Genomic DNA, 71849 nt, shown 5'->3' on the forward strand with positions numbered 1-71849 from the left:
ACCCCCCATTCTCAGTGACGAGCTCATGGTGTCTGTTTTGCAGGTTGAGAAGAATAACCATCTTTGCCGGACCTAACACTCGTGGGAACATCTACTTAACCCTAAGATTATCCTTAATCTGCCGGGGTCACTTAGTGTTTCTTCAACTCGACTCATATCTCTCATTCTATTTGAATAAAACTTTGGTTTGTGTATATCTTATAATATTTTACCACTAATGTAAATTTAAATATACGGTCTTATTAAAATTTTTAACTACATCTTAACATAAGTTTTAAGAAAATAAAAAACTTCAATTTATTTGACATAGTGTATGTTTTTAAATATTACGAGATAAAGATGTATAACATTTTTCTATTATTTGGTGGTAATAATAATAATACTTTATTAAAATGAAATATGATTTTTTTAATTTTATACATATAGCTTAATGCTATACAGTTTATTTGTTATTAGATGACAAGTTGGAATATAAAATACATACGTAGTAGGACCACTTCAGGAAAAAGTCGTCGTGTTCTAATTCTAAACTTAGATTTTTCTTTCATGCTTGACTTAAAAGAAGACTTCAGCTCTTTTTTTTTCTTTTATGTTTTATTTTCAAGGAAACAAAGCATGGTGCATCTACATATTTAGACGTAAAATATTGGCAATAGAGTTTACGTTACTACCTAAGGTTCTCGTTAATTGTACACATCCAATTCTCTAAAATGTGGTGTATTGAAAGGTTCTTCTAATAACGTAAAATAATGAGGTTTATTTGTGTAGTTTACTTTCTATATTAGTCTTATTTTTCTTTTCAAGCTTCTAATCTTTCATTTTATTTATTTTAAATATCTATGAGTCATGAATTAAAACCATTTTGATAGTTGAGTTATAAAATAGTCAATTTTTCTTCCAAATCTCTCATCTCGTACGTTTTAGTTATCCATATGTAATGAGTCAAAACTATTTTAACAGTTGGGTTATTAAATAGTTATAAAAGTAAAAGTAAAAATATTTATTGGATATCAAACAAATAGAAATATGAAGGTCAAACAAATTAATATGTTGTATTATCCATGGTAACTAGCAAATGTGGTATAAAATTGTTAATATTGGATGAAGATGAAAATGCTTGTGATAAAACAACAAGTGTTGTATATAAAGATATTTTCTCAAATTTATAAATTTGAGATTCTAGATTTCTTATTATTTGTGGTGTATATTTAATTTTTTTCATCTTTAATTTTGCTTCTTTATTTCAAATAGCAGACTTTATTTATATTTTTCATTTAAAAAATCTCATATAATACAAAAGTTCAAAGCTAGTTCCACGTATATATGGATCATTATTCACTTTATATATTCATAGTTTCATACCATATATTTTTTGTATATGGAAAAAGAGAAAGCATAACAAATTAATAAATACTATTTTTTTGAATAAAGCTATATATATGATAATTCAATGTAGATGATTTTTAAAATAATAAAGTTTACGAATAAAAATGTATTTTAGTTAATTTCTATGAATAAGCCATCGATTATATTACATTGTCATATGAATGAATATAATGATTCCAATATGAATGCTCTTACAAAGTTACATCAACGTTTCTATTATCACGTGTTAACGTTCATAAGTGAGTAGAACTTTTCAGCTCCATGATGTATTCTGACCGAATCTTATAACTTATAAGAAGTTTATAAGAATAAAGATATGTAACCAATATAAATAAACCAAGACCGGATTGTTTTAAGCTGTGAAGACCATGTTCATTTACTTTTATATTTATATAACTAGTTTTAAAGCCCGTGTCACACACTGGATAATTCAAATTAAAAAATTATAAGTAAAACAAATAATTACATAGCGTATGTGAAAAAAAAATGTATTACATCTATGCTTGTATCTATATAATGTATACATAAATTGATTTTATTTATATCACAAAATGATTTTTTTAAATGAACTTAATAAAAAAAATGTCCGTGCAAAATCGTACCCAAGAATGCTTCTTTCTGTTGAAAAATTCATTCTCGGTGTCAGATATGTATAATTGAAAAGGTTTTGGTTATGAACCAATTCGAAAATAAGACTTCTACGATAGTAGTTTTAACCACTCAGCCTAAATACAAAAGAGGTGTTACCTTTATTGATATATTTATCAATTTACCACCCATCAAAGGAAATTAAGTAGGACATTAGATTATAGCAATGGATGTTCTTCAAAAACTATGTTTTTCTAAGCTACATCATAAAAAAATTTTTGATAAATTTCAGAGGGCTTCTCGATTTTGTCATAATGACAACATAAAAAATAACATGTTAACCCATTCAATTTTGTGAATATTTTGTTTCATTTGAGCATAGTTTTGCATGACATGATTCCCATACAACGTTCTGATCACCATTGAAGAAAAAATTAATGTTGACATAAATATTTCAAATTTGATAAAAGTTAGAAGCATTGATAAGCATGGGGGTGGCATGTCGAAAGTGTTCACATTATTTTCTTAAATTTTAATAGTTGAGAGAAAAATAGTCAATTTGCCAAATCCCGAAGATTATTTCAAAAAATGCCCTTAAAAATAAACTTGAAACCTAAATCATGTTTAAAATTCTAACATTCATACTTTTGACAGTTTAAAGTAACACTTTGAACCCATAACAAATTTGACGATAAATCTATTTTGCATTCTCAAACTTTTAAAAATACTCAAAATTTTCATTTTTGACCCATAAAAAATTTTGATCTAAATATAGTTAACTTGTACCAAACAATCTATTTACCAACTTTTGACCCATAAAATCAAATTTAACTTTCGCAAAAAAACCCAAAATAATTTTCATTTGAGAAACATGATTTGTTGTTGATTTTTGGAATTTACCAAGTATTTTGAAATATATAGTAAAATAATATGTTAATATTTATATTTATAAAAATATATAGATATTATATAAATATAGTGAAAAAGGAAAGTAAATAATTATTGATTTATTACATATACTAGGGTATATTAGTTTTAAAGGGAAAATAATTATAATAATTAACCAAAACATGACATGTGTCCATATTTATTTTACTTTATTAGAATATGTAGATAGATTAGTTAATAGCTTTGTAAAAATATAAATCTTTGGTTTCGGTAACGTATTTTCGAAGAAGTTAGAAACAAAGAAAAGTACTTTTGAAATTCCCACGTATTTTTTTTATTTTAAATTCCTAAATTCCACATCGTGACACCTTGTTTGGTTTAAATTTAAACATATAATCATATATGGCCGCCTTCTGTTTTTGAAAGTCGAACATTGTACCCATTAAGATTATTAAATTTTAAATTCAAAAAATATAATAACAGTTTACTTGTTTCGGATCTGGTTTCAAGCCAATTTTTTTTTCAACTAGTAATAGTAGGTATTTTTTTTTAAGGGTATCACATGGCAGATTTGAGAACACTAAGGTACTCTTTGGTATGTATGATGTAATAAAAGAATATAATAACTGAAAATAAAAGTAAGAAAGAGTTTAATTGATCTCACTTATTACAAATGAAGTTTCTTTTATTTTATTTTTTTATAAACTTGCAAGACAAAAGAATAATGTATATAAGGGTGTGCAACTTAACGATTATAGTCGACATAACTGAATTGATTTTAACCGATAACCGGTATAACCGGTGGGTCGGTTTAATGAATTTTTGAAAATTGCGTGTTTTAGTTCGATCTATGTGTTTATGATATATGCTATGCGCTCAAATTACATGCTAAAATGTTTACAGTTTTGTGGTGTGGTTGCTCATACTTGATGCGTTCATTCTCAATGGTGAACATACACTCGTTCATTCTCAATTACGAACCCTCACACACGTTCGTTCTTTATAATGAACATTGTTCGTTCTTAATAGTGAACCTGCATGTCCATTCTCTATAATTGGCATCCATATTTGTTACATATTTATGTACTTTGACTTATATACCCATGACTTGTGAATTGTATTTTTTCACATTACTATATAATATAAACTTATGATTACTCACTAACCTTTTTGTTATTAAGTTATTTTCATACAGGCTACATGTTTTATATTGTGATGCTTATTCAAGATTCGAAGACATTTAGGCGGCATGCTATGGTGGGGGGCTTCGAAGCCCCTCCACAGTGCTACGTCAGCGCACGTGGGCGCTGGGGGCATCGAAGCCCCGGGGTATAATGCCCCTCTATGGTGAGGGGGCTTCAAAACCCAACATTTTTTCTTTTTTTTTATATATAAAACAAAAAAAACAATACATTAATATATAATCCAATAATAAAAAAATACAATAATACTAAAATACAAAATAAATTAAATAAAAAAACATATAAAAAAATTAAAGCAATTTTTAGTCGTCGTCCTCGCCGTCATCTTGTTTATTACTCCAAAGATGTTCAACCAAATCCGATCGAAGGCTGAAATTTGTTTCCTTTTTTCGTGTTTTTAATAAATTAGCAAGTTTCTCATCTTCGTTTAGTGTACAAATCGGCTCTGGCTCATCGTTGTACGCGCTTTGGCAAATTGCTCTACTCGAGTCTTTCAATATCATATTATGCAAGATAATGCAAGTGTACATTATGTTTCTTAACTTATCCATTTGTAGAAAACGAGCCTGTTATCTAATGATAGACCAACGTTTCTTTAATACACCGAATGCCCTTTCGATGTCTTTTCTTGCCGACTCGTGTTTTTTCTTGAAATACTGACGTTTTTCGTCAGTCGGGCACGTAAAGCTAAGAACCAACGTGGCCCACTCCGGATAAATACCGTCGACTAGATAATATCCGTATTCGTAATTGACATCGTTCGTGGAAAATGAGGTGTCGGGTGAGACTCCGTCTGTGAGGCGGTCAAAACTAGGGGACACATTAATCACAGCTACATCATTGTTTGCATCGGGCATCCCAAAAAACGCATGCTATATCCAAAGATCAAATGATGCAGCCGCCTCAAGAATAACTGTTGGGTCATCATGATCACCCCGATGATATTGACCTTGCCAAGCAACAGGACAGGCTTCCCATTCCCAATGCGTGCAATCGAGGCTACCAAGCATCCCGAGAAAACCGTGTCTTTGTTGATGCACCTCGTATATTTTTTGTACATCGCTTTGAGTCGGCTTCCTCAAAATTTTTTATGAAATAGTTGTGGAATACCTAAGTTTAACAAATTTTATAAAATTCATGCTAAAAATGTTACGGTTTTGAAATAAATAATTAGAATATTAATACTCACATTCGCAGAATGTCTGAAGCGCTTCACGAGCCACTGTCTCTGAAATCTGTAAATACTCTTCCATGGCGTCGCTCGTAGTCCCGTACGCTAGTTGACGAATCGCCGCCGTGCATTTTTGCATAGTTGAATATCCTGGTTTACCTCTCGCGTCCGCTCGTTGTTGGAAGAATGCATAAACGCGTTCTAAATCACCAACTATTCGTAAAAACAGTTGCCGACTCATCCGAAAACGGCACCGAAATAGTTCCGAATCAAAAGTCGCATCCGGCGAAAAATAACCTTTCATCAACCGGTCATGCGCGCCTACGCGATCCCGTTGAAGATGAGGCCGTCTTTTTAGTGGTTGTTAGCTTTCACAATGCTGGACTACGAGTTGGGCAGCTTCTAGAACGGCACTAAATATCATTTCATCCTTTGAATCCGAATTGGAAATATCATCGATATCGGGCTGGAAGTCGGGTGTCAAAGAGGAGTCGGAAGACATATTTGGGGAGAAAGTTTTATAAAGTTTAAATAGGAGAATGGGATGTTTGTAGAGATTGGGTGAATGGTGTGTATATATATATATTTTATATTATTTAAAATTGATTTTTTTTAAAACGGTAATATATCCGTTGGGGTGCCCCCCCCCCTCACCTCCCTTCCGCTCCCGCCTTCCCCTCCACCGCTACCCCCTCCGTGCCCCACCCAACTGCGCCCCCCCGACGGTGTTTGTAGCCCCACCGCGCCCTTCTCCCCCCTCCACGGCGCCCATAGCGACCGGTCTTAGTAGACTCTTACGTTGTGTTCATGAGTTTGTTTATGAAAATAAATAGAAGGAAAAGAAAGTTTTCTCTTATTGTCTTTTCTTTTGGAATCTCTTCTTTTTCTTCAATTTTCTTTCCTTCCAAATATTTACAATTTGGAAAGATACAAATTATATTATTTTACTTCTTATTTTCTCTCCACTTCTCTCATTTTCTTTCCTTTAATGAAACTATGAAACCCCTTTTTTATATTTTCCTTTCATTTTCATAAATGAAACTTGAAAACACAACAATTTTTTTCATCCCTTATTTTCCTTCTCTTTCCTCATTTAAATGAATCTCGGGAACACAGTTTTAGGTACGTTGAATAAAAGAGACTTAGGAGGTGTTTGGGTTAGCTTTTAGAATTTTTATTTTGCTGATTTGCTTTTTGAAAGAAAGACACTTTTGAAAAGCTTCAATTTGAAGCTTTTGGATGAGCTTTTCCAAACATCTTTTGCTTTTTAACAAACAAATAGCAAATAAGCAAGTTTTAAAAGCTCACCCAAACACCCCTTACATGTTTCATTTGTATTTCCATTTGATCAATATATGTACTTGTTTACAAATGAGATTAATAATAACTAATATTGTCACATTATATAACAATGTCATTGGAAGATGGGAAATCGCGTTGCACCCCAACTTCAACCTACCGTCGGTCAGGGTGTGACAGGTTCAACGTATGTTATTGAGTTCACTTGATTTTCTTTGTTGAATTATATAATGTCATTTTTCTATTACTTTTATTTATTTTATGAATTATATATTTTGTTGGATTATGTCATGTCGTTTTTTTTTTCAAATATTTGCTACCAAATTTTTAGGCCCAGACACATCGTTTGGGCTATGGTTAAATGACCCATAGCAGATGTTATAACCGTCAAAACTGATTATCTGTAACTGCCATAGCAAATCAGTTATGATTATTTAATAACCAACTATCTGTTATGATTATGGGTGTCACTTAAAACTGTCCGAAGCCAACCTATTAAACATGAAGTTACGGCATGAAAAAATTTCGGGACCAGAATTAGGGATGAGATTGGGATGGTACCGGTACCAATCCCGAAATTCGGAAATTGTTGGTACCGGTATTTCGTGAAAAATTCGGGAAATACCGGCACCGTACCAAACGGTACCGGTACTGGTACCGTACCGATACCGAAAACTCAAAACTTGATACCAGTACCTGTACCGTACCGATACCGAAAACTCAAAATTTGGTACCAAATCAGTACCGATATTGGTACGGTACCGGTATCAATCGGTACCCGTACCGAAAACGCTCATATCTGACCAGAATACACAAATAAACACTGTACTATCAAATCAAAAGAAATTATATAAAAGTAAATAAGTTTTGTAACCATGTAGTTTTTATAAATATTCTGATTGGTCCATTTTCGTTTTAGCCGCATAATTGGGCCGTTGACAGTTTGACCATACAAAGTCTGTGACTTAAAAAGCCCCTCTAGTTGCCGTTATTTACCATCAGAGGCTCGTAAACCGCGTTAATCACGCCGACTCTTTTCATGCGGTCAGCTGCTGAAAAGGCCACGGTTCAACGATCAATCTTAATCGGGGTACAACTACAACTTACAAGTTCCTTATTTGCCAAGTATACTGTGTTAAATTTAAATAGACAACATATATATTACTTTTTAAATATTACTCATCTTTCAAAATTTTACTCATCTTTAGTCTCAGTATAAATATAATTATAATAATTACTTTAACCATTTTAATGTTTGATTATGAGAATAATATTGACTAACTTATTTTTAACCATGTTGCCTTTTTAAACCAATAAATTATGAGTGTATTGGAGTTAATATACGACGTGGACAAGTTAAATCACAACACATGTTTATACTTTATAATACGTATCTTATAGCAGGGCCGGCCATATGGTGACATGGTGTGGCTGGGTGGTCGACAGCCAAAGGCCCAACACTGCGTTAGGCCTGAATTTTTTTTTTAAATTATATGTATTTTTATTAAAACAATATGTATATTTAGGGTTTAAACTCAAATACATGACTACTAGCTTGGTGAAGTGGCAAATAGGTATTACTTCCAACCAAAAGGTTAGGTTATAGTCTCATTTGAGACATGTTTAATTCTATTTTATATAAAAGCTTTTTACACAACCTAAATTATAGCCAAGTAAGTCCATATCAAAATTAAATTGTTTGAACCTAGGCCCAAAATTTTTTTTGCTTTCTCGAAACCGACCCTGTCTTATAGTTGAAAAGATTTATTCTAGAGTAAACTAGGTAGCAACCCGCCGCGTTGCGACATGGACACGAATTCTGTTGATATCAACTAGGTTCGTACTCGTACATACATTAAACCCAAAACATAAATTACTAAACACCTAGAATAGTAGGGATACCCATATTGCACATTTAGAACCAAAAATTTACATATTTAGAACAACGTTTATTCGATCGATAAAACACAGTCGTTACATTTGATCGGTATCATCTATGTTTGCTGAGTTTCGGAATTGAACCTAGAAAATGGTTACGTCAAGTTAACATTATTAAGACAAAAACATTGGCGTTACGGCGACGACTCGATGCGAATTCCATCGGTATCAATTAGGTTTAATAAGTGTATGAAAACTAAACTTAAAAAATAATTTCGTCATATTTAAAAATAAATAAATAAATAAACATAATTAAAAAAACCTAATACAATAATCAATACATGAATAACTAAAAAACAAAAGAAAAGTTGCTACACAATTGAGATTTGAACTTAGACATAGAATGAGGACAAGACTTAAAAGCTTTCCATCAACCATCAAACCAACTCAACAATTTGAAAATTTCTTGAATCTAATTATAAAAGTAGTCTAAGTGTTAACCTAAACTTTGTGACATCAAAGTTCTCAATTATACTAATTTATAATTATAATCTCTTTGTAAGGGAGGCAATTTGAGCACAATATGTGGTCATGAGTATGTGCTGTTTGTCGAATGAATGAAATATTGCGTAAATCACTTACTTTTGGTCGTTTTACGATTTAATCTGTTTCATGTGTAAGAGGATTTAGTTTCAAAGGGGATACGTTGAGCGTAAATTACATACTCTTAATCATGTGTGTCATCGACAGTGCTCCTTTTTCAAGAATACGCATACTCCAAAGAAGAGTTTTTAGGCTTAAATTGCACACTCTTGGCCACATTTTGTGAGTTAATTGTTCCAACCATAAAATATGTGCCAATTAAACTCTTTATACATGTGATTTTACAATGTTCAAAAATAAAATTTGATAATTGAAAACTATTGCTAATGTTTGCTTTGGTGATTTTGGTGGTCTTATGCATTAACATACCACCATTTCTTTTGTCTTAATCCACACTTCCACAGGACTCCAACCCTTAAGCTCTAGAAGAGGAGAGACCAGATAATATTGGCTTAAATGTTTTTTTTAATAGTGTTTGCTCTGGTTAAAGATGGATGGGTGGTTTGATTTGGAAAGATTAATCTATGCGTCCTCAAAAGCTATTTCTAAATCTACCTTGTTCACCATGTGAATAGAGAGCCCGTAACTCTGTAAGTACTCAATCACATTATTTGGTATCGCTAGACTTCAAACACTTTAAATTAATATATTTCAATAAAAAGAATTTTGGATAACTTTAAATTAGTGTATTTCAATAAAAAGAATTTTAGATAAAAAGGTCTTGGGCCAAATCGGGAAAGGAACACATGATAAGGGCTTTTGAAATTTCGTAATTATTTCAGTTTTCTACGTTCTCTTTTTATCAAAAAAAGGAAAACCTTTATACATTTGAAATTCAAATATCTATAAAAAAGGAATACTTTTATTTACTTTTTAGAAATTTTATTTCTTTGAAGTTCAATTAAAAAAAATTGAATGGCAGCTCAAATATCTTTAATACGAAAAACTTTTAAAATTTTTCTAAAAAAGCTACTATTATATTTAAAAAAAAAAACTAGTAATTTTACTTTCTTTATTTCGATATGGTTCTAGGTATATGTTTTACTAAACATTTTCTCATCCTTAAAAGTTCGGGGATGACACATGCTCACCGAACGTTTGGTGAACTGTTAGACGAAAAGTTCATTTATTTAACAAATGAACGGACATGAACATAAAATTTGTGTTTATTTAACTAATCGAATAAACATGAACACGTGCTTCGTTCTTTCAATTATGTTAGTGAACGTTCGTTTGTGTTCATTTAAGTGTGTTTATTTATGTTTATTTGTATTTGTTTATGTTTGTTCATATATTTTTATTTATGTCCGTTTATCTTTGTTGAATTATGTTCGTTTAAGTTTGTGAAATGTTTTTTAGATTGTAAACAAACGAACATAAACATGTTAATTTTATAAACGAACAAACATGAACATAAATACTTGTTCAATTAAATGTTCGTTTTCGTTTAAAGTTGACATGTACATGCCCTTTATTTATTTTCGTTCGGTTAATTACATACCTACTCTTAATCTCTTATGGGCATATGGTACCGAATAAATATCAAGTATATGTATAACTTTGAATATTATATTTGTTTGGCATAACCACATAGCTATAATGAAATAAAATATAGCTACATTTTCTCTTAATTAATTGTATTTACCAATTTAACAAATGCGAGGTTGATGTGATGTTACATTTGACCCACTGATTTTACATTGTAACGGTGGCACGTGACCAAGCTTTTAAGTGTGAGAGCCGGCAATTAATAGAGGGGGTCCACGTGGCGGACAAATTAAAACGGTTTTTGTAGTTGTGTTTGCTCTTTGAAGTTTGAACTCGTAGCTGCTAGACAATAGCGCGATACAAACCTACTAAACTAAACCTTAAATACATACTGCCATAGAAGTTTAGATAATAATTGGTTTTCCTTTCAATTTAGTACTGGTTTAACTGGTCTGATCGATTTCTTAAAAACTACAAAATAATTACGAAGTTTAAATGGTCCAATCATTTTTTTTCAGTTTACTAGTTTAACTTGATTTGTTAACTAACAATTGGTTTCACCCCTCAAACCGAACTTGTAGCATTGTAAATTCCCTGTCCATTCTTCAAAACAATGCATCAAACATCTTTCAGGGGGTGTTTGGGTGAGCTTTTAAAACTTGTTTTTTTGCTTGTTAAAAAGCAAAATGTGTCTGGCAAAGCTCATTCAAAAACTTTAAATTAGAGCTTTTTAAAAGTTGTTTTTGCTTTTCAAAAAGTAATTTTAAAAGCTCATCCAAACACCCCCCAATGTTCACTGGTACTAGTAGTTCAATTTCTTCGCCCAAATACCCTAAAAATGCATATTAGGTTTACATGATTTAAAAATAAAGTAAAAAGGCAATGAAATAAAAATATTTGTAAAAATGCATGATGTGTCCATAATAATAGCTTGTGTTCTGCCATCACCACTTTGGTGGGATGGTAAAGGCTTTGGCCTTTTGGTGAAAGGTCCAGGGTTCGATTCCTGGCATTGGCGGTATAATGTAAATAGTAGGAGGAAAGCTTGTATGTTCAAAAAAAAAAAAAAAAAAAAAAAAAAAAAAAAATAGCTTGTGTTCTTAAAACATGACCACCACCACCACCACCACCATCCTCCTTAACCATCGTTACTTGTCTCCCCACCATCACAACATTCATTTTGAAATTTACTTCAACATTGTCATGATGTCATCTAATGGTGGTTAAACTTGTTTTGGTTGAACAATATCAGTTTTCTTGATGCGATCTTGAGCTAAAAAGGGGTTAATAAGTCAGAGGATTATCAACTATTTGTTATGCCTGGATAATTGGAGGAAAGATACACACAAAATAACATAGTTGATATAACACGTTAAGATTAATGATAGTAAAAGTGAAGAAAAATCATGTTATTTAGGTGTCACCTAAGCAATGAAATTTTCAATATCACTATAACTAAGCTTTGCTAAGTGATAGTGACAAATACTTTCTTTTAATTATTCAATACATTTTATTAATTATTTATAAACAATTAATATCTATTATTTTTAACCATAATTGTCATTCGAAATATCGATTCAAGCACATGTTAAACAGGCGTACAAAAACAAAAATATTCTTTATATAAAACAACTATGTTTCCGTTTAAATTTATATCGGGATGATTAAAAAGAAAATAATGAGGAAGACTGTGTATTTAGTTTTTTTTTAAACTACAAAGCATAAGTTATTTGAGAAAAAAAAAACCAAATCAAGTCATTAATTAAACATTATGAAAATTAATTTAAAAACATCGTTTTATTTGATTGTCTCTAGAATATTAAAATATTAAAACTTAAATGAAGGTGTGCCACATGCTTGAATTCACGCCACCACAACTTCGTTAAAATATTGACGACCAATACAACCACGGCCATACCAAGAGGCTTCAGTGTGGTGTTTGCGTGGCCGTAGCGCCTAAGTGCTCACCCTCAACCAAAATAATGGACCACACACACAAGGTCTTAAAAATAGTTTAAATTTAAGTTAAGTTGCATCATAATTTACATATAAAAATCAAAAGTTCACATATAAACAATATCAACTAAGTTCGTGTATACAAATTAAGCATAACTAGTCAAAAGGTACTTAGAAAAATAAAAGCAATAAATAAAAGGAAAATTGAAAATAAATAATACAACCTTTTATGTATTGGCCGATAATAATTCCATATTTAAAAATCACTAGCAATGGTTCCACCTTTTAACTATTTTTGTCTCACTGGTCATCCGTTAAAAAATACTTAACGTCGTTATGTTTTTTCCCCAGTTTCAAACCGATGTTTTAGGGCTTTTGATCGGAAGAACGATATGAGCCGACTGATGTAACACTTATTTCGAAACGGTGATTCAAATGGCTTGATTTTTGTTAATTGGAAATTCAAGCACCCGAATTGAAACATTGTTTTGTCGTTTTGATCACCATTTCGAGATAAGTTTTACATTGGTCGACTTGTATCGTTTTTCCAATCAAAAGCCCTAAAACATCGGTTTGAAACTAAAGAAAAAACATAACGACGTTAAGTATTTTTTAACGGAGGACCATGGAGACAAAAATAGTTAAAAGGTGGAACCATTGCTAGTGATTTTTAAATGTGAGATTTTTATCGGTCAATACACAAAATGTGAGATTATTTATTTTCAATTTTTCTAAATAAAACTAGTAGTAAAGCAAATTTCTAAAGGAGCTTGGGCCCGTAAAGAATCAAAGTGAAGTTCGACATCAAGTGGCTTAAGGATCGTGATTTGCTACGATATAAATCATTACCTAAATTCAATATACGAGATTACAAGATTTTATTTTATCGGTTTGTAGTCCTTTTCAGTTTGTGAAGCCATCACCTAATTCCAACCAACCTTACGGCATCCTTTTGCATTTGATCTCTTTTGTGACACAATTTTTAGGTTGGTGGTTGAACAACCAAACATTACATGATTTTATTGATATTTATTTATTATGTGGTTATTAATTTACTTGTGACAAATTATGTGGTTTTAATACCCGGTCTATGCATGACACTATATATATATGAAAATAATCTATTTTTTAAATTTAAAAAAAGTAAAAAGGTATTAACGTACGCATGATCGTAAACCCTGCAAATATGAAATACTTTGGTGGGTGGTAATGTGATTAAAGTGCGAAAGAGAAGGACATGAATTCAAGCACTTATAACTTATTAACTTTTTGAAAAGTAATAATGTGTTTGGGATTGTTTATATTTTGAAAGGAAAAATTCTATAAATTATACTTTTGTAACCTATTAACTTACTAGGATAGTGACACGTGTTACACACGAATAAAAAAAATTTCAAATGTCATATATATATATAGCTATCATAAGAATTCTTTATATTGTTTTCTGCAAAACCACAAGATGTAGGAAAAATATATATAGTTATCATTAGTTATAAATAATTAATTGTAGTCAAAATCGGTTTTTAAATCATTTGAAAGGAAATAGTTGGTTATGATTCTAGAAACATTAATTAGTGAGGTTATGATTTTATAAAATATTAATTAGTGAATTATGTGGCAATTTTAGAGATGGAAACCTTGTAAGCTTATGTGGACATCCTATTTGATAGCCATGTGGATATCTTTTTTGCTTTAATAGTATAGTAAGAAGATTAGCATTAGGATTAAAATTAATTGATTACTTAAGTGAAAGTTATAAGCATGGAAAGTGGATGACATGCAACATTAGGTGGACACCCTAGGTGAAAGACAAGTGGACAAATTGATTTTACTTTATTATATTAGTTAAATTAGATGTAATAAAGTCAAAGTAAATGTTAAGTTATGAATTCAAAACTTTAAATGTTAAGTTTGACAAATACATGTGTTATATATTGGTTTAAATTTTAATTAGCATTAGGATTAAAATTAATTGATTAATTATGTGGAAAATTAGAGAAAATTACTGTTTGCGTCCCTGTGGTTTTAAGGCAGAGGCACAATGAGTCCTCGAAAATTTTTTTGAACTGGTTGAGTCTTCGTGGTTTCAAAAATGAACCATTTGAGTCTCTGCCCTTAACTTTTATAATAAACTTTCATTTTACTGAAACTATATGGACTCAAATTGTTCATTTTTGAAACCACAGTGACTCAAATTGTTCATTTCTAAAACCACGGGGACTCAACCAGTTCAAAAAAATTTTCGGGGACTTATTGTGTCTCCGTCCTAAAACCACAGGGACGCAAACAGTAATTTTCTCATTATAAGTATGGAAAGTGGATGACATAGAACATTAGGTGGACACCATAGGAGAAGGACAAGTGGACAAATTGGTTTTGCTTTAATATATTAGTTAGATTATATTAGATTAGATGTAATAAAGTCAAAATAAATGTTAAGTTATGAATTCAAAACTTTAAATGCTAAGTTTGACCAATGCTTGTGTTATATATTGGTTTAAATGTTAATTAGCATTAGGATTAAAATTAATTGATTAATTATGTGGAAAATTATAAGCATGAAAAGTGGATGACATGGAACATTAGGTGGACACCATAGGAGAAGGACAAGTGGACAAATTGGTTTTGCTTTAATATATTAGTTTGATGCTTGTGTTATATATTGGTTTAAATGTTAATTTGCATTAGGGTTAAAATAAATTGATTAATTATGTGGAAAATTATAAGCACGGAAAGTGGATGACATGGAACATCAAGTGGACACCTAGGAGAAGAACAAGTGGATAAATTGGTTTTGCTTTAATATATTAGTTAGATTAGATGTAATAAAGTCAAAGTAAATGTTAAGTTATGAATTCAAAACTTTAAATGTTAAGTTTGACCAATGCTTGTGTTATATATTGGTTTAAATGTTAATTAGCATTGAGATTAAAATTAATTGATTAATTATGTGGAAAATTATAAGCATGAAAAGTTGATGACATAGAACATTAGGTGGACACCATAGGAGAAGGACAAGTGGACAAATTGGTTTTGCTTTAATATATTAGTTAGATTAGGTTAAATGTAATAAAGTCAAAGTAAATGTTAAGTTATGAATTCAAAACTTTAAATGTTAAGTTTGACCAATGCTTGTGTTATATATTGGTTTAAATTTAATTAGTATTAGGATTAAAATTAATTGATTAATTATGTGAAAATTATAAGTATGAAAAGTGGATGACATGAAACATTATATGGACACCTTTGGAGAAGGATAAATGGACAAATTGATTTTGTTTTAATATATTAGTTAGATTAATAAGTAATAATGAGTTAGATAAGAAATCCTAAACATCCCCTAGGAAATGCCATTTATCTATTTAAAAAAAATAATAATAAATAAATATAAGCACACGGAATTTTAAAATACAACTAATAAACTAAACATTCTAATTTGTTATATTTGTTTTCACGATCATTTTGGGTTTATCTAATGACCATAACAGTGAGATTGAAAAAGTGGACGATTACATTATTTTAGAATATGTTTGTTTTTCCAGTGATAAATACATGTACTCTATGAATAACATTTGTAGATATCTGTAAAAAAAGAATTGGACCAAACCTCTGTAGTATACTGCATATAAGAATAAGATTGGTTTTTTACGTTTGTAGTATGCTAAAACAAACTAGTGGTGGTGTACGAACTATGACAGTGGGTGGTGGTGGATGATGGCGGTGGACAGTGGGTGGTGACGGTGATGGATGGTGGTGGTAAACAATGGTGGTGGTGGATGATGGTGGCGCACGACGGCGGTGGTGGCGAACAATAGGTGGTGGTGGTTGTGATGGGCAGTGGGTGTTGGTAGTTGGTGGTGTTAAACTCTATGCAGGACTTAGAAGATCTTAGAAGTGGGTGAGCCAAGTTTGCACCAAGAAGAGTTCACGTAAACAATTTTTAATGAAACGTTTTCGAAAAAACAAACAGTCTGCATATGACAATGCCTACATGTGGTCTGTGTGTCATAGACAAAAGAGAATGCACAAATTTTTTTAGAAAAACAAGCAACACTTAGCATTATGTCTTCTAGTTCTCAACATATTATAGGTTAATTTATCTTATCTTATCGTACTCTTTTAATAAAGTAAAATAATAAGGCTATGTGTTAAGCTTACATTCAATTCTAACATAATTTACCCTCCTATGGGTTATGAAACAAAATCATTCTGACAACTGAGTTGTAAAATATAAAGAAAATTAAAGATAAAATATTGATTGAAGATCAAACAAGTATATATATGAAAGTTAAACAAGTAAAAAATAGCGAAGAACAATTTTTTTCTAGGGTGCTTGTTCCTTCGATGTCCGGTTTTTTTCATGGACACTATATGTTGCATTATTCATGGTAAGTGACAGACGCGGTCTAAAATTGTTAATATTTGATGACGATTGAAATACTTATGATAAAACAACAAATGTTGTATATAGAGATATTTTCTCAAACACGCAAAAACAAAAGTCTCAGTGTGGCTTAGCAAGGATTTGTTTCTCCAACTCTATCATCATCATCATCATACTCAGTAAATCCCACCAATAGCAAAGCTATGGTAGGGTCTGAGGAGGGTAAGATGTAAACAGCCTTACCTCTACCCCATAGGAATAGAGAGCCTGCTTCCAGTGAGACTCCCGACTCGATAGTGGTTTTGCATCAAGCGTTGGACATAAGACACATAACACTCAACCATCGAGACCCAGGTCGACTGGTGTTTGTACCCTTGTCTTTCGGCTATCAAAGCCACCACATGATGCCTGACTAATCTTTTGTCATTTTAACGCTATTTTCACGAAATTAATAAAATAACGTCAAAATTAGTGCAATTTCACTTTTGCCAACCCAAGGACCCATGCATATATGCATTACATGTACCCAATTTCACTTTTACCCACCCAAATGCAACTTCACTTTTCTCCTAACTCTATATTTAACTTAAAAAATGGGTAAAAGTCATTTGTCTGCTTTCCCCTTATAACTAACGAAGAACTAATGTTTTTTGTTCCATTCAAATTGTCTCACGTAGTGTTATTAAACTGTAAATGGTATAATCAAATGACAACCGAATATGCAACAACACTCTCTTTCATATTGGTTGCTGCTTCAAACACAAAACATATATTCAAAGAACTTACCTTTGGATTGGTGTGACCTTTTTGAAATTAAAAACAACAAAGCCTACTATTGTAAAAGCGCGCGCACACACAAAACCTTTACTAAAACATTGGATTTATGTTCTAGTGCTTACGAAAGAAGAAAACGAAAATGGTGTGAACAAACACAGCACAATGAAGTACCTTATATCTTGAATTGTTTCCTTTGGTTTTATGCTTATTGAGTTATTATTTATTAACTTAGTTTTAAATAAATTGTAACATCATTTATTTTATTTTTTTGTTGCTATTTTGTGTCATTAGATTTTGTTTATTTAGTTTATTACTTATTCCTTTACCTATTTTTTTTAACTATGAGAATCCGTTGTCAGAAAACTCAAGAATCAACCTATATACCCTATTAACCAATTAGATTAAACTTATCATGGTTTATCACATATATGGTTGTCTAAATTGTTTACCACTCGCTTGAAAAATGCTCGTTCGATTTCAACTCGGTCTGTACACAAGCAAATAGCCCTGGTTTGGTTCAGTTCGATTGGCTCGAATTTATACACACACACACACACATCTAAATATAAAATTTATTAAACCATTTTAAGCTTCTCTTGTTCCGTCATTTTTATAGTTTCATTTGTCCACTTCAAGTTTTCCGTTTATTAGAAGTTTGTTTACATACATATTATATTCAACTTCAAACTTCTTTCTCATAGAAATTTGCACATTACTACACGTTTGTATAAAAGCTAATAATTTGTTTGCAAATACATTATTTCCTAATTTGTTTTGTACTTTTTTAAAGTAAAAATAAAATAAATAATGCTCGAAAATCGCTCGATTCTCAATTTGTAAATGATCCAATCTACTCGTTTCGATTTATAAATGAGCCAGGCACGAGCAAACCCTCGCTCCGTTCAGTTCGACTCGTGAACCGCCCTAATACGAAGAAGATGGGCTCAAAACTTGTTGGGAAGAAGATGGGTTGGCCCAGATCAGTCAGTATGGCCATGGGCTCAAATAAGACCTGGCCCAGATCAGTCAATATTAAACCCTAACCATTTACATTTTCTCTTCTCTCCACCGCCGTTTCTTTCACATCTGCAATTTGAGGTTTGGTTTCCGTTTCATTTGTTCTTGCAATTGTGTGTATTATCCGCTCACTTTTTTATGCTATATATAGGATATAACGTTGATCAGTTATCTGTTTGATTTATATATGTGATTGATATGGAGGCTTGATAATAATAATAATAATAATAATAATAATAATAATAATAATAATATTGTATCAAATTTCAGGATCTGTGATCTTCATTTTTAAACGAAAATGGCAACTCAATTGAGCAAAAAGCGAAAGGTTAGTAGTTATAATAATCACTAGTACTAGTTTGTATTTTGCTTATTATTATTATTATTATTATTATTATTTTAATGAGTTTGTATGAATGAATTAGTTTGTAGCTGATGGTGTGTTCTTTGCTGAACTGAATGAGGTTCTCACTAGGGAACTTGCAGAGGATGGTTACTCCGGTGTTGAAGTCAGGGTTACGCCTATGCGTACCGAGATCATCATCCGAGCCACCCGTACCCAAAACGTTCTTGGTAATGTTTTATATTATTAGACTACCCGTAATGCAAGCTCCCGCATTTACTACATGCGTCCTAGTCATCCCATCCCTGCCATATCAGCTTTTTACCCATCCTTCCCACATGCACTCTCTCTCCTATTTTTAACTCCAATCCATTCTTGCCACATGCATCCTCTTTCTTCCATATCACCATTTCTTTTTTTTTGTATTTTGTAATGGGCCCACCATTTAGATGCACTTGGGTGCATTTCACCAAGTGCATCTCTTTCAAATGCTCCCCACTCCAATACATCCCTCCCAAGTGCACTCCAAATGCATCCCCTCCACTAGGAGCACTAGAGATAGGCTTAGTTACTTTTCGTTTTAATGAATTGTCATTACACTTAAAAAGAAAAATCATTTTAATTTGTCGTTAAACGTGTTTTCGCAGGCGAGAAGGGAAGGAGAATAAGGGAGCTGACATCGCTCGTTCAGAAGCGATTTAAGTTCCCCGAAAACAGTGTGGAACTTTACGCCGAGCGTGTCAACAACCGAGGTCTTTGTGCTATTGCACAAGCCGAGTCTCTGCGTTACAAGCTTCTCGGTGGCCTTGCTGTTCGCAGGTTCTTAATCTTACTTAATATTATAATTATAAATATTATCAACTGCTATTCAAGCTAGATTATTGTGTCATTAATGCTTGATGTTTTATTCGTCTGTTTCTAGGGCGTGCTATGGTGTTCTAAGGTTTGTTATGGAGAATGGAGCTAAAGGATGCGAGGTATGTAATTATAAGATTATCTTTCTTGTTTATTATGATTTACGAATAACGCATTATATGATGGTCAATTTTGGTCATACCCGTCGATGCTTTTAGGTTATTGTTAGTGGAAAGCTTAGGGCTCAACGTGCAAAGGCAATGAAGTTCAAGGATGGATACATGGTGTCCTCAGGTCAACCGGTCAAGGAGTACATTGACTCAGCTGTGAGGCACGTGCTTCTTAGACAGGTAAACTGTATTGACCGTTAAAAGGAATGATTTTTTGTTAGTGAGTTTGTGTTAATTAATGATTGAAGTTGTGTGTGAAACGAACAGGGTGTTCTTGGTATTAAGGTCAAGATCATGCTTGACTGGGACCCAACAGGAAAGCTGGGACCCAAGACACCATTACCGGATAATGTTGTGATTCATATGCCAAAGGATGATGTTGTGCCACTCCCGCCTAAAGAAGTGGAGGAATATAGACCGCCACTCGTGATGGGTGATGAGCCTTTGCCTATGCCTATGCCTATGCCTATGCCGGTACCTGTCTAGGTCTTGTGACAGAAGTGAGAAAGTTTAGATGTTTTAAGACTTTATGCTATAAAAATGAGTTTTTGTTGTTTTTTTATGGATTAGACTTTTTTGTTCTAATGATATTTTGTTGCTTCAATCTTATTTCTATAATCAGTTTGTTGCTTGAATTATATTATTTTTGAGTTTCTGAGTGGTCATGTTGGTCTGAAAATGAGTGGCTACATCTTAACTATTACTTGTAGATATGTGCTCATGCTATGATCTCCTAGTTCGACTTATCAGTCCTGGTGGCACATTGTTGCAACAAAATAGAAATCTTGTGTAGAAAAGAAGTGTTAAAGCTTGTTTAATTGTGATTTCGTAAGAGGGTAGCGAGTATTGCATGATGCCTGCCCTTTGTTCAAACGGTAGCTTTGCGCATAAATTTCATGTAAAAACCTCTCATGGATTTTGTAGTTGGCACAAATTGCATGTGAAAACATGATTGTTTACAGATTTTGAAGTTGACATATAAGTGTCGTGTGACATCGAAAGTCGTATTAACTCATTTTAACAGACCTACAAGGCTAAAATTTAAGCATCGGTCTGTTTCTAAGCAACTTCGTTTTCACTTTTAGAACACATAACAACACTATGATTTTTATTACATAATGACCAAGTTTTCTTATCATTCTGCAAAGAGAATGACGAGAAAACTGAAAGCCATTGTTTAGTTCTTTTTATGATTCTTGAAAACGAATATCAACACAAGCAAAGCTAATTGTTTAAATGTTCATTTAAAAAGAAACTGAGGAGAGAATCGCATTGTTTTGAAATTTTGCATTTAAGACTGTTGGTTAAGATTGAATTCCTTGTGTAAATCTTTAATTTGTTTTACCTAGAAAAAAAACTTACGAGATTAACTGCAGTTACAGCCATTTTCGTGTGTTGTGCAAAATTCGAGTCATCATCATCATCATCATCATCATCGTACTCAGTATATCCCACCAATAGCAAAGCTATGGTAGGGTCTGAGGAGGGTAAGATGTAGGCAGCCTTACCTCTACCCCATAGGAATAGAGAGGCTGCTTCCGGTAAGACCCCCGGCTCGATAGTAGTTTTGCATCAAGCCTTGGACATAAGGCACATAGCACTCAATCATCGGGACACCGGCTGATCGGTGCATGTACCCTTATCTTTCAGCTATCAACAAAAGTTATCACCTGATTCTGGTCATGTATGAAAGCTTAAGAAATATATACTATGGTGCATTGGTACATGTACATACTCTGGGTCTCAAAGAATGTCAATTTCTTGAATGTTTTGACTTGAGAAAATAATATACAATAGAGCATGTACATAATCTATGGTGATAATCATGCTATCACAAAGACATACTTGAAGTATCTTAACATCTTTGATGTTAACAAGATTCAAACTACCGATTAGAATTCATGCTAACCGGTGCTAACGCCCCCAACTTCATAACGGCTCATATCCTCAAAGTAAAGGACGCCATTTGGTGACACGAGACGTAGGAGAGCAATAGTAAACCGAGACTGTAAATAACAGTAAATAAAAAATACTAGAGTTACATTTTGAAAATACGATGTTAGATGTAGTTTTAAGTTAAAATTTACCCATTGGAACAGAGCTAACGCCCACCAACAGCCGGGCAACCCGCATCCTAGATTACTAAAGAACTGCAAAAAAGAAACAAGGTATATATAGTATATGTATATATATATAAAAGCAAATATTATGTTTCAACACCATGTTAATGATCAACACAAGATGTTGATATCATTGATTCTTTAGTTATACCCACGAGACCCGCTACCTGAAAACTTACGGCCCACCAATAGGTAATTTTAAGTATTAATACGTAAAAATTAAAAAGAAAAAAAAACCAAAAACGTGTTAAACCGGTTTTTTTTTTTTTGAAATTTTTACGTAACAATATTTAAAATTATTAACTTTATGTCAATTTCTGTTTTAGCTTTTAGATTGTAACATAAAATATTCAAATCATTATAATTTTTGCCATAGAACATTTTATTTTAAGAACTAAAAAAAAGCAGGCTAAATAGGTCAAAAACCTGTGAAGATTTCAACTGTTGCACATAGTTTTGAGACAGAGTGGTGCATGGATATATTCATGATTTTTAGTAAGCAGAAAAAATATTAACACTGGAGAACAATAATCTATATTCCTTACCAGAAGAAGAAGAGCGCCCAAAGAAAAGATTGAGCTCATTGATATGCTAATAAATCTCAAATCACGGCCCGCCTGCAAAAGTCAAATTATGAAGTAGTTCATGCTTTGCCAAAAGTCTAAATAATTGTTTCACTTTGCTGCCTAATCAAAAGCCTATAGTCACATACATTTACAGTCAGAAAACAAGATTCATACCGTTATAACTATTTTAACATCCCAGAAATTAATATTCAGTAATGAAAAAACAGAACACAAAAAGAGGTTAGCTATAAAGCTATAAAATAAGCATACCAACAATGTTCCTTCAAGACTATGAGTACTTGCAGACACAAATAAAGTAAGGAAGTAGAACTTTGTGCATCTGCATTAAAAGAAAATAACCAAAATACTTCAAGAAACAAATAATTTTATTCATAATGTAGAGGCAATCGTGTCGGGTTGGCGCATTGCGGGTTGAATCGTTCAACCTGACCACGACCCATATTTTTATTCATGTCAAAAACATCAACCTATCCCACACACGCTTAAAATCATGTAACCCGAACTGTTAAACAAGTTGGCGAATAATAATCAAGTTATAAATTAATCAGGTTGGTGGGTTGTAAAAAAATGGGTTATACAGGATTACGGTTAAACAAGTCAATCCCAACATGACCAGTTTAATTTAACCAAACAAGTAGTTATCAGAGCAAACCTCCTTTATGACCAGAGGATCAGGTGAAAAAACTTTAGGAAACAACCACGGAACAATTGTACCAGCAGCACCTAATATTAAACCGCACAAGGAACCAATTATCACCAGTGACTTTAACAGCATTCTTGCCTGAGTAAATACATTAACAACAAACATATGTGAAGATCATATATAAACTATTTAAATTAAAAAGAAAAGAAGCTAAAACAACTACACAAATTAACCTTTGACAGACTTCGCTTAGCACCATATAATAGTTCTGGCATAAACGATTGTGCGGTTTGAGATAAAGGTTCACCTCCTATAGCAAACATACAGAATAATTGGACAAGAACCTAAAGTAACAGAAATTAGTTAAGAGCCAAACAAAGTGTGATTTGACTTTAAAAGCAAAAAACAAGTTAAGGCAGGCCCACCAACCTGATGAGCAGCAACGGTTTGTGTGCCCATTGATGTTGCAAAGTATACAAGTAGAGAATAGAATGCCACCTAAAACATTGCGTCAGATGTGATTACAAATTACAATAATAATTTGGTGATTTAGGATGTATTTGTAGGTGTGGCAAATTTTGACATGACCGGAACGCGATACGAAAATAATCAAGTTTTGAGTTGTTTCAAATAGATTGTGTTCGGGCTGGCATGTTTAATTAAGCAGGTCGTGTTCGGTTGTCCTATTTAGCCTGTTTAGGACCCGTTTAACCCATTTTTTACAGCCTACCAACCTGATTTACACATTTACAACTTGATAATTATCCACCAACACATCTGATATGTTTAGATAAATGGGTTAAACGGGTCGTGTTTGGGTTGAACAGTTCAACCCGTCAGACATCAACCCGATCCGTTATCTTTTTGGGAAAAATGATACAGACCTTTGACATCATCATTATAAATACGGGAGCAGCAAGCTTGAATATTTGTAGCAGTTCATTAGCTGATGGAACTGCAACCACATAACCATTATACCCTTTATCTTTCAAAGCTTCAACCATCATAAACCCTGCAACTACCTACAATATGTGTAAACTGTAAAGTGTGACATGATTCATATAACAACCGATCTATGTTGATTCATATTTCTTATATCATACCTGAGACACCATTGTTGCCCACGCAGCACCCGCAATACCATAACCTAGAAATAAGCAGAGCACTACATCACCAACGCCATTGATAATACTGGCAACTGCCAGAGCCTTCAAAGGTCCCCATGAATCCTTCATTCCCAGACTGATTAAAAAGAAATATTAAGCCTGGCAAAAATGATCGGGTCCTTGTGAAACAGTCAAAACTGGGTTTGGGTCAAAACTATCAATGTAAACGAGCTAAGCCGCTCGTGAGCTACTCAAGATCAACTCACTAAAATCTCAAACCAAACAGAGCTTAAGCGAGCTCAGACCTAAAAAGAACCTTGTTTAATAAAGAAGCCAACGCTTCACTTACCAAGCTCAAGCTGACTCGCGAGCCTAAGGCCCTAAATGAGCCCTGTTATTTATATTACTTTCGGTTACTATATTAAACATATATTTATATAATAATAATAATAATTATTGTATATAAAATTATGATAAAGAAAACTAAATAATATATGTTATGTTATTATATATACAATTATAATTGAAATATAATTATAAATTAGTTATTAAACAACAGACGAGCTGCGCTTGAGCTTGAAAACTACTCACGAGCCAAGCTCGATCCTAAGCAAGCTTAGACTCGCCTCGTTTACATACACCCCTAGTAAAAATCATGATGTGTCTAGTGTCTACCTAGCACTCTGCGCAACCCACCCAACAAGAATTGCAGGCCATGCCAAGCCTCGAATCTATTAGCATGTAACAAACTAATTAGGTGAACAAGGAACTGAAATCAGGCTATAAAATAATAACATTTAGAATCCAAAGAACCTGAACATATGTGTTTGCGGCTGATAACATATGTGCATTCTTGGCTCCAGAAAAAGCTGAAATATTCATGTATACAACTTTATCAATGCAAAATTACAATAGATGATACCTAGATTCAAACAAAGATATTTACCGCTCATTGCCCATTCCCCCCGAAACCTTGTAAATAAAAGCATCATTATACCACACGTCATTCCAACAAAAAGCAATATTGATATCTGATGCTGCACCTCGGATTTATCCTGAACAACTTGACTAGTCAGATTATTCAACAGGTACAGAAATATGAAAGCTAACTATAAGCATGTGAAAGAAACCTGTTTAGCAAGTGAAGTGGCCACCATATTTGAGGTGGCAATAGAAAGGAACATAAATCCATAACTCATGTAATCACAAAGCACCGTAGCCGGCCCTGCAGGCAAATAATTAAACAATCACTTGTTACAATATCACATCCATAATAGGTTTCAGGCTCAAATACATATTCTTCTTCACATGAAAACAGTGAGAACCAATTTGCTGTTAGTATTAGGTTTATTTTTGTAATTATTTGCTGTTATTTTTTGTTCGTATTTGCTTATTTCCAATTATGAGACGTTATAAGTATTTGCTGATTTGTATTATGTTGTTGATATTATTAGGCTTTTTTCTTTTGCTGTTATATGTATTTGTTGTTATTAGTATGTTGCTGAGCCTGATTCTTTTGTTGTTATATTGTTTCCCAATATGAGAAAACGAACAAGATAACCGATGTACCTAAAGCGGCTAAATCGACCGAACTGGACTGACCGATGACTGCAGTGTCAATCAAACTTATCAACGGTCCACACAACCACAGACCTGCAGCTGGCCCTGAGAACTTGACAATCTCCACCAATTGATTCCAAACACTCTCGTTTCCCGCCAAATTACTGGCAACTTCCTCCTCCTCCTTATCGTCACCACCGGTGTCAATAATAGAGGTAGCCGTGGCAGGAATCCGGTTGTTTTGTTCGTTTGAAACTCTTCGGATAGGGTTAACATGAGTACACAGCCGATTATTTCTTCTAAACAGCGATTGAACATGGTAACTGTGGCGGTGAGCATAATAGGAGTGTGATTGGTTGGAATTTGTGGTTATTGTGATTGAATTGAGGTAGTGGTTGTGTGGAATTAGGGTTTTAGCGTCCATGATTTGGGAGTTTAAATTGAAGAAGAAGAAGAGGAAGAAACGAAGGGAAGATAGAATTAATTGACAGAGGACGTTGATGTTTCGCGGTAACGAAAGTGTCTTTTGACTCTAAAGTTCCTAAAAAACATTATATTTCTCTCCTCTTCGGTTTAATTAAATAATATTTTATTATACTTTAATCACTACATTTTCTCCCTTCATCATATAATTTATAAAAAATTAATACATTTTTTCTCTTCACCTTATAATTTACATTCACAAGTCACAACCACTCAAAACTCCACTCTATAATTTACAAACTCTCCTCATAAACATTTAGGGAACCGGTTGAGAATGCTCTAAGATCTATTTATTTGCTTTGCGGTGCGACGTAAATAAGTGCGGCATCCGTTTTTTGTTACTTAATCATCTCGTGATACACTATATAATTGTTGTCAGGGGGTTGATACTGATTCAATTTGTAATGATGAAAAAACTCAGAAAAATTTTTTTTTAATGATTTCAACGATGTATTCAAAGGTGTTTGTTATATCATATATCGAGCAACTCACAAGTGAGCGGCAAAGGATTCATGCATGTTGTATACATAAGCTTTTCAACACTTTTATAACTTTTGAGTTTTATCCCGACCACCCAATTCAAATGGATAAGATCTATTTATTTATATTTGTTTTTCTGTATTTTTTAAACCATGTTATTTACCTTTTGTTTTTATATTTATATGAGTAAGTCTGCTAATTTTTTCTTAGTAAAATTTTTATTGGTCGTTAAAAAAATATATTTGTATGAATAAACTATCTGTCTATATAATTTGGCCAAGATCTCTATTTAATTATTTATGTGATGTGATGGATTTTAATGTTTTGGCTCGGCTAAATATCGAGTAAACCATTGCTAATGATTTCTTAATCCTAATGGATAATTAAAGTATGATTTCAGTTAGGTTATGATAAATTTTTAATCACTACAATTTGGATCCAAGAAGTGTGGACCAAAATGATAGTGGAAACTTTTGTACAAAGATAATGCAATTGGCATGACACGAGAGACCACTTCCATCTTGGACGATTGTAATCATTTGCATTTGAATGTGAAATGTGTGTAATTTAGTTGTATTTTTATCTGATGTTTATGACTGAACTAAAGTTTTAATAGTAATAATATTTTATATATTCTAAGTGGCAAAATTCTTAGAAATCAATATGGTTATGTAAACATAAAATGAAATTAAAATCAATGTTGAAGGTGAATTTGTTAACATTGAAAATAGAGATGCCATGCAAACATGTAAAAGTCTAATTGGTTTATCTTATGAATAGTAAAAACTTGTGAGACAACAACCATTTGGTTTTTAATATATATATATATATATATGTATATATAATCTAAAAGCTGCCTGAAGAGTTTCGTGTCACAATTTAAATGTTATTAGGACCCAACAAAAAAAGGTGAAAAGTATACGGGTTCTTATTGCTACATTTACCTTTAAAAGTGTCGTCATAAATAAGACGTTGTAGGTGTGTACGCAATTACTCATATAGATGGCATACTAGTGAAATCATTATTTCTTAGTATAATTCAAAAATAAAATTTATGTTTTCCTCATATAGTAGCATGTTTTGTGTGGTTTTATAAGATGCCTTTACATTTATGAATAATGGATGGTCACTTGAGATACAAAACAAACAACAACATGCCTTGGTCCTTGGCAATTTGGCATTATTTATGTATTTTATGTGAAAATGCTATAAAGATCCACCTCATTTTTCTTAGCTTGTTAACAAGTTACTTAAACAGGTACATGCTTAAAAACCAATTCAAGTAATTATAATTATGTAATTTTGTTGACTTTTGATCGTTACTCGTTCAAACAGGTTGCAAGTGGTTTATGATTATTTTTCTATTTTATCTTTTTTATATTTCAGTGTTTTTAAATAAAAGTAAAAGATGACAAAAACTTGATGCCATATTTCATTAACATTCAAAAACATAAAATATTTTACTAATATTTAAAAATATTACATAAACAATAAGAAACTTGAAAATACTTTAGAAAAAAACTAGATGCCATATTTTTCTCAGATTCGTCGATGCAATTTTTTCTGCTAATTCACGTTCCGCTCCGGTAAGATTATTAATGGGTTCCCTCAACATTTTCAAATCTATAAACCATTTGTCGATCCTTCTTGAGTTGAAGACTTTTTTTCCCTTTTCGCCTCCTGCTTTTGCTTTAGCTTTAGCTTTAGCTATAGACGTTGTTGTCCAATGTCAACTATTCATAAAGTTGTAATAATGACAGCTACTAAAGGAAAATTGGAACCATAACCAGACTTACAGAATCTGCATTTCACAAAAGATTTAAGAATTTTTCATGTCATCCAAGGACAAGAATGTGATTGTAAATGTGAGTTTTCATTCACCGGTCAAAGAATAGTATATGTGTATTCAAATTCAATGGGCAAATGTTGGACTTGTATATTCTATCATTTTGGACAATATACTTTCTCAGTTTAAATAGTCTAATAATAATATGTCCCCTTAGTCACTTTATCCTTATTCAGTTGCCTTTAATGCCAATAAAGCAGCCCCATAAGCCGCCTCAGTTTGAATTGCTCGTGTTACAGGCAAACCAAGCACCCTCTCTCGAATCTTTGTCCACTTATCGTTTTTCGATCCACCACCCGCGGTATACACTTCTTCTACCTTAGTAGCTCCTAAATCTTTCAGCAATGCATACCCTTGTGCCTAAATAAAAAACAAAAAACAAAACTTTTTATCAACATCCTTTAAAGACAAGACAAACATACTCAGCAGGTTACTAGTGGGGCCCATGACATTTTCAGTGACAGTTCTCACGGTTAAAAAACAAATAGGATATACAAGAAAAAGCATGCCGTATCAAGTTAAAAGAAGGGGTAGTTAGGTAATGTTATTACCTCAATGCGAGCTATGGATTCGAGAATTCCATGCAAGTATGCTACATCACATTCTGGTCGAGGACTCAACCTATAACATGAAAGACGATAATGTAATATTAATCACGAACAAGGAAGCAAGTCAAACGAGTCAATATCTCCCAATGTTTATTTATAATAATGCATACACGTGACTCGTCACGCGTGAATAGTGTTCATTTAAGAACCGATAGTATGCTGAAAAGTGAAAACTACGAAAACCACATTAAGTCATTAACTCATGTGCTATTTATTAAATAAATTAACTAAAATAAATGTAGATTTCAATACTTTTAAGATATGTTTTTAAAAATATTAAATTGACAGTAGTTTATCTAAATGCATGTATGTACACACACTATTTCAGAAGAGAGCTGATAAAATCACAGAAAGAGCAAAGAGAGATAAAGAAGCATTTATTTTTAGATGAGAAATTACTGTTTGAATCCCTGTAGTTTTAAGGCGGAGGCACAATGAGTCCTCGAAAAAAATTTTGAACTGGTTGAATCCCCGTGGTTTCAGAAACGAACCATTTGAGTCCTTGCCCTTACTTAACTTTCAGGGTAAAACTTTCATTTTACTGAAACCAGAGGGACTGAAATTGTTCGTTTCTGAAACCACAGGGACTTAAATTGTTCGTTTCTGAAATCACGGGGACTCAACCAGTTCAAAAATTTTTTCGAGGACTCATTGTGTCTCCACCCTAAAAGCACAGGGACGCAAAAAGTAATTTTCTCTTTTTAGATTTTTTATTTTTCATTGAAGCAAAATACAAGCGTGTTACGCAAATTCTCGCGGTGCACAACATACTGTTTTATGCAAAAAGAATAAAAATAATAAAAAACAAAACTAGATTAATATTATAAAGATTATAGGTTCTATGATAACTAAACTGATAACTAATAAACTAAACTATAAAGATGAACAAATATTGCCGTTACTCAACCCGCCCGTAGAAAACTATGATATTACAATATTTACTTTACCTTGGAGCCATTTTCGGATCGGCTATTGGAAACCTCTCTCCCTGGGCTGGTAGTGGATAATAATCCAACGGTGAAGGTTCCATCGGGTTAATCTGCACACTCAAATTCTCTAGTTGCTCATCTGAAAACAGTTGCCGGAGAACCGCTCCGCCAGTGTTTGAGGCGCCTCCAACCAGCCACTTGTCATCAAGACGATGACTGTACACCCCGAATCGTGCGTCATCAATCCTTGTAGTGCTTAATAGTTTTATCGCGAGTGTTGAACCCAAAGATGTCACCTATATACAGCCTTTTGGAAATTAGTTTATAAAGAAAGTTAAGAGCATACAATCAGGCTTGTAAATGAACCAAACGTTCTGTGAAACGTTCATGAGTCGTTTAGTGGAAAGTTCGTTTTTATTAAATGCATGAACGGACATGAACAACAGTTTTTGTTCATTTACTTAAAAGAACAAACATGGACACATCACACATGCCTCTTTAACTCATGTATGTTCGTTAAAGTCCGTTTATGTTCATTTGTGACTTTACGTCCTGTATAAATACATTAAAATAAGGCTCGTTACAACGTAGTCTAGTTATATGAAACCCAGTACTTTTGATTGTGTTCGATCAGTTATGTCTGTTTATGTTCACTTATGATTTATCTATGTTCAATTATGTTTGTTTGTTTACGTTCGTGAACAGTTCGTTTATTTTTGTTAACAAACGAACAGAACAAGAAAACTATGTTCGTTTAATTGTCCATGTTTGATCGTGTTTTTGGTTAATGTTAAATGAACAAAAGATTAAAACATTTTACCGCCATCCCGGGATGAGTAGCTTGGGCTGCAAGAAACGCAGCTATACTATCAGTAGTTCCTGTACACACAACACAATCCTCAGGAAAACCTGTACAAAAATTCAACTCAATATCAAAAATCATGTTTTAACTAACCTTTGTAACAGAAATATAACTACTTTTTTATGAAGAGAGGACAAAATATACCGAATTTTGTTCTTATGTCCTCTTTGAGGGAACTTATTACAGTCCCTGGAGCTTGAATGGTCGGTAGAACGTGTGAATACGGTTGAGATTTTAACCATGGTGGATACAAGTCAAGTTCGGGATCATAACCAACCTATGCAAACGAATTGGAAAACCTAACACGCTATAACTTCATAGCAAACATGACAAGAAAAAATGCGGTCAAAATAGTCAATTTGACCTCAAAAGGTCAAACCGCGTTCATAGACTATATACCCTTTAAGGTCAAACATACCACTTGGTTTGAAATTATACTTGCATACAGATTATCTATGAAATTTTGTAATTAGGGTGTAAACAAGCCAAGGCGGCTCGTGAGCTACTCGAGATTGGCTCGTTAAAAGCTCGACGTAAGCCAAGCTTAACAAGCTCGACCCTTGAAATAAGCTTGTTTAATAAACTGTGAGCCTAAACATGCCTGTAATTTATATATTTTTTAGTTAAGCTAAATATATATATCTATATAATAATATTTATTATGTATAACATCATGATGAAAATAACTACATAATATTTATAATGTTATATACAAAAGTTGCTAAAAACCATATAATAATAATTAAAACTGTACATAAATATATCAAATTATAAACAAGCCGAGCTCAAGCTTGAAAAAACGACTCACAAGCTAAGCTCGAGCTTTAGAAAAAGGGCTAGTTTTCATCCCTAGTTGTAACTACGTTTAACTTCATAAAACTGTCAGTGTTAAGCTTGTATCAGAGTTTATATCATTCAAGATCACGAACACAGTGTATTTGACTTTTAACGTCAAACTTGGCCCGCATACAGTATAATCTTACCTTTAACGCGTTATTGTAATCAGAAACTCCAATTTTACCATGGAGAAGCCACAAAAGCCAATCAGATTGATGCATTAGCACTGCAGACTCTTTACTTGAATCACTTGATGTCCACCATGAAACAAGCTTGCATAAAGTTGAAGAACCCGAGCATACCGTGTGGTTTAAAGGGGCAACAGATTTTACAATTGGTAATGCATCGGGACAGCTCTCGTTGTAGAGTAAAGGTCGTGTTAAAGCTTCTCCTGTTTTGCTGCAAATATAATGGAAAATAGTATAGTTGAGTTTTGAGATCACATTGACTTATAAAGCCTTTGACTTTTTGTTAAAATTAGCACCTGTCTATAATCAGAGTAGTTGCAGAAGTCCCATCTATAGAGATGGAAGCGATAAACGAATGCATAGTGATCGGTATGTCTTCGAGAAGAGAAAAGAGTGTTGTTTTCCATGATCGAACCCAATCAACCGTGTCACCATTCTTCCTAGACAACAAACTATAGTTTGTAAGTTCTTCCAAACAATCATGTAAGCTAAAGATATCTGTAAATATTTTTTATCTTGTGAGCTCGTTTACTTGATTTGTGTAAAAGGCGAAAATGTAACTACGGGTCCTTTGAACCGACCAATAAGTTTATAACCCGTTTAACACATTTATTGCCAACCCGCTCAACCATTTACAACTCGATTACAACACGTTCAGCCGTTTAATTAATGTAATCATGTAAATGTTACCATATACATAGGATAATCCCTCTTTCCTTCAGACTGTATTACACCTTCCTTGTCGATAATCGCATACCGAGCTCCAGATGTACCAAAATCCATCCCTAAGTACAGCTTTGCCACACCATCAGCATCATTCATTGAACTTGCCTTACAATTTAATCGCATTCGCCTTGTTGATTCTGATTTATCTGCATAACCCAAGTATTTTAGATGGGTTTTTCTTATTATTAACAAGTAGTTATATTTTAAGTGATTCTTAACAATTCAGTGGTGAGAAATCAAGCTCAGCAAAAAGGCTTACAGGTATTCTTCTTCCCAGATTGCAATAGCCTTCTTGATCTTGATTTATTATATGCAAGCTTGTTGTTGCAGAATAATAATTTAGTTGTTGAAGTTGATTTATTTGAAGTGCTAGTACCTGAAATGTTGGGAAAGTGCGTGTAGGAATTAGATTCGTAACTAACAGTAATGTAGCTAAAGAATAATATGGTTGATTAACCCCAACGACTGATTAGCAATTACTAGCAAAAGGATAAGTGAAATGAAAATGATACTACTGGACTGAAAATGTTGAAGAGAGCAGATGGAATAATAATAATGATGATGATGAAGTGAGGCTGCCATTTTGAACAAACGGATAATACGAGTAAGGTTGGAGAGGAACAAGTATAACAATTTTGATATTTAATAATATTTTGAATTTCCCATCGATATTTAATCGTATTTAGTTTATATATATATATATATATATATATATATATATAACTAGGATTTAATACATGACGAAGAAAAAAAAACATAAAAACATAAATGAAAAGAATAAATATGCAACCCACTATTAACAAGTTTATTTTTAGGAGATAAAACAAATATGTATATAACCTATGCATCATCTTTATAGTATTTACTCACTTCTACAAAAATAACTAGTTAAATAACATTAAAAATTTACAACTGACAGTAGCGGTTGCAACCAGATGAGCTAACCATGGGAATTACTTTCATGTATATCTCTGATGATTGTGCAAAGCGGACAAGGAATGAGTTAAATGATTTATTGTTTAAGTCGTTCCTATAAGGGGGTGTTTGGTACAGATAATGGAATTGTAGAGAAATGGAATAGATAAATGGAATTGCAGAGAAAGGGAATTGGTCTGGAGAATGAGAATTCCAACCAAAATTTATTAAAAAATAAAAAACATATAAAAAGATGCATAAATTCCAACCAAAATATGCACTGATCAAACCAATTCACATACAAAACATAGTTTTTAAGCAAAACACATCAACCATGGTTAAAACCAATTCACATACAAAACATACTTCAACCATACACAACTATCCCATTGAACCATCGGTATACAACTCGACCATCTCAATTTTCTCTTCTATTGTCAACGTAAGAAAAGAACGTCCTAGATCCACATCATTACCAATCAAATGAGCTGCTTTGAACCGTTTTTTCGTAGTGATACCTGGTAAAGCTTTCAACTCATCACTAACCTTTTCATAGATTTCACGAGCCTCCATACCTTCTTTGCTAAGTTGTTCACCCACCATCTCCCCAAATCGAAGCAAAACTTCCTTGATATCTTTGCAAGACTCTCGATATATCTCATCTGCATCTGTGCTTCTACCTCTTTTGCGCTTGCTTGTTACACTTCCTGTTTGTCCTTCAGATCTATCAACATTTGGAACGGCTTCATCAACAAAATCAAAGTCTTCAATATCAACAGGTGAGCTTTTTTGCGTCTCTTGAACAACATCTTCTTCTCCAAGGTCAACTGCTTTACTACCAGTAGCTCTATCCTTACCGAACATGGTACACAATTTGTCATAGAAAGGAAATGACTTGTCACGAAAATTCACAGCACCTTTGTGAGACTACAAGACAATTACAAATAAATTAGACTAAAATTTTAAAATCTAAAAAACATATTTTTTAGAATATACCTTCACGTATTCATTCCAAACACTATCATCGGCAATAATACAACATTTTTGTTCATCCCAACCAAACCCACTTGTATGCACCATATCATATACAATGCTAAAGTGTGTCTTCCATGTCTTCATCCTAGACTTTATATGTGGTTCTGCTTTGAGGCCAGAGTTAGGAAGACTTACATCTAGCAATTGTTGAACACCATTTAAATAACCTGGTTTGAATCCATTGTCAGCACCAGCATACTTTCCGGATGCATGTATCTCCATTAATGCATCAATTAGCTTTGCATCTTCATCATTTGTCCAGGTATGCTTGCTCCGAGTAACTCCTCTCACTATATTTGAATCTGCCATGTCTACGTACAAATGCATAATTATACAATTAAAAATCATAATTCATGTAACTACAAATACAAATATAACAAGAAACATTAATAAGAAACAAATAAAGTGCATAAATAAACATTAATAAGAAACATCCTTGGTTCTACAAATAAAAAATACATAATTGTCAAACATAATTAAGAAACATTGTTGGCACGCTGCGCACGCATCGCAGTCCAACTATTAAACATTTCATTAGCAAGAAGGTCTCTACGATCGGTCCATTCTTGTGAGGGCTCGATCATAGAAATAACATTGTCATGGTCATTTGCAGGTTGTGTGTGATTTACTGGGATTTCGTTATCAAGAGGGTCTTCACTCATTGTTGTTCGTATGAAATTATGCAATAAACAACAAGCAATGATGATACGTGGCATGGACTCTATGGGATGATATGAGTCATCACGCAAAATAGCCCATCTATCTTTAATCATTCTGAAACATCTTTCTATAACATTCCAGGCCGATGAATATCTCATATTAAAGAACTCCTTAGCATTCGTAGGAGGACGAGACCAATCGTTAAGATGATAACGTTGACCTCGATATGGAGTTAAAAATCCTTCACCATTTGTATAACCGGCATCACAAAGGTAGTATGTTCCTACAATTAATCATAAACTCTATGTTAATTATCATACTTAAATCTATGTATATTCTTTGAAAATTGCCTATCACATACCCGGAGTTATTTTAAGACCATTGGGTCTACTGATTGCATCACGCAAAACTCTACTATCAGCTGCAGAACCCTCCCATCCCGCTAAGACATACGTAAATAAAAGGTCTCTCGTACATACTCCGAGTACGTTAGTACAAATCTGCCCTTTTCTTGTCCTATATGGTTTTCTATCAATAGCAGGGACTTTAACTTTAATGTATGTTCCATCTAATGCTCCTAAGCAACCCTGAGTTAAAAGAAATCATTACTTACTAATGTATGTTAGCAAAAAATATCTTTAATAAAAAATGTGTTTGACTAACCTTAAACCATTTCCATCTTTCATCAGTTTCATTATCTGGCACTGGCACGGGTGACTTGTAGAGTTCTTTGTGTAATCGACATATAGCATTTAAGACTAACTTGAAATACCGACTTACAGTTTCCCCGGACCGATGAAATCTGTTGACTAGTATCCTATTCTTTGCATTATGAGCAAGGGTATGTAAAAACATAGCAACTTGCTCATCGACTAGCATGTTTTTACTATTCTTTAGTCCCCCTCTAGTTTCTAGCATATCACAAAGTGTTGTAAATGCATGTATATTCATTCTTATGTTAACAACACTCGTAATATCACTTTCATAAACCATCCTCACCATGTTTTCACGCCTATTATGGTAACTCATTAAATATTTTTTACGTAAAGTCATTGACTCAATCGACCGACGCAAATGATAAGTACACAACATCCACCAACGAATCGTAACATAAATGACATAAAATGCACCTATGGCAACTATTCTTTGTCTGGAAGGTGATCTTGCCATCTACACATAAAAATATAAGAAAATTCAAGAAAAACAAACTAGACCTCATATATATAACAAATCAAAAGAGTTCATAGTTCCTATTATACACTAAACTAGACCTCACGAGAGATTGCAGGTAAATTAATGCAAAAACGCAGCCAAAGTGCACACCAAAATGCAGCAAATTAAAGTGCAAAATTGAGCTAAAGTGAAAGAAAAGAAACTACACAGAACTCAAAATTGAGCTAAAGCTAAAGTGCAAAATTTTGACATCATATGCTATTTTTTTCCTTTTGCCAATGATTTTTACCGCAAGTAATTGAGGGGAGACATTTAAAGACTTCAATTTAAAAAGAGAAGGTATTGAGTTCAAATATTATCTGATTACGCTAAAATAAAAATAGAGGTTTCTAGGTTTTGCTAGTGGATTTCTCACCTATGATGGATTTTCTATTGAGGATAAAATGAAAATAATCGGATGAGTCAGTAGTCCGTCAGTAATTTAAATGGCTATACAATTTTATTTTTTTTTACTATTTTTCCTAAATTGACTCTAAACCAATGATCTAATCCAAATGTGCGTGCGTATGTACCCACCCAATGATCTATACGCCAACTTCAAATTCTCAAGGCTTAGTGCTTATTTTTCTCTCTCTAGACACTGCACATGTGACATGTTTTTATATATAAATATAAGAGAAGTGTGTGATACAATAAAAACAGGCACAACATGAAAGGTCTCTACTTTTGTTGCAGCCTGTTGTTTGTAACATGTTTGTTAGGAGATATTAAGGCAGATGAAGCATATAATGATGGGGTTTATATTGTGTATATGGGTTCTGCTGCTGCCTCAAGGGACAACCATAACATACTTCTAACTTCTCTAGAAGAACTCAAGAAAATAAACTACACAGAACTCAACATCTCAAAACCCAGTTCGTGCTTTAGAAAACAACCTCGAAACGAGCCGAGCTCAAGCATTAGTAAGTCAAAATGAGCCGAATTCGAGCCTAGTCAAGCTTGAGCTCGGCTCGTTTACATCCCTTCAGACTGCTCATACACACAATTACAAACTTATACACACAAATATACACAAATTAACAGAAACACGAAGCTCGAGTGCATACATAAACTAAACCTAATGAGATTGCTGAGGCTAATCTGTTAATCGGTTATTCTTCGATTGTGAAATATATATAGATTGAATGCTTATGGATGTGGTACGATTAATAATAATAAAGTGAAAAGGAAGCTGATATATATAGATTGAATGCTTATGGATCTGTTAATCGGAAATTTGAACCATACCTTGTTTTGGGTTGCGGTGCTCTGAAGGAGGAAGCTGATAGAAGTGAAAAGGAAGAGAATGGAAGTGAGAAATGAAACCTAGAGAAATGATTTCTCCGCTTTTTTTAGAGAAAAGAAATCAGGGAAATGGAAATGGTTTATTTCAATTTCTCACATCTTTCTTTCGTAAACAAACAAGAGAATTGTTTCCATTTCCATTTCTCACCCCCCAATTCTCTGTACCAAACACCCCCTAAGAGTGTTGGTACGGTTAGTTAAGGGTTGTTTGGGATTTCTTGTTTCAATCTTTTTAAAACTTACTGTCATAAGTCATGAGTTACAAAATTGTAACTCATGACTTATTCCTCTCATAGCATTCAATTTTTCCAAACACCATATGACTTTTTAGAAAAGTTATATAATAAGTCGTAGGAGGGTAAAATAAGTAATCCCAAACACCCCCCTTAACAATTGGATAGCATTGTTTTTCTTTCACGATACCATAACAAATCAAACCAATACCCACCCAAGTTACCGCCATGTCCCTGGCGCAACGTAATATGTTACGATATCATATGCTATTATATCATACTATATGACACAATAGTACATAAAATGTCCATTTTAAAACAGCTAAATGAGGTTTACATAACGGTTTCAAAACCGTTTTAAACCTTGCGTTGCAAAATGTATTTAAAACGGCTTATAAACCGGTGTAAAATGTATCCAAAAACAACGCTTCATTATGGTAAAAATGATATAGAAAAGACCGTTGTAAACTATATAAATAGAAAACAACGGTTCTTTTATTACCTAAATACAACGATTCTTTGATTATCCCAAAAAACAACTTTCTACGTATTTGTTTTTTTTTAAATAAAAGTTATATTTTTATTAACCAACGCATTGTAGCAACCAAAAGCCTCAAATCCAATTTATATACATAAATCATCTTACATTTATACAAAAATAGTCAAAGTCATAAATAAAAACTAAACAAATATACATACAATGTTATTTATATTTCCATGCATTCGTTCAAAATGTTTCTCGGATAACACCCTTAAATCTTCAAAATCTCATTTGCATATTCTTCAACATCTTGAGCTGGAAACCCTTATTTCCTTCCCTTCTTCTGGTAACACTATGTCCATCTTCGGTCCAGCTAAAGATAAAAAGCAACATATATCAATTACACTAAACTTAACAAGATTACAATATCTATCAGCATAAGAAAACCAATTATATAATATATGTGAAAATTGATCACTTAGCATTTACATGAGACTACAACTTTATCAAAGTAGGTGACACAAATTAAGTTTATGTGAAAGTTACTTTGTGTGGCTTAACATGTCATGTTGTATTGGATTAGAACAGCATTAAAAAAAACGGCTTCAATGTTGTTTATACTCGCTTACATATTCAAAACATACAATGTTAATCACTAACATTCCCTTTACATGGTGTAACAGTATATACTTCCTCGTTTAATCTTTTCTATCAAACACCTAGTGTGTGTTATGCTTTCCTTTAATTTTATGATTTTTCATTTTCATAAAACTCCAAAAACAATATCACTTTCATTTCTAAATATATTTATCCAAATGAATAAAACTCCAAAAGGTGGAAGAACGAGAGGCGTGCTTGAAGTGTAATATAGCAAAAAAAAACTTCTTCCTTTAACCAAAAACCTTATGTTTGGAGAATGATACGTAACTATGTAACTAAATTAAAGACATCAAATAATCAATAAGCTCAACATAATGATAAACCCTATGTGGATGCAATTGTTCAATCAGTAAACATAAGTAAACTGAGATATAAAACATGTATAGAATTACAAACATAATCAACGAAGTATATGAACACATATGCAATTTGAAAAGTAGAAAACAAATTGTTATGTTTTAAAAAAAATTTATTATGCTTTCAATTAAATTTAATTAAGATTCGATCTACCTATATTATTTTCAACATTAAATCTTATTATGTTATCTTACTTTTTTTAATAAAGTAAAATAACAAGACTTGGGTATCAAACTTACATTCAGTTATAGCATAATTTTCCATCATAATCTTCTAACCCCTCATATCGTTCAATCTGTCTATCCATGGATCATGAGCTAAGACTTTTTGGACAATTGAGTTATAAAATAGTCAGTAAAATATTGATTGAAGATCAGCCAAATGGAAATATGAATGTTAAACAAGTAGAATATAGTCATGAACAATCTTTTTCTAGGGTTGGCTTGCTCTTTCGATATCCAGTTTTTTCTCATTCACACTATATGTTGCATATCGAGGGTAACCAGCAGACATTTTTAATATCGGGTGACAATTGGAATCTTTATGATAAAACAACAAATGTTTTATACAAATAGGTTTTCTCAAATTTATAATTTGAGATTATAGACTTCTTATTGCTTGTACTGTATATTTCATTTCTTTTTTTACTTTTAATTCTGTTACATTATTTTAAACATCGAACCTTATTTATTTATTTTTATCATTTAACAAATATCGTGTAATACACGGGTTCAAAGGTTAATTTTAAACATAGAAAACAAAAGTTTAAATACTGTAACATACTGTTTCAATTGTTAAAAAAATACACTCGTACTTTTCAAATCATACATCTTGTGACAGCATAGTTTGTCACACCATCAAATTTTGACTAATATAGTTTTACCGTGAGATGCGTGATACACCATAATTTAGCTCATTTGTTATACTAAACAACCATTTAGAATAGTTTAAAACATTAACCGAACCTCATCCAAAACATGTGGTAACAAAAACAAACCAAACGCTTTAAAATTTTTGTGGAAGCATAAAAGTAAACTGTTTAAAAATATTAAACCGTTTGCTCAAACAATGCAAAACCCGTCAAAATACAAATAATGTAAAATAATTGTTCATGCGATAAATGAAACTTCAAGAAAATGCACACAACGTGCTCTTTGGCATACCTAGCAATCTGGCAAAATATAAATACTTAAGTGTCAACATGGAGTTGGCGAATTCACATGTTATAATGTAAGACAATGTAACAAAACGCTTTAAAATTTTTGCGGAAGCATAAAAGTAAACTGTTTAAAAATATTAAACCGTTCGCTCAAACAATGCAAAACCCATCAAAATACAAATAATGTAAAATAATTGTTCATGCGATAAATAAAACTTCAAGAAAATGCACACAACATGCTCTTTAGCATACATAGCAACCTGAGCAAATATAAATACTCAAGTGTCAACACAGGGTTGATGAGTTCACACGTTATAATGTAAAACAATGTACGTATTTTAGTTATTAGTACAATTCTATAATATCTGGGCAGCTAATCAATTTACAGGGTACTAGACGTTTCAAGCAAAGTAGATGATCGCGTATGTTGTTGCCTCTGGACCAAGTCTATCACCAAACATTGGTATGAATGTTAGGTCAATAAAACACCCGTTTCTACGACCTCTAGTTGTGCTAGAGCGACTAGCCCGGGTAGGGTCTGTCAAACCCAGTAATACTACTCAATATCATCCCGTAAGAACACCCTCTATAACGGTTCAAGAAATAAACGAACGAACGAAACACGTGTTCATTTTCGTTTGTCTATTAAATAAACGAATTTCCCGTCGAACAGTTTACCAAACGCGTGATTCGTTTACAGATGTTGGCTATTCTTTTTAAAACATGGCAAGGCCAAATTCAAAAGGTCAGACACGTACACGTTTATTTTAAACTCTTCCCGCCCACCCAAAAAATTTTAGCCCGCCCACTAACCCACACGCTCACCCCCAATATAAACCCTAATTCCATCCATCAGTGCTCACCTTCACCTTCTCTCAATACTAATCGGAAACAACAATGGCAACCACCAAGAGCAAGAGGAAGTCATCATCTGCTTCCGCCAAGAAATCCGATCCGGCATCTTCATCCTCACCCGTCTCGCAGAAGAGAACGAAGATACTCAAACAGGAGGAGGAGGATTTGCCCAATGCCTCTGTCGTTGTTGAAGCTCCGGCGGTTAATAACCTACCGGAGAAGGTAGAAGACCACAAGGAGGAGGAGGAGGATGAGAGTCGGTTTATCGGTGATCCGGTACCCGAAGTTGAAGCTACACGGCAATGGCCTCATCGTTACCTCAATGTAAGATACATGCCTTTTTCATTCTTAGCTTCTTGCTTTTCTCTCTGTGTATTTTCTAGGTTAATTTGTTTATATATAAATGAATCAAGTTAAATATTTAGTTTTTGTGTATATTCTGTAGCTTATTTTAATTTGTTTGTATATGATCAGTTAATTGTTCAATTTTTGTCTATATTCTGTAGCTTATTTCTTTACATATGAATGATTTAATTGTTTAATTCTTGTCTATATTCTGTAGCTTCATTTGTTTATATGTGAATGATTTAAATGTTTAGTTTTTGTTTATATTCTGTAGCTTAATTTGTTTATTTATGGATGATTAGTGAAGTTTTGACGATCTAGGATAATTGGAAGCTATAAATTCGTGTTTATAAACATATTTGACTCTTATGACTGTGGTTTTGGTGTATACATTGTAGATATTATTGATACATAACAGACAAAACCTAGGGTTGACACAAGTTTAAGTGTTATTGACTAGATTCAGTCACTTGATCAAACAGATTATTTTGTGTATATTTTGTAGGTTAATCTGTTTATATATGAACGATTAATGAAGTTGTGTTTATAAACACTTTTGAGTTCTATGATTGTGTTGTTGTGTTGTATAGATTTTTAGATACTGATACAGTCATACACAAAAGCTAAAATTTAGGGTAGACATAAATTCATGAAAATGTGGGAAATTTAGCAGCACATTTTTATATATACATTTGTAATATCAACACTAATTTAGTCATTTGATTAAAAATATTTCTTCAAATAAGTTTTTATAAACACCGATGGATGGATCGTACATCAATGCTATTGGCAAAATTTGTAATACACATGTTCACTTGTTTGTTTGTTTTTGATGTTGCAGAAGACAAAAAATACTGGAAATATAGAAGCCCTTAAAGGGTAAGTTTTTATAATATTTTGCTTTTAGTCAATTTGTTGTAAGTTAATTGGTTCTAAATAATGTTTTTGTGTGAAATACAAGGACTGTGCCTCCAAAAGAGTATATTCAAGCTAGACGACACTATACTCAAGCACTTGTTGATAATCGCGTACCTTTTAAACTCGGGGATGGTGCTTATGTCCAGGTAGATCTTTTTTGCTGTTTTTTAGCTTCGTACTTACAATAACTTAACTTAGCATAATTAACAATGGTTAATTTGTTTCCTACTTTAGGCTGATGAGGGTGTGCCATATTACATCTGTAGAATTGTGGAAATGTTTGAAGGAGTGGATAAAGAGTTATACTTTTGTGCTCAATGGTTTTATAGAGCCAAAGATACGGTAATCTACATTTCAACATCATTAAGTAATTTTACTATATGGTCTAATAACCTCTCTATTTCTATTTCAGGTCATTCAGGGCTGTTATAATCTCATTGATGATAAACGTATCTTTTTATCTGAAATAAAAGATGACAATCCTCTTGACTGTCTTGTAGAAAAGCTTAAAATTGTGCGGGTTCCGTTAGATGTAAGGTTTTGAAAACCAGTATGTTATTGTTTATACCATGCTATTTAAAAGTTTAACCTTTGTTGGTTTCTTTAGGTAGATGTTGCTACTAAAAGGGCTATGCTTTCAAATAAAGACTATTATTACGACATGTTATATTTGGTACCATTTTCAACTTATCAAAACTTACCACCTGGTAATTATGTTAAACCAATTCTTTTGGATACATAGTATGTTCATGTACGTATGATACATTCTAATTTTAACAACTGTAATGTAAACAGACAATGAAGCAGATGGGAATGAATCTGATTCAACCATATCTTGCGAGTCTGAATCTAACGTAGCTGTCACTAAGGTATCTAAGATCAAAGAAGTCAAGAAACCTGTTATGAGGATGCTTGATCTTTATTCGGGATGTGGTGCGATGTCTACTGGTCTTTGTTTGGGTGCTAATATCGCAGATGTTAATTTAGTCACGGTATGACCTGACTTTGTAATATCTGTATCAATTTTGTGTTTATCTTTAAATAGTATCTGTTGTGACACTTGTTTTTAAAATGTTTTTTTTTAATTGTAGAGATGGGCTGTGGATTTGAATAAATATGCATGTGAAAGCTTGCAACTGAATCATCCAGAGACAGAGGTGTGCGACATTTGCTAAACTTATTTGCATATGAATGCTTTTTTAGTTAATGGTATTGAAAAACTTATCGTTACAGGTTAGGAATGAGTCAGCAGAAGATTTCCTGTTGCTACTTAAGGAGTGGGAGAAGCTTTGCCAGTCTTTTTCTTTAATTGGTGGTGGTGATTCTTTGAGTGTTGAAAAAGATGAAATGGAAGATGCAGAGGATGATGGCGACGATGATGATGGTGGACTTGATGAGGAAGTATTTGAAGTTGAGAAAATTTTGTCCATTTGCTATGGTGACCCGAAAGGAATGAAGAATCGTGGGTTGTGTCTTAAGGTACATAGTTTCATTTTGTTTTTTCTGTTACATTGTTTGAATAAATGCCTTTATGGTAGGGGCGTGCATGGCTTGGTATCTGTAAATTTTTAAAGCCTTTTGTTTTGGTTTTTATTTTGTGTTTGGTTCGGTTTTGGTTTTTATTTTGTGTTTGGTTCGGTTTTGGTTTTTTTCAGTTATGCTGTTTGTGCTGGAAAAAGTTGGCACAAAATAATAAATTTGGGTCTAACTTTTTTTAATTATTAATTAATTTATTATTATACATTTGGTTTAAAATATTTTTTTTATATTCTTATTTATTACGTAAAATTAAAATAAAAAATGAATCTATATATTTGGCTTGGCTTGTTTTTTTTTTCGGTTTTAGTTATATGCATAACTTAAACCGAACCAAAAGGCTAGGTTACATCATTTTGAGGTTGCTTTTTTTTTTTCTGTTTCAAGCACACTCCTACATTTTAGTATGTAATTTACATTACAATATTAGTTGTTTTGATTAATTAATTCTAGTTTTTCTTCAACTCAAGTTACAATTACAATATCTGCTGTTTTGATACAATTATCACTTATCAGTTGCTGTTTTAATTTAATAACACATTTGTTTTTGCATCACCAGATTCGTTGGAAAAACTATGGCCCAGAAGAAGATACATGGGAGCCTATAGATGGCTTGGGGTATGCACACTACTTTTCAACATTTATAGTATCTCTGTTATAAAAAACTTATTCATAATTACTTTTTTTTAGTTGACAAGTATATAATTTCATTAGTTTGACACCACTGCATTTTTTATTAGCGATTGCCAGGATAAAATAAAGAAGTTTGTTACAGAAGGTTTCAAGTCAAAGATCTTACCTTTACCTGTAAGCACATAATCAATATATACTTTCACAGATACGAGTTATTATTTGTGAATATTAACTGTTGATCATTGACCGCTGACCATGTTTTCAAACAGGGGGACGTGGATGTCATTTGTGGTGGCCCCCCATGTCAGGGAATTAGCGGGTTCAACCGTTTTAGGAATAAAGAAAATCCATTGTCTGATGAAAAGAACAAACAACTTATTGTGTACATGGACATTGTAGAGTATTTAAAACCAAGATTTGCTTTGATGGAAAATGTTGTGGATATAGTTAAGTTTGCAAAAGGTTTTCTTGGAAGATATGCTTTGGGTCGCCTTGTTTCTATGAATTATCAAGCGCGTGTGGGTTTGATGACAGCTGGTTCTTATGGGCTCCCACAGTTCCGGATGCGCATGTTTATGTGGGGTGCTAGGCCCAATGAGGTGATTATTTAAACCTATGTTATATTTTTGATTTTTTAGTTAAACGTGGTTAACAATACTGGTTTTGTTTTGCAGAAATTACCGCAATATCCTTTGCCCACACATAATGTTGTTACGCGTGGTGTGTCTCCTGTGGAATTTGAGGTATGATTTGGTAATTTGTTGATTCATACTGCAGGGGTTGGTTTTGGGGTAAAACCGAATCAGAAACCAAATTTTGGTTTTTGAGTTTTTGTGAACTGTCAAGCATTTGTTTTTTTGGTTCAAGTTCAGTTTGGCTTTTGTTTTACTACTTGAGCTTAATATTTTTCCATTGAAAATGGTTCAAAATTATGAATTCGGCCCTAAAATTTTTCTGCTGATTTTTTTTGATAATTATTGATTAATTTATCAGTATACACTTAAGCTACTTGTTAGTTTTTTTTACATAACTTATAGGAATTTTATAAATTACATAATCCAAATACTTAGCTTAAGTATTGACCGTTCTTGTTTATTATACATTTTCAACCGTTAATAAATTGTTTGGCGAGAAGTTCAATTATGCTCATTTAATAAACAAACTAACATACTCCTTTTTAAGTTGTTTACATAACCCATAACTTATAGGAATTTTATAAATTTATAGCTAATTTTTTGATAATTATTGACTGTTCTTGTTGGATTGTATGCTCGCTTAAAGTTAAACAAGAACATACTCTGTTTGTGTTTGTTTGGTTATTTTGGTTTTAGTTACATGCAAAACAAAACCGAACCAACAATTTGGTTTTTACAAAAACATAAAGCAAAAAGTCGGTTTTGTTTGAGTTTTTTTGGGTACAAATCAGTTTTTTGTTTTGTTTTTTTTGGCATGCCCCTGGTTCATAGTTTGTTCTGCAAATGAAAAATGTTTAATTTATTTATTTTTTTTAAATTTATATGTAACCTGTTTCATGAAAATTCACTTGTTGACCACAGTCAAATGCGGTTGTTCATGATGATGTTAAAGTTGTGTTGGAAAAAGAACTGTTTCTTGGTGATGCAATTTCTGATCTTCCACCTGTAAGTAACTAACTATACTTCATTACTTTGTTATTAAAAAGTTTCTCATTCTTTAACTTTATTAAAAAATAAATACACTTTTAGGTTACAAATGACGAAGAAAGAGACGAAATTCCCTACGCAGAGCCACCCAAAACTGAATTCCAAAAGTTTATAAGACTCAAGAAAAAAGGTGAGTCTCATATCAGTTTCATTGGCTCCCAATCTCTTAATTTAATTTTACATTTGAAAATTTTTTTATTTAAGTTTTCATTTATAATTCAGATATGCCTGGATTTGCTGGTGAAGACTCTTCAGACCATCTATTGTATGATCATCTTCCGTATAAATGTAACAATGATGATTACCTGCGTGCCTGTGAAATCCCCAAGAAAAAGGTTTGGTGCATTTTCACTACATTATTTTGCTGTTAAATATTTATTAATTCTCATTATCCATTTCTCAAATTACATTTTCAGGGTGCAAATTTTAGGGATTTAAAGGGTGTCCGTGTTCGTGCTGACAACCGTGTTGAATGGGAGCCTGATGTTGAGAGAGTATATTTACCTTCAGGAAAACCATTGGTAAGTGTCACAATTTATGTTTATTATCAAACATTAATTATTGTAATTAAAAACGTTTTATTTTTCTTGGTGACAGGTTCCTGATTATGCTATGACTTTTGTTGAGGGGCGATCATTGAAGTAATTTAACTTACCTGGGTTACTTTTATATGTAACAATATTATCTTACTTGGTTTTCTTACTTCTGTTGTTTGGTTGATATGCACAGACCATTTGGGCGGCTCTGGTGGGATGAAATTGTACCTACTGTGGTAACCCGGGCCGAGCCTCACAACCAGGCAATCCTCCACCCGGTGCAAGACCGAGTTTTGACCATTCGTGAAAATGCTCGTCTTCAAGGGTTCCCGGACTACTATAAACTCCTCGGCCCCATTAAAGAAAGGTCATAAAAAACCATCAAACACATCTCCAGTTTCGTTTCAAGCTCCTTTTCCAATGCTCAAGCTTGGTTGATGAGTCGTTTTTTATAAGCTTGACTTTTGCTTATAATCTGTTAGTTAAATTAGTTAATTATACACATTTTTAATTATTTTTATATATTTTATAGTCATAATATTTAATACATAACATACTATATTACCATATATTATTCAGTTATTTTATCATACTTTTTTATATAATAAATGTTAGTATATAAATTTATGTTTATAATGCAATAAATCTATATAAATTATATGAACAATAAGCTCGTTTTGGTATGTAATCCAACTTGATAAAATCTGTAACTTTTTAATCAAAATGGTTATCTTTTTTATAAAAATTTGATAGCTTTTTTCAAAAAATAAATAATTTTTTGAAATTAGTTAATTATTTTTTTATTAAAAGTTTAATGTTTGTTTATTAATAAAAATTGACATTTCTATAAAAATTTTGCAGATACATCCAAGTTGGAAATGCAGTTGCGGTTCCAGTTGCACGAGCGTTAGGCTACTCGCTAGCTATGTCGGTCAAAGGTACTGCTACTGACGGCCCTGTTTTTACTTTGCCGAAAAAGGTTCCCAATTTAGAGGCGGAGGAAAATCAATAATTTATTACTTGTAATTTTGGACATGAAGATTAATTTATGCATTGACTCATGTTGTAATGTACTAGTTAATCTCATTTTATCATTAATGAAAGCTTTCATAACTTCTATACTCTTGTACACTATGCATGTGTATGCACATTGGTTACTCAGTTATTCATACTTCCATGTATACAGAAAAAGGCTGCATTGTGAGGTATTTGAACTACTGCACGGTGAATCATACTTGCTTATGTTATAATCTTTGCTCTTTTGTTTGGTTCCATCTTGATTATTATCATCTTTTTGATCTTCATCATTCTCTGAGTTAGGTTGACTTGGTTTGAAAATAAACAACCTGTAACTTGATCCAGGGGTCAAGAATAGCCATGCGTGCACGTCCCAGAACACCTCAATTGGTTGATTGTTAACCAAGACAGTTTGATTACCACGAAACTTCCATTGCAGGTTTGTTATGTGGATCAGTACAGTCCCATCTATACTGATTGACATTTCAGGGTCGTTCGGCCCTACTGTTGAACTTTCCACCACAATGTCATAATCTTTTCTATGCTTAACAAATTTGGCTCGTGTCGTGAAGCTTTTCTTGCCAAAAACGTGTTCTTTTTTGAAGAATAATAAGGTATCGGATGCACATGGTTGTGCTTTTGTCCTTTTGTATACCTTCTCGGTCATGTCACCTATTAGCAACATGACTTCTTCATTACAAACCAATGCAACATAGAAATCTGAGCAGGGTTCTGGTGATCCTGTAAAATTTGCTGAACGGAGATCCCAATGAACGACGATTTGAAGCCCGTCAACCTCGAGTGCTCTGTAACTTTTGTTGCCCCAAAAATGCCACGGGGCGAGGTCAATCCTGCAGTTATGGCGATGATTGGTTTCCATGCTGTCTACATAGATTGTTAATGAGTGGTTCATTATGTTTTTGGTCCAAACTGCGGTCACGATCCGCCAATGACCACCAATGAGTGCCTGATACATGCATGTAACCGTGCTTTGTGCGGTTTTTGTTGACGTGGAAGGGTCTTCACCTTGTGAAATTGGCGTCAGTTGATCCTTTGAGGTGACATAAAACGCCATATTGACTGCACCTTAATCATCAATCATACAATGCTTTGTTGTTTTTTGTAACATACGAAACGTCGAAAATGTTGAATCGGAAATTACCGTTGGTTTTGATCAAAAAAATCTTTAGCATTCATAGGCTTCAAATCATTTGGTTTTGAAATTATTTTGGAAGAAGATGAATGTAAATGTTTGGGGATGGGATCTCTTGAGGGAGAGGAAACATGCACATAAATCTTCCTACAAATGAAAGATAAAAAGTACATTAAAGTTTCTTTAGATTTTGTTAAATATATTAAATGGACAAACTAAAAGACAGGATTTACCAATGGATATTAGAGCATATGGTCTCAAACAAAGTTACTAATAACGTTGTCGAAGCACGAAATGAATCTTACCTGATCCATGACGATGTTTCCACGGATTTTCGAGATGAACGAACCACGTCTTGATCTTCTTCTTCTTCTGCGGCTGCGCCGGCGACCTGCAATGTCGAGACCTGCAATGGTCTCGGGGGTGTGGAGGCGACTGCTAAGATATCCTGAAGATTTCTTGTTCACAGACACAAAAAGTGGTGGTGGCTCTTACTGAGCATGACCCCCTGATAAGGAGGTGGAGACCTCCTTATATAGAGTCTCATGTCCACCATCATGGTACCCTAATGGGCCTAGCCCAGTTAGGGTTACCTCCACAAAACCCCCTCGGCCCAATAACATTGTATTAGCCCATGTAATGAAATAAGCCAAACATAATAGATTTAGGGTCGTAGAACCGGGTTTTAGTACCATACCCCTACAAGCCCCCCCAAGTCCAGTGTTGCTCCTGGGCGCGCAAGCGTCTAGGTGGAGCGCTGGACTTTATAAGGTGTGAGGCGGTTTTTTCCCTTTTCTTTGGCCTTGTCTTTATTGTCTGAGTTTTGAGAGGCTTTCTTCATGATGGTGACATGTTGTAATAAAAGCCTGCGCGCGAGGCGACTTACGAGCTATAGCATAATAAAGCCTGCGCGTGAGGCGTCTTACGAGCTAAGAATAATAAAAGCCTGCGCGCGAGAGGCGTCTTATGAGCTTTGAGAATAATAATTGAGCTGGCGCGTGAGGCGACTTACGAGCTGTGAAAGTAATAAAGCATGAGTGCGAGAGGCGTCTTATGAGTTATAAGAATAATAATTGAGCTGGCGCGCGAGGCGACTTACGAGCTGTGAAAATAATAAAACTGGCGCGTGCGGCGACTTACGAGCTGTAATAATAAAGAAGCTGGCGCGCGAGGCGACTTACGAGCTTGTAGAATAATGAAGCTGGCGCGTGAGGCGGCTTACAAGCTGTAAAATAATAAAGAAGCTGGCGCGCGAGGCGACTTACGAGCTTGTAATAATAAAGAAGCTGGCGCGCGAGGCGACTTACGAGCTTGTAGAATAATGAAGCTGGCGCGTGAGGCGGCTTACAAGCTGTAAAATAATAAAGAAGCTGGCGCGCGAGGCGACTTACGAGCTTGTAGAATAATGAAGCTGGCGCGTGAGGCGGCTTACAAGCTGTAAAATAATAAAGAAGCTGGCGCGCGAGGCGACTTACGAGCTTGTAGAATAATGAAGCTGGCGCGTAAGGGGCGTCTTACAAGCTATAGCATAATAAAGCCTGCGCATGAGGCGTCTTACGAGCTAAGAATAATAAAGGCCTGCGCGTGAGGCGACTTACGGGCCGTAAGAATAATAACAGCTTGCGCGCGAGGCGTCTTATGAGCTGTGAATAATAAAGGCCTGCGCGTGAGGCGACTTACGGGCTGTAAGAATAACAGCTTGCACGCGAGGCGTCTTATGAGCTGTGAATAATAAAGGCCTGCACGTGAGGCGACTTACGGGCCGTAAGAATAATAACAGCTTGCGCGCGAGGCGTCTTATGAGCTGTGTGAATAATAAAGGCCTGCGCGTGAGGCGACTTAGGGGCCGTAAGAATAATAACAGCTTGCGCGCGAGGCGTCTTATGAGCTGTGTGAATAATAAAGGCCTGCGCGTGAGGCGACTTACGGGCTGTAAGAATAACAGCTTGCGCGCGAGGCGACTTACGAGCTGTAATAATAAAGAAGCTGGCGCGCGAGGCGACTTACGAGCTTGTAGAATAATGAAGCTGGCGCGTGAGGCGGCTTACAAGCTGTAAAATAATAAAGAAGCTGGCGCGCGAGGCGACTTACGAGCTTGTAATAATAAAAAAGCTGGCGCGCGAGGCGACTTACGAGTTTGTAGAATAATGAAGCTGGCGCGTGAGGCGGCTTACAAGCTGTAAAATAATAAAGAAGCTGGCGCGCGAGGCGACTTACGAGCTTGTAGAATAATGAAGCTGGCGCGTGAGGCGGCTTACAAGCTGTAAAATAATAAAGAAGCTGGAGCGCGAGGCGACTTACGAGCTTGTAGAATAATGAAGCTGGCGCGTAAGGGGCGTCTTACAAGCTATAGCATAATAAAGCCTGCGCATGAGGCGTCTTACGAGCTAAGAATAATAAAGGCCTGCGCGTGAGGCGACTTACGGGCCGTAAGAATAATAACAGCTTGCGCGCGAGGCGTCTTATGAGCTGTGAATAATAAAGGCCTGCGCGTGAGGCGACTTACGGGCTGTAAGAATAACAGCTTGCGCGCGAGGCGTCTTATGAGCTGTGAATAATAAAGGCCTGCGCGTGAGGCGACTTACGGGCCGTAAGAATAATAACAGCTTGCGCGCGAGGCGTCTTATGAGCTGTGTGAATAATAAAGGCCTGCGCGTGAGGCGACTTACGGGCCGTAAGAATAATAACAGCTTGCGCGCGAGGCGTCTTATGAGCTGTGTGAATAATAAAGGCCTGCGCGTGAGGCGACTTACGGGCTGTAAGAATAACAGCTTGCGCGCGAGGCGTTTTATGAGCTGTGAATAATAAAGCCTGCGCGTGAGGCGACTTACGGGCTACTTTATGTCACGCGCCACGTGCAGATGTTGCATGCACGTGCGCGTAGACTTTGGTTTTGTGATATGCGCCACGCGCAGATGTTGCGTGCGCGTGCGTGTAGACTGTGACATGTGCGAGCATGTGATGCGTAAGCATGTGATGCGTAAGCATGTGTAATATGCGTGAGCATATGTGATGCGTGAACATATGGTATGAGGATTCCCAACCCCTAAGTTTGGCGTGTAGCCATATGGGATCTTAGGAGGACTCCCAACCTTGCAGTTTGGCGCGTAGCCATATGGGATATTAGGAGGATTCCCAACCTTGAAGTTTGGCGCGTAGCCATATGGGATATTAGGAGGATTCCCAACCTTGGCGCGTAGCCATATGGGATATTAGGAGGATTCCCAACCTTGGCGCGTAGCCATATGGGATATTAGGAGGATTCCCAACCTTGAAGTTTGGCGCGTAGCCATATGGGATATTAGGAGGATTCCCAACCTTGGCGCGTAGCCATATGGGATATTAGGAGGATTCCCAACCTTGAAGTTTGGCGCGTAGCCATATGGGATATTAGGACTCCCAACCTTGGCGCGTAGCCATATGGGATATTAGGAGGATTCCCAACCTTGAAGTTTGGCGCGTAGCCATATGGGATATTAGGAGGATTCCCAACCTTGAAGTTTGGCGCGTAGCCATATGGGATATTAGGAGGATTCCCAACCTTGAAGTTTGGCGCGTAGCCATATGGGATATTAGGAGGATTCCCAACCTTGGCGCGTAGCCATATGGGATATTAGGAGGATTCCCAACCTTGAAGTTTGGCGCGTAGCCATATGGGATATTAGGAGGATTCTCAACCTTGGCGCGTAGCCATATGGGATATTAGGAGGATTCCCAACCTTGAAGTTTGGCGCGTAGCCATATGCGCGCATGCACGGCGATAGAGTGGTGACTCGCAAGTGCGTGTGCATGGCGGAGGTCTCTTGCGCAAAACCCAGATGGTGGTTTCCGCGGCGGCACATGCACGGCTGCGGAGTGAGAACCCCCGGGCGTGCGTACATGGCGGCGGAAGTCTAGTAACTTTTGGATCTGCAATTTAAGAGTCAGATCTGCAACTTTAGACCTAAAATCCAGGTCTGTAATCTAGACCTAGATCTGTAAATCAGATCTGGACAGATCTGAAGATTCGGAGCAGATTTAAAACCATCACAGATTCGGAGATCCTGAATCACAGATTCACAGATTCGGAGATCTGATCATTCGAATCACGGATTTTCCTTCTTGCCAAGATCTGGAAGCCTCTTTTTAGATCTATGGATCTTTTTGAGCTTTAAATAGAACAAGCTTTGAAGCCTTTTTCTGTAAACTTCCAGATCTGTGTTTTTCTTGGGAGAGATCTGACAGCCGAGATGAAGATCGAAGGGCAGCTCGTTGCCGTCCCACGGATGGCGCCAATGTCGAAGCACGAAATGAATCTTACCTGATCCATGACGATGTTTTCACGGATTTTCGAGATGAACGAACCACGTCTTGATCTTCTTCTTCTTCTTCTGCGGCTGCGCCGGCGACCTGCAATGTCGAGACCTGCAATGGTCTCGGGGGTGTGGAGGCGACTGCTAAGATATCCTGAGGATTTCTTGTTCACAGACACAAAAAGTGGTGGTGGCTCTTACTGAGCATGACCCCCCTACTGAGCATGACCCCCCTAATAAGGAGGTGGAGACCTCCTTATATAGAGTCTCATGGCCACCATCATGGTACCCTAATGGGCCTAGCCCAGTTAGGGTTACCTCCACAAAACCCCCTCGGCCCAATAACATTGTATTAGCCCATGTAATGAAATAAGCCAAACATAATAGATTTAGGGTCGTAGAACCGGGTTTTAGTACCGTACCCCTACAAACGTCAATGATAAACTACATACTTTATTATTCACGAATTTAAAATATGTGTATTGACTATTTTATACAAATTATTTGATGAAATTTCCATAATCTGTTTTTTTTAAATCTCAAAGAACCTCTCGACCAATGAAATGACATTTAAAGAATCATTGTCAATTTTACATAAGGATTTTTATTTTTTGCATGAAAACATGTACTTGAATAATTAACATAACTATATAACTATATAGACAATATATTTGTTTAAAAATGAGTTTGACTCGTAAAGAAGGCAAAAGACGAGCCACAATCATCTTCTAGTCCGGAAGCAAACGACTCCAGTAAAGATGAATCAAATCCGTTTATGGTTGGTAGTTTGCCAAAAACTATTAAATCCAATTATGCTCAAAAGGTAGCGTCTCTGGGAAGTCAAAAGTCACGATTTTATGTCATTTTTAATGGAGAACACAGAGAAATTTATGAAGACTGGGCTATCGTTTCAAAATACATCCAAAATACTACATTTCTCTTAAAAAAAATTGGTTCATTGTTGCAAGCCCAACAAGAAGACAAGGTTTTCTGCAGAATTTGGAAAGAAGGAAACACCTTTAAAGTTTACAATCTTTTCAAATGCCTATAGTAAAAATAAAGAAACCATCACCATTAACCTTTTCAAATTCTCAATTTGAAAAAAGAATAGAGATTCAGTAAGAAGAAATCGATCTAATCAGTCTAGACGAATTCCGATCAATTTGGTCAAAAGCAAGGGCCCTTGGTCCAGAAGATTTTGAAGCCGAACAAGTATTTACAAAAGATAAGGCAACAAAAAGTCTATACAGTTTCTGTCCAGGAGCTAATCCAAATCTAGTTTCTCTAGCATTTTCTGCATGCTTAGCTAAATGCATATAACATTCAACAAATTTACAAGAAATTAACTTGTTTTCAGAAGGAATGAAGAAGGCAATAATAACCTTCAGAAAAAAGATTGTAGCCGCCAAAGATGCTAACATCTATATCAAATGCACCTCTGCATTACCTGACTGGTATCAAGGAAAAAATTTTCCCGCCTTACACTTGCCAGAAATCGGTTTAGCTAACGTAAAAAATGTCCAACATTTTAAAATTATGGAAGAACAAGAAGACGCCAGTCATTAGTCATTGGGTCTCCACTAGAGTAAATGGATATATAAAAATCCTAAACATCATTCAGCAAACTATTGTTAGAAGCTTCAAAAAAGTTAATTACTGCGGTCAAAACTACATAATTATTAGTCATAGTTAGGGGTGCAAACAAGCCGAGCCGAGCTCGAGCTCAACTAGGCTAGAGCTCGGCTCGTTTCAAGCTATTTTCAAAGCTCGAGCTCGGCTCGTGAGCGAATTTTGAAGCTCGAGCTCGGCTCGGGCTTGACTCGTTTACTAATTGTCGTTATTTTTTCATACCATTATATATATTAATTAATAATTATTATATATTTAAAAATATATATATATGACAGGCTCGTGTTCGTGTATTAAATGAGCTTATTTTTAGGCTCAAGCTCGGGTTCAACAAGCCGATCTTAAGTAGCTCGGCTCGTTTGCATCCCTAGTCATAGTGGAACGCCCCTTCTTGTGAAAAACAAGTAATAGAGACTATTGAGCAGCAAATCATCTTCAATAAATTTGTTGTAGGTCTCGCCACTAAAAAATCATTGTGCCAAAAACTGACTCGCACAATAGAAAAACATACATGTGAGAATGCAGCCAAAATGACATCTACACAGATGAAATTATGAAAGACACGTGAACTGGACCCACCCTACACATAGGTTCATTGATTGAAGAATTACGTAAGCACTTACGTAACAAGAACTTTAGGTTCTTTTTTCTTTTTCTATGTAATGTAATGGGCTAGAAGGGTCAAATTAATTTTAAATCTTTAAGGGGCCTAAACCTATAGCAAGCTGCGATTAAGCTACGTTTTAGGTTGATCTCATTGTTAACAAGGTATTAGTAGGATTCCACGAGTTTTCTGGCAACCGTTCTTAGGCTGTAGCCTGTTAATATGGCCGCCGATTCACCACCAAGGGCTGCCATGAGGGTAGAAGGAGCGGGGAAAAATGCGTGGAGAATTCCACGATGAGCAAGTCTTTGATAGAGGAAGAAGAGAATGGCAGCACTGTGCATGGAGGGAGCAGTTTCCATACCCGCTCAACAGTAGTGGCGAGCAGCGGGTATACAACATAACTTTACGTTTTTTTTTTAAGTTTAAGCAATGAAGGTAAAGCTAATGGAAAACTGGTATGTGGTTAGCATTCGAGTTTTGTCCCATTACACAGGCGTAAATCCATAGTAAAAATTCGATTATCTTCACGAGTGTCAAAAGTGATGATTCAAGCTCTATCATTAACCTTAATCATAAGACCAATGCAGAAAGTGAAAGAAGACTTCAACCTTAATCCATAAAAACAAAACCAACAAAATACATGGTCAAAAGCAATAAACATCAATTCCCATTTTGTCACAAGGTACAAATTATTTAAAACATGTAAACAAACTACTTTCTCTTTCAGAACAACTTCTTGATAACTGCTTAAGCCCTTCCGCTTCGTATTGCTCAGTAATAGGCTTTCCGAGGATTACCCTGCAAAAATATTAGATATCTCATTTAATTAGTAAACATGATCATGAAACCATCTAATGCACTCAAGAATTATCGATAATACATATGTAATTTTAAAGGTTATTTATGTAGAACCAATAGTTAGTTTGCAATGGAAAGCCAAGCATGGCGGTGCATTTGCTGTATCCAACAATCAAACAAGAGAAAAAGGGATGTATTCTAACCAGTGGATTTGGTCTGTGCTTGTAACCAAGCATCATACGCTTCTTATACTGCTCATAGATATCATCATCGGGTGTTACCTCACCCGGTTGAGATGCACCGACACCCAAATTATCCTTCTTCACATTACCCGCCATTATCGGATCAGCTATCCCACTTCTAGAGCTCCCAAGCCCTTCACCTGCATTTATAAACACGGGTCAAGGTTATTATTAACAATTTATGCACTAAATATGATAACGAAATGCTATTAACATTACCTTCTTTCCAACCCATTTTGGATAAAAGTTTATGACCAACATTGTCAGCCTGAATTCTCGCCCTTTGTGCCGCCTCCTTGGCGGCTTTCTGTGCAGCGGCATCATTACAGCTGGCCATGAATTTGTCAAGCTCTTCTAGAGGTATATAATCACCCATATGATGACCCCTTTTACCATCACCTGTACTCGTGCAATTATATAACTATATATGTATTTCCATTATTATGAAAATTGGAAAATAAAAACCATAAAAATTACCTTGGAGAGAAGCAGGAGGTGGCATCTCATCTTTAGAGTGTTTAGGCCGTCTTTTCTTTTCTTCTTGTGCAGCCTTTTTCATATAAAATTCCATCATAGCTATCGGGTCTGATGCTGACGGGGCAGTTGCTTCACCTACATTTAGACATTTTCATTGCAACCGTAGATTAATTAATTCATACATCTTATTAAAAAATCTGAAATTTCAAGGCAAGAAATTAACAAAAGGAAACAAGTCAATTACCATGATCAGATTGTGCACTTTCAGTAGCATCAAATAACGCTGAAGCAGGGGTCTGGTAATTTGGATGTTGCTGATGTGACCTTTGAGAGCCATTGGTTGCAGCAGCCTTGGAACCAACTGTTGCAATATTTACAAAGGTCATATTATTTGTAAACATTTAATACTTGTATATAAAGTTTGTGAAAATATTAAGAGCGAGCTACAATGAAAGCAAAATCACTCAATGAGCAAATGATATAAAGTATATACACTTTAAAAGTACATAAGTACATACAAGGTCCAATCATACAAAGTTTAAACAAATAACAATTAGACCAAATTCTATGGCCTATGACATGTCCTGTTTTCAGTAGGGGTGTTCATTTTTCAATTTGAAACCCAATAAACCAAACCGAAACCATTTTTATTCTGTTCGGTTTGAAACTAAATAACCCATTTTTGGTTCAGTTTTTGGTTATGCAAATTCTGAATTCCCATAAATCCCTTATGCTTTCTTTTATGAAAATGTCATATATGATATAGCCAATATTTCACAGGCTTATTTTCTTAACGGTATGTTTCAAAAGCCGAACTCCAGATTTTTTATACTCGCCCTTTGTGCCGCCTCCTTGGCGGCTTTCTGTGCAGCGGCATCATTACAGCTGGCCATGAATTTGTCAAGCTCTTCTAGAGGTATATAATCACCCATATGATGACCCCTTTTACCATCACCTGTACTCGTGCAATTATATAACTATATATGTATTTCCATTATTATGAAAATTGGAAAATAAAAACCATAAAAATTACCTTGGAGAGAAGCAGGAGGTGGCATCTCATCTTTAGAGTGTTTAGGCCGTCTTTTCTTTTCTTCTTGTGCAGCCTTTTTCATATAAAATTCCATCATAGCTATCGGGTCTGATGCTGACGGGGCAGTTGCTTCACCTACATTTAGACATTTTCATTGCAACCGTAGATTAATTAATTCATACATCTTATTAAAAAATCTGAAATTTCAAGGCAAGAAATTAACAAAAGGAAACAAGTCAATTACCATGATCAGATTGTGCACTTTCAGTAGCATCAAATAACGCTGAAGCAGGGGTCTGGTAATTTGGATGTTGCTGATGTGACCTTTGAGAGCCATTGGTTGCAGCAGCCTTGGAACCAACTGTTGCAATATTTACAAAGGTCATATTATTTGTAAACATTTAATACTTGTATATAAAGTTTGTAAAAATATTAAGAGCGAGCTACAATGAAAGCAAAATCACTCAATGAGCAAATGATATAAAGTATATACACTTTAAAAGTACATAAGTACATACAAGGTCCAATCATACAAAGTTTAAACAAATAACAATTAGACCAAATTCTATGGCCTATGACATGTCCTGTTTTCAGTAGGGGTGTTCATTTTTCAATTTGAAACCCAATAAACCAAACCGAAACCATTTTTATTCTGTTCGGTTTGAAACTAAATAACCCATTTTTGGTTCAGTTTTTGGTTATGCAAATTCTGAATTCCCATAAATCCCTTATGCTTTCTTTTATGAAAATGTCATATATGATATAGCCAATATTTCACAGGCTTATTTTCTTAACGGTATGTTTCAAAAGCCGAACTCCAGATTTTTTATACTGACATAATTAATCTTTGTACAACACTATAAATTAATTAAACTAGTTAGTTAATGCAAAAAATATACTTCATCTTTATATAATAACTAACAATAGTAGTTAATAAAAAATTATACCAAATTAACTTTACCTTAATATAGTAATTATAATTAAATAAACTAGTTAGTAAAAAAGATTAAACCAAATTAACTTGTCTTTATATATTACTAGTGGATTATGATATAAATTAAAGAAGTAAATTATTTTTAGCTAATAAATCAATTCGGTTGAAATTGGTTTATTCAGTTACTAAACGAAACCGAAGTGAATAAGAATTCGGTTCGGTTACACACTTATCTTACTTGGTTCAGTTTTATGTTACCAATGAATAAAACCCAAAACCGAATAACAAAATGCAACAAAATAAAGTAATAGTTAGGCCAATTGCACAAACCAGTATTTGCTATTTGGGAGTCCACAGATTTTCCCAGAATCTTTTCTTCCTCAGCAAGCCGATATTCATAATATTTGTAATCAGCACAGCTTTCATCAAACAGGAAGCTGTTAACAAGTCAAGAAAACAATGTTAGCATATTTTATATGGCGAGGCCCAATATACGCACTTCTAGTTCCTACGCCGCTTCTTGAAGTTGACAACACCTCTTTCGATATTGATGACAGATAAAGAACAATCATTTGAACCTTTCCTATTTATTACTTTTTGAACTTTTGGTTTTCATGTTTTGAAAATATTGGTATAGAACTTTTGGTTTTCATGATTTAAACTTTATGGTATTTGACCTTTTGGTACTTCACTTTGAACATTTTGTTATTTATTTTTGGAATTACATTAGAATCCTGACTCTTTTAGAACCTTTGGTACTAATTAGATGATATTAAATGTTATATAATAGCTTTTGAATATTTTTTATGAAGAATAGTAATAATTTTCTAATACATCATATATTTTAACTTCTAATTTAAGTGTGGTTTTTATTGTTAGGCCCTCACTTGCGCCTTTGATAACCATGACTGCACATACAGAAAGATCCAATTATAATAACTCTTACAAACATACTTGAAAGGTGTATCTCCTGGGTTCTTTTGACGTGTGATATGCTCAATCTGCCTTCCATTTTTTGCGACAAAAGTTGCTAAATTGTCTGCAGCCTTCTTTACAATGGGGTCACTTGGTACTGCTGCATTTCACTTAAGAACCGGTTAAATCAAGAGCATTATGTATTAGCTCAACATCTCTTTCCATTCTTAGCTGCATTCATCAGACAAAAGTAATTCAAAAATGTTTTGTCCTCTTCACACCATTTTAACCAACCACCATCCACAATAACAAACCCTTAACAGTGACTAGTCAGCCATCACATCAGCAAAACATTATTTTTTTTTCAAAACGCCCCAAAAACATTGCCGCATCATCACCACCTTTTACGCTTACTTTTAATAATTACCAATCTTTTTTTTTATTTTAGTTAAATATATAAAAAAGTAATTAAAAGTAATAAACTACTGTAAAAAATTATAGATTATTGAATTTTAAATTTATAATTAACAAATCTTTACTAATACTTAAAAATTCATAAACTTCTGAAACATGAAAATGTAGCCGTTTGGAGGAAATTTTAAAATTTTAAAAGTTATAAACTATAGTATAAAAAATAGATTATCAAGTTTTAAAGCATAAAATTTAATAAATCTTTAATTTATTATACTATAAAGTCTATAAATTTAAAAATAAAATTCTTCATTTATAATACACACACATATACATACATACATACTTATTATACAATTATCACAATCTCCCCCACCTGCCATCGGCCCACCCCACCAGCATGCGGTTATTCAAGTTCTTAGCCAAAATCAAGAGGCCTCTAACACCTCACAAAACAATTAACCACAATGGTGAAAAGTGGTAAACCGCGCTACCTAGGCCACTAAAATGAGCAAAAACACACCGTTGGTGATGCTCTAACAAAAAAAAAATCACTTCCACAACATTTACGTATACGTTGCAAAATAGTCGATGAGAAAATAATAGCATAACAAAATCTGCAATTACCAACAACTTGTTTTAGTGGCTGTTCTGAAACATCAAACCGGTCCACCTTTTGCCTCTTTATTGGTCCATTTTCATCTTCATCCTCATCTTCACTTAGCTTGACAGCTGGCGCCACAAGTTTTGACTTCTGTTTCAGGCTGAACGCAAGCTTGCCTGTTGAACTTTTGTTGATACCTTTAGAGCCACTATTACTTATATCAGGCTTAGATTTTGTGGGCCCTGATAAAGTTGGCTCTGATTTAGATTCCTGTTCTTGTTGAAGTTGTTTAAACCGCTCCATAAACGAGCCATCATTAACAAATAAACTAGAAGCTGTTTTTTTCTCCATTGGACGCGTTTCTGTTTATAGTAACCACTGATTGACACGTAAGCTGACAAGTTGTATATAAATATATATGGTAAATTTTAAAACTTGCATTGCATAAACTATAATGATAAACAATGTGAGTGGCAATGCATCCTAATTGTGTTGGTTGTTAGGTTTAGGGTGTGCAAAAAACCAAATAACCGACCCATAACGAGTTAACCAAACGTAACTAATTTCTGATGGGACGGTTTTGAATACTTTCTTTGGAAACCGAAATTAGCGGGTTGTTTTCGGTGATTCATATTTCCATAGCCGACAAAACCGAACCGACCCACGATTTAGTGACAACACGGTTAACCGACCCGACACACTATCTTTATATAACTATTTCTTGAATGCTATGCAATATATAAAAATGTCAAATGACAAAACTCAAGTTATTCAAGCCCAAATGTCTAATAACAATTTATTAAGTGGTTAAAAAGTTTCAAGCCTAAACTTTTGAGGCCCATTACATTGTTTTGGGCTTTTTAGTCAGATCAAAACATTTTTCACGACCAATTCCAGTTCACGGTTAACCGACCCGAATAAACATGTGAACTGATTAACCATAACCGACCGCTTTCTGAATGCCATTATTTATATATAGATATTATAATAATCGAAATAACTTAACTCAAATATTTTATCATTGCCAGAACCAAATAAGAGGAATACAAAGGCTTGAGGTTATGAAAAGTATGTAAATGACATAGTGAAAATCAGTTTATGAAGGGGCTTAGGTGAATTCATGTGATGCAGTTTTTCTTTTCTTTGGTTTACAGTAGTTATATGTTTGTTAATCGCATCAGATGATTGGACCATAGAACTTCATGTTTAAGAACGGAGATGAAATGCTTATTCAAGGCTCCGTTTAACAACCAATATGCGTGTGAGACTGTTAAGCATCCAAATGTTTAAGAATCCGACTAAATAAAGTACACGATTACTAGTTGTTAGATGAGCATAGAATAAAACACTCCATCCAATCGTGAACATGAATTTCTCCGATCCAATTATCTTGAAGCCTGTACTTTTGATAACAACATTATAATTCATTGATGCACACTTCAATTCACCAAAGGCCCTTAATAAAGTGATTTAGTTTTCAATAGCATTTAAGCCTCCATAGTCGTCTAATTTAACATCAATCAATCAAAATCTCAATACACAACAAATTCAACCAATCGATGCAGGAACCAATCAAATAACACATAAGTTTAAACAAACCCTAAATCGAAACCGACGAATTAAACACAATACATACATATATACGAATTATGAATCATCAAATATACATATATACATACATACCTCTGGACGAATCACCGAGGGGAGGATTAAGATCGAGAGATGGAGAATCGCATGATTTGGGTGCGACTGCGATGCCTTTTCTAATTTCTTTTTTATTATTCCTTTTAATCACTTAATAATAATAATAACATCAACAACTACCCTTTATATTTTGTGGAAACCTATAAAGGACCCCTTACTTCTCATAAATGCGATCACGGTTGGTTTTCACGGGTTTGAAAGCTAAAATTTACTTACACACTGTTAGGTCTTTCATCCAGGTTTGATCACATACCATTCACATACGATTCGTATGCTCAGTATACTGAAATCAATTATTTAACTTTTTAAGATGTCATACGTGTCGTCGTATGTAATGTGATACATGTCATATTAGCTTGTATAAAGAAGAATACGAATCGTCTTATATATATACGAGTTGTGTTCCAACTTTTTTGTAAAATTGATAAACAAGTCGTATAGGAAGGATACACTTAATATAATATGATATAATATATTAATATATGAATTATTTAAAGTGTATACTAGTAGTATTCCCATTTTTATTGTGAAATGAAAGCCAACCCAAATGGTTGCTAAAGATTTGGTTCACATCCTTAAGATTTATTACAACATTTAAATAAGTTGTGTTTGAAAGCTGAAATTATAGATTGCAAGAAAAGGAGAATGCAACAACCGAAGAATGTGAAATATATGTAAAGTTTAAGTAGTGAAGACACGTATTATGATGGACGTGCTTACCCGACACAATATAAATGATTTCTAACGCATTGTTATAGGGACAAGTTAGTATTTTGGTTATATTTTTTTCTTTTTTAGAACACCTATTAATAATCCTCCTAAATCTACAACAATGCCTGCTATAAGACTTAATCCTCAATCTCATAAGAAGAAAGAAGGCTTAATCCTCAATCTCATAAGAAGAAAGAAGGGTTACCATTTTTACTCCCAATAATACTGCTAGACTAGAAGCTCTTTAATAATATTTTAGAATTCCAATATCAAAATTCCAAAGTTAATGCCTCTTTATATTACAAAAATATTAATTAAAATTTTGTGAATACCAAATTATTAGCAATTAGCTTACATACTAAAGAAAGTTACGGGTATTTTAGCAAAACTCTCACATTAATATTAATAAAGTTTTCATTGTCATGTTAATGAGAGCAAGAATAAATGTGTGAGAATGAAACTTTTGAACCTCTATTTACAATTCTATAGTTGCAAGAGGTGTAATGTAACATTTTATGAAGAGGTGCAATGTTAACAAACAACTACATCTATCAAATTTGCCAAAATTGTTAAAAGCAAAATGCGTAGGGTGTTATACCAACTCAGGCTGAAGGTTGACTAACGAAGTAACGACGGATCACCATTGATCCATGTCGAAGCCCGTTGTAAGACTGTATTTAACTTTGTTCAAACGCTTCAAGTCTCGATCGATAATGAAACACGAACAAAACACATAAGTCTCGTTTATATTAATCAGAAAATGTATATCAAAAAACTAATTACAATCTCTCAAACCCTAACTCGGCTACATTGTGTGTGTTCTCTAATCATGACTCGGTTTATATAGATTAACTTAAATTGTTAGCCAAGTCCATTACCAATTATAATTACAAACAATATGAAACATATTGTAATTAGGAAACATAACCAACTATGACACTTGTCATTATTGGTCCATCAAGCTCACCAACTTGTGAAGTTAGAGTCAAAATTACGTCCAATAATCAGCCCCCTAATTTCTGACTCGCAATGGGCGGATCTTTTGTCTCCAAACTTGTATTCTTTGACCTATGTGATTTGGCCCACGATCCTGACCATCTCGGCTTTCATAACCATCTGGATCATCATCGTCATCTTGGTTTTCATCACCTTGGTCCTCCTCCAGAAACTCTCTTGATCCATAGATGTGTTCTTTCGGCTCTCCCAAACTCGACTACTTTTGTGGCCTTGTCCTCGACTATCTCCTCGCCCGTATGAATTCGCATATCTACTCCTTTGATTGCGATTTCGGTCATCTACTCGAGTGAACATCAATCTTCTTTTATTTTCTTAGTGGGCAACTGATTTGATCCAACAAATCAAAACCTTGATCAAAACATAACTCCTTCAACCCGAATGAAAACAAACTTTGAATTAAACAATTGTTCAACCCAAAATAAACTATCACTCATTGCGGCCAAACCTACTTGTTTAACCAATAAAGTAAAAAAAAAATAATAATAACTTGTTTTTTTTTTCTTTTCGTCAGCGGTATGCCTTTGACTTCTTTTTCTAACCCCACAAGTCCACAACCAATCAAAATAGAACTCCTTATCTTTCTTGTTCAATTGCAAAACATGGAACACAAACCACGTATAAATGGGTTAAAACTTAAAAAGAAAACACTTTCAAGACCTTTTTTTCCTTGTTTTGTTTAATTGGAATAAAGAGGAAAAATATCACCTTCAAACCCATTTATGAACCAAAATAAAACGAAATCAACTTCGATTTATTTTTTTATGTAAATTGCAAACGATTCCGACCAACCCCAAACTCGATCGGCTCTTGACGTGTGTGAATATATATAAATTTGGATAAAAGTTCCACACAAATTGGGTTTTAAAAATAGGTTTTCACCTACAACTAAACCACACACGAAAGGCAAGTGTACCTATCGTTTGTAATAAAATGTCGGCAAGAACCGAGTGTCAATCCATGGATACGGTAATTTTCTAGTACTAAATCTTTGTAAATGACTAACCGAACAAAGAAATCTTAATTTGAGTTTTTAACTAACTAAACTAGCATACAATGAAAACAAAGCAAGTAAAAATACAAGAAACAATCAATCCAACAAGACTACCTAGACACGCATCCACTCTACTAATGTGATAAAATAGTAATGATATGGTAAACATCATGAATCAAAACATAAATACTAAATTACAATCAAGCAACCTAATACTAACAAATAATCATCATGATGGGCTTCCAATCAATAATTAAACATAGACTAACTTGTTTGTCAAAACAACAAAGTCTCATAATCAAAGGAAAGCTAGCATGAACAACATTCTAACCACCTAAGATTACACTAAATTAGCTAAACTCATGAATTAAACATCAACTTATGAAACTTTAACTAGCAAATCATCACCAAGTCAAGAATCATAACAACACTCATCAATTTTCCAATATCAAGTGTAGGGTTTCATGCTCATCAATAATATTATAACCAAACTAATCTTTACTAGTCATTCCTAACTTAGCAATGTAAACAAAGAAAACATGAACATTCAAAGTTTACAAACAAACATCTAGAACATAGTTTTCCAACATGAATGCCTAAACATTTGTAAGACTAACAAGGTATGCAATTCTAACAAGCATGAACACCATCAATATCAACTCATAACTTCAACATTTTCTTGAAAGAAAACCAAATTACCATAACCATACATAGATAAAAATCACAATAGTAAAAGCTTCAACAATGTCTAGATAGTAAAGGTCTTAGCCCATAAGGCTTAATACAACTACAATCAATCTAAAAATAAGCTTACAAAACATGCTCTTAAACATAGAAATGCAAACCAAAATCAAGAAAGGATTGAAGGATGGAATGATGAATATTATGTTGGTGGAAGCCTCCAAGAATCCCCTAAAATTGTTGCACTTGATTGAGAGAAAATCCCCAAGACTCCACACACAAAAATGAGGATAATGGATGTGTATATATGCTGTCTGGACGTCTGGCATGGGCACTTGCACGGGCTTGCACGACCGTGCCTATTTGTGGAAAGTCAACCATTGGCTTTAATCTGACCAAAAAGTCAGATTTCTCTGTTCTGGCACAGTCATCGGCACGGGCCCGCACGGCCGTGCAGGTCATGCACGGGCATCCGCACGACCATGCATGGTCGTGCACTTTTGAATTCTTGCGGCACTGGCTCCGGCACTGGCAAGCATGGTCGTGCGGGGTCGGCACTGGCAAGTGCACTGGCCAGCATGGTCATGCAGGTCTGGCAGAATGCTTATTTTGTCCCCGAAACGCCCCCTTTACATGTTTTCTTTGTCGGGCGGGCGCCCGGACCTGCAAATTCACAAATAACTCAAATAAGTACCTAAAACAATGAATTTGCATGAAGTTCGGGATAAATATGAAGGTAATTTGATGCAATAAGATGTACACTTTGTGTTACATCAGCTCTTCTTTACTTCGCTCCTTCAATCACGACTTCAATCGAACAATTTTACGTTTTTTGTCGATCACGTCTTTGATTGACTTATGATGTCCCCCCCTTCGATCACGGTTTTGATCTACAAAACACCTAAAAGTTTCTCCGGTCACCAAATCTCAACATGTCGATCGCCGACCCTCGCCTCGATTATTGGATCACAACTTGACCAAACCCTATCAAGTCTTTGATGTCTTGCGTCTTTGGTCTCCTCCTCAAGCTACCGCTCACCGGCAATCAGTTAACTCGACTATCGATATCTAGAACTTGGCTCTGATACCAAATCACGTCCCGATTGATAATGAAACACGAACTAAACGAATAACTATCGTTTATATTAATTAGAAAATATATTTCAAAAAACTAAATACAATCTCCCAAACTCTAACTAGGTTTGGCTCTTGATGAACCCTAACTCTGTTGCATCTCGTGTTCTTTTGATGAACCCTAACTCGGTTGCATCTCATGTTCTTTTAATGAACCATCACTCGGTTTGATACGTTTCGTACTGGTGTTTTATTTAATTGGGTCTGTTTTATTTGTTTTGCATATATCAAGGACCATTATGGCTTTTTTCTATTATTTGGGGTTATTTTTCATTATGTCTTAGTAGGAGGATGAATAATGTAATTGCATGGCTACTTATTTGGAATGAACAGCTGATCGAATCATTAGCATATTTGACAATCTCTTTTCCTAAATTATCAGTTTCTTCTTCCCTACGGTTCTAACCCTATCAAGGGTATCAGAGCCGTTCCGATCTCCGGTCGGAATTATCATCGTTACCAAGACGAACACTCGCAACCAAGAGGTGGACAACACCCTCAGGAATCACGACAAGGCAATCACTGAGATTCAAGCAGCGCTATCAGCCCTGATTAAGCAACAAGAACAATCAAGCAAACAACAAGAGGAGATCTTGAAGGCGGTGCGGGGTAAATCAGGCCAAGACAACGACGGTGCGCTTAGCTCGGGTTCAGCGTTCTCGTTTGGCGATGCTAACTCTGGGGGTAACCGGCCGATACGGGTCGGAAAGATTGAATTTCCCAAGTTTTCGGGTGAAGACGTGGAGTCGTGGGTTCATCGTTGTGAACACTTTTTCCCGGTTGATGAGACTCCCGATACGATAAAGCTCAGACACGCCGTTGTTCATTTTGAAGGGGATGCGATTCAATGGCACAGGGCCTTCATGCGCATACGTGGGGCTAAAATATCTGAAATCTCGTGGGAAGAATATGTACGAGCTATTACGACCCGTTTCTCGAATGCTATGTTTGAAGACCCTTGGGAAGAGATAGCCTCGCTTACTCAGATGGGTTCACTACAGGGGCTCAACACTGCTTTCGATTCATTATTGAACAAGGTAACACTATGCGAAACCCAAGCTATTAGCCTATATCTTAAAGCCCTCAAACCGGATATTCGGGGGCCGGTCAAGATGTTTAGACCGCATACTTTACATGAAGCCTATGGGTTAGCGAAGACCCAAGCCTTGAACAATGATAGTTTAGAGGGTAAACTAAAATCAGTAAAGGGAGATATGGGAGGTTCAAGGGTTAATACAAACTCAAGAGTCACACCTCTTACTAATGCTACAAAATTACCACTCTTACCCACCCCCAACCGAACTATGGCTACAACCACCAAGCCGGTGGGCGGAACCCGCCGTCTTACTAGTAAGGAGTTGGAACAAAAACGAGCGAAAGATGAGTGTTTTTGGTGCACGGAAAAGTTTGTTTCCGGCCACACATGTGCTCGCCCGCATAAACAATTATACATAATTGAAGCCTAGGAAGATGATGGGGAGGGGTCAGATGAATCCGTAACCGAGGAAGAGGAGGAGAAGGATCCACAGATCTCGATTCATGCATTGACGGGTATACCCTTTTACTCAACCATGCGGGTACAGGGGTCTATGGGCAATCGTCAGCTTCACATACTTATCGATTCGGGTTCAACTCACAATTTCCTTAAAGATAGGCTAGCAAAAAAGTTACAATGTGATGTTCGAGAAATCGCACCACTTAACGTGGGTGTAGCCGACGGTAAACGTCTCACGTGTAATCGGGTATGTGACGATTTCCAGTGGAATATGTAGGGAAATTGGTTCACGACCGAGGTACTTTTATTACAGCTTGACAATTATGATATGATATTGGGGGTGCAATGGCTTTTACCCTTGAATGACAATCTGTGGAACTTTCAAAAAATGGCCATGAAATTTTAAGTAGAGGGCAAACAATAAGAACTAAAGGGACTACAGAACAACATATTTTCAGTATGCTCAGTTGAGAAAATGGACGAGTTGTTAAACAAGCATTCCAAAGGTGGGAACCTACAATTATTTAGCTTGCAATCGACAAGTGGGGAGCCCAAAAAGAATTATCAGTTGAAGGTAGTTGACGTCCCGGATGAACCACACAATTCCCTACCATGGAAGTCATTAATTTCACGATTTTTGAGGGTCTTCCAAGTACCAACGGGTCTGCCTCCGGTGCGGGCTTTTGATCATAAAATCGTATTGAAAGAGGGAGCACAACCTATTAGTCAACGACCCTATCGATACCCAGTCGTTCAAAAGGACGTGATAGAGAAAACCACCCGAGAGTTGTTAGATTCGGGGGTAATTCGCAACAGTCAAAGTTAGTTTGCAGCCCCGGTTGTGTTGGTAAAGAAAAAAGACGGTTAGTGGCGAATGTGTATGGACTACCGCCAACTTAATGAAGCGACAGTAAAGGATAAGTTTCCGATTCCGTTGATCGAAGAACTGTTGGATGAATTGAGCGGTGCATCTTTTTTCTCTAAACTGGATTTAAGGTCTGGTTACCACCAGGTCCGAATGGCACAAGAAGATGTTCATAAAACGGTGTTTCAAACTCACGAGGGTCACTATGAATTCCTTGTCATGCCATTTGGACTCACTAACGCGCCGGCAACATTTCAGGCTCTCATGAACCATACTTTCAGACCCTTTCTTAGAAAAGGAGTGTTAGTGTTTTTCGATGACATACTCATTTATAGCCGAACTAGAGAAGATCATATTCGACACCTGGAACGAGTTCTTTCCATAATGCAAGAAAACAAGTTGTTTGCCAAAGAGTCAAAGTGCGTGTTTGGGGGTCGGGCGGTGGAATATTTGGGACATATCATATCAAAAGAAGGGGTAATGACGGACCCGGCAAAGATCGAAGCTGTGCAACAATGGCCGGTTCCAAAAATGATTAAACAACTTCGGGGATTTTTGGGATTAGCAGGTTATTACCGGTGGTTTATTTGATCGTTCGGAATGATCTCTAAACCACTCACGAGTCTGTTGAAAAAAGATGCGTTTAAGTGGGGGCCTGAGGCCCAACATGCGTTTGAAAGACTCAAGGGAGCGCTGTCTTCAGCCCCAGTCTTAGCATTACCGGACCCCACGAAACAGTTTGTTATCGAGACCGATGCATCGGCAGGGGGAGTGGGGGCGGTTCTGATGCAAGATCGTCACCCAGTATCTTTTTTGAGCCGAGCTTTATCGCCAAGACGGAATACCCTCTCAGTCTATGAAAAAGAATTATTGGCAATTATGATGGCGGTTAAGCAATGGCACTACTACCTCATCACGGGCCCCTTTCTTATTCGCACCGATCAGAGAAGCCTCAAGCACCTTCTAACTCCGAAGGTGACCACTCCTTTGCAACATAAGTGGCTAGCAAAACTGATGGGGTATGATTACGGTATTGAATACAAAAAGGGAAGAGAGAACGTAGCAGCGGATGCCCTATTTCGAGTAGAAGGGGTGACCCTTTTCGTAACGGCGGTGTCAAAAATTGAACTTCTACTCTTACAAAGAATCACAGATAGTCAAAAGGTTGATATAGATGTGCAACAAATTATAAAGAAAATTGAAACAGTAGGGGGTTTACCCAAGTTTACTTGGAATGGAAAATGGTTATCCAAGGAAAATCGTATGGTGATGGGTAATGACATGGCCTTACGGGAAGAGATTGTGAAACTTTGCCATGAGTCGCCTATTGGGGGGCATTCAGGTGTTCGAGCTACGATTCAATGGGTTAAAGGTTTATTTTTTTGGAAGGGAATTACAAAGGTGGTGCGATGGGCAATAAGGGGATGTGATGTATGCATGCGAGCCAAGCACGAGAATGTAGCCTCGCCCGGGCTACTACAACCGTTACCGATTCCGGACATGATTTTTACCGACATATCAATGGATTTTATTGGCGGGTTACCGAAGGTTAAGGGTAAGGACACCATCTTTGTGGTGGTGGATTGGCTCACAAAATATGGACACTTTATGACGTTTGGTCACCCGTTCTCGGCTAA

The 71849-nt window shown here is 34.8% G+C and overlaps 6 protein-coding genes and 1 pseudogene across 7 annotated transcripts; 2 read left to right on the top strand and 5 right to left on the bottom strand.

The window, feature by feature from the left end:
* Positions 1-4366: 4366 nt before the first annotated feature.
* On the bottom strand, positions 4367-5124 carry LOC143554104 (uncharacterized). Its single transcript, XM_077043960.1, has 3 exons — positions 5014-5124; positions 4654-4936; positions 4367-4554 (listed from the first exon to the last, which is right to left on the bottom strand). The coding sequence occupies exons 1-3, from the start codon at positions 5122-5124 to the stop codon at positions 4367-4369; spliced, it is 582 nt and encodes a 193-aa protein (XP_076900075.1).
* Positions 5125-18893: 13769 nt separating this feature from the next.
* LOC143554086 (small ribosomal subunit protein uS3z-like) lies at positions 18894-20506 on the top strand. Its single transcript, XM_077043943.1, has 6 exons — positions 18894-18965; positions 19063-19210; positions 19628-19799; positions 19903-19957; positions 20054-20185; positions 20273-20506. The coding sequence occupies exons 1-6, from the start codon at positions 18936-18938 to the stop codon at positions 20489-20491; spliced, it is 756 nt and encodes a 251-aa protein (XP_076900058.1). The 5' UTR covers positions 18894-18935; the 3' UTR covers positions 20492-20506.
* Positions 20507-21891: 1385 nt separating this feature from the next.
* LOC143554105 (protein DETOXIFICATION 46, chloroplastic-like) lies at positions 21892-26445 on the bottom strand (annotated as a pseudogene). Its single transcript, XR_013138937.1, has 14 exons — positions 26031-26445; positions 25592-25686; positions 25408-25516; positions 25275-25330; positions 25137-25192; positions 24459-24597; positions 24240-24377; positions 23785-23853; positions 23589-23699; positions 23365-23493; positions 22962-23031; positions 22671-22742; positions 22093-22155; positions 21892-22011 (listed from the first exon to the last, which is right to left on the bottom strand). The product of XR_013138937.1 is annotated as a protein DETOXIFICATION 46, chloroplastic-like (transcript).
* Positions 26446-28998: 2553 nt separating this feature from the next.
* Positions 28999-33058, bottom strand: LOC143554106 (D-ribulose kinase-like). The gene is made up of 8 exons (XM_077043961.1): positions 32945-33058; positions 32551-32690; positions 32213-32465; positions 31374-31506; positions 31188-31276; positions 30386-30663; positions 29382-29451; positions 28999-29190 (listed from the first exon to the last, which is right to left on the bottom strand). The coding sequence occupies exons 1-8, from the start codon at positions 33035-33037 to the stop codon at positions 28999-29001; spliced, it is 1248 nt and encodes a 415-aa protein (XP_076900076.1). The 5' UTR covers positions 33038-33058.
* An 8836-nt stretch (positions 33059-41894) lies between these two features.
* On the top strand, positions 41895-48622 carry LOC143554107 (DNA (cytosine-5)-methyltransferase CMT3-like). Its single transcript, XM_077043962.1, has 20 exons — positions 41895-42176; positions 43039-43076; positions 43159-43261; positions 43350-43457; positions 43528-43647; positions 43723-43822; positions 43911-44107; positions 44207-44272; positions 44349-44594; positions 45211-45269; positions 45392-45458; positions 45554-45883; positions 45959-46027; positions 46841-46924; positions 47009-47096; positions 47189-47301; positions 47383-47487; positions 47564-47607; positions 47696-47869; positions 48364-48622. Exons 1-20 carry the CDS (start codon positions 41895-41897, stop codon positions 48512-48514), a joined length of 2544 nt encoding a protein of 847 aa, XP_076900077.1. The 3' UTR covers positions 48515-48622.
* Positions 48623-48664: 42 nt separating this feature from the next.
* LOC143554108 (uncharacterized) lies at positions 48665-49594 on the bottom strand. Its single transcript, XM_077043963.1, has one exon. The coding sequence runs from the start codon at positions 49592-49594 to the stop codon at positions 48665-48667; it is 930 nt and encodes a 309-aa protein (XP_076900078.1).
* A 7191-nt stretch (positions 49595-56785) lies between these two features.
* Positions 56786-63355, bottom strand: LOC143554097 (SURP and G-patch domain-containing protein 1-like protein). Its single transcript, XM_077043952.1, has 10 exons — positions 63313-63355; positions 61638-61992; positions 60639-60759; positions 60015-60121; positions 58995-59111; positions 58751-58885; positions 57718-57852; positions 57460-57639; positions 57202-57380; positions 56786-56998 (listed from the first exon to the last, which is right to left on the bottom strand). Exons 2-10 carry the CDS (start codon positions 61963-61965, stop codon positions 56972-56974), a joined length of 1329 nt encoding a protein of 442 aa, XP_076900067.1. The 5' UTR covers positions 61966-61992; positions 63313-63355; the 3' UTR covers positions 56786-56971.
* Positions 63356-71849: the final 8494 nt, after the last annotated feature.

This window comes from Bidens hawaiensis, unplaced genomic scaffold (genome assembly GCF_021521415.1).
Source record: "Bidens hawaiensis isolate Kalapana, Puna unplaced genomic scaffold, B.hawaiensis_p1.1 tig00017496_1, whole genome shotgun sequence".
In the NCBI taxonomy this organism is placed as follows: domain Eukaryota; kingdom Viridiplantae; phylum Streptophyta; class Magnoliopsida; order Asterales; family Asteraceae; genus Bidens; species Bidens hawaiensis.

Excerpts from the sequence above, each read along its gene's own strand:
- LOC143554104 (XM_077043960.1), bottom strand. The coding sequence starts at position 5,124 with ATGTACAAAAAATATACGAGGTGCATCAACAAAGACACGGTTTTCTCG. Across the intron at positions 4,937-5,013 it reads CTGTCCTGTTGCTTGGCAAG|CATGCGTTTTTTGGGATGCC; the intron begins GTCAATATCATC and ends CTTTGGATATAG. Across the intron at positions 4,555-4,653 it reads ATTCGGTGTATTAAAGAAAC|ACTCGAGTAGAGCAATTTGC; the intron begins GTTGGTCTATCA and ends TGATATTGAAAG.
- LOC143554086 (XM_077043943.1), top strand. The coding sequence starts at position 18,936 with ATGGCAACTCAATTGAGCAAAAAGCGAAAG. Across the intron at positions 19,211-19,627 it reads CCGTACCCAAAACGTTCTTG|GCGAGAAGGGAAGGAGAATA; the intron begins GTAATGTTTTAT and ends GTGTTTTCGCAG. Across the intron at positions 20,186-20,272 it reads GGCACGTGCTTCTTAGACAG|GGTGTTCTTGGTATTAAGGT; the intron begins GTAAACTGTATT and ends TGAAACGAACAG.
- LOC143554106 (XM_077043961.1), bottom strand. The coding sequence starts at position 33,037 with ATGGATTTTGGTACATCTGGAGCTCGGTATGCGATTATCGACAAGGAA. Across the intron at positions 32,466-32,550 it reads ACTACTCTGATTATAGACAG|CAAAACAGGAGAAGCTTTAA; the intron begins GTGCTAATTTTA and ends TTATATTTGCAG. Across the intron at positions 31,507-32,212 it reads ATTACAATAACGCGTTAAAG|GTTGGTTATGATCCCGAACT; the intron begins GTAAGATTATAC and ends TCGTTTGCATAG.
- LOC143554107 (XM_077043962.1), top strand. The coding sequence starts at position 41,895 with ATGGCAACCACCAAGAGCAAGAGGAAGTCATCATCTGCTTCCGCCAAG. Across the intron at positions 44,108-44,206 it reads CAGATGTTAATTTAGTCACG|AGATGGGCTGTGGATTTGAA; the intron begins GTATGACCTGAC and ends TTTTAATTGTAG. Across the intron at positions 47,870-48,363 it reads CTCGGCCCCATTAAAGAAAG|ATACATCCAAGTTGGAAATG; the intron begins GTCATAAAAAAC and ends AAAATTTTGCAG.
- LOC143554108 (XM_077043963.1), bottom strand. The coding sequence starts at position 49,594 with ATGGCGTTTTATGTCACCTCAAAGGATCAACTGACGCCAATTTCACAA.
- LOC143554097 (XM_077043952.1), bottom strand. The coding sequence starts at position 61,965 with ATGGAGAAAAAAACAGCTTCTAGTTTATTTGTTAATGATGGCTCGTTT. Across the intron at positions 60,760-61,637 it reads GCCACTAAAACAAGTTGTTG|CAGTACCAAGTGACCCCATT; the intron begins GTAATTGCAGAT and ends AGTGAAATGCAG. Across the intron at positions 57,381-57,459 it reads CAAAATGGGTTGGAAAGAAG|GTGAAGGGCTTGGGAGCTCT; the intron begins GTAATGTTAATA and ends TTATAAATGCAG.